This window comes from Martes martes, assembly GCF_963455335.1.
Source record: "Martes martes genome assembly, chromosome: 6".
Classification (NCBI taxonomy): Eukaryota; Metazoa; Chordata; class Mammalia; order Carnivora; family Mustelidae; genus Martes; species Martes martes.
The window spans coordinates 118322148-118394043 of NC_137893.1; the positions used below are offsets into that span (position 1 = coordinate 118322148).

Here is a 71896-nt window from a genome sequence, read left to right on the forward strand (position 1 = left end):
GATGTCTGGGAGTTTCCCAAATGTGATATGAGCTTTTGTATATTCATGAAGCATTATGTGTATAACCAAACATTTATCTTTATCTTTCTGGTCTCTGTGCCATGTATTTCTGCTCTAGTCTTTAGTATTTCACTTCTTCTGCTAAATTTAGGCTTAGTTTTCTCTTCTATTTCTAGTTCCTTGAGGTGTAATGTTATTTTTAAGTCTTCCTTCTTTTTTTAATTTTTTTTAAAGATTTTAATTTTTTATTTGACAGAGAAAGATCACAAGTAGGCAGAGAGGCAGGCAGGGAGAGAGAGGAGGAAGCAGACTCCCCGCTGAGCAGAGAGCCTGATGCGGGGCTCGATCCCAGAACCCTGGGATCATGACCTGAGCCGAAGGCAGAGGCTTTAACCCACTGAGCCACCCAAGTGCCCCAAGTCTTTCTTCTTCTTTTTTTTTAATTTTAATAAAAATACAATGTATTTTTATCCCCAGGGGTACAGGTCTGTGAATCGCCAGGTTTACACATTTCACAACACTCATCATAGCACATACCCTCCCCAATGTCCATATCCCCACCACCAAGTCTTTCTTCTTAATGTAGATTTTCATTACTATAAACTTCCCTTTAGAATTTTTTTTTCATTCCATAGATTTTGATATGCTGTGTTTCCATTTATTTGTTTCAATGTTCATTGTTCAAAAGTATATTATTTAATTCCCACATATTTGTGAATTTTTCAGCTTTTCCTCCAGTTACTCATTTCTAGTTTCACTGTAGTCAGGAAAGATACTTGATATGATTTCAATCTTCTTAAATTTATTAAGACTTATTTTGTGACTTAACATGATTTATCCTGGAGAATGTTCCTTGTGCATTTGGAAAGATGTGTGTTCTTCTACTTTTGAATGGAGTGTTATGTATATATCTGTTAGGTCCATTTGGTCTAAAATGTAATTTACATCCATTTTTTCCTATTGATTTTCTGTCTGGATGATCTACTCATTACAAAAAGTAAGGTATCGAAGTCCCCTAGTATTATTACATTGCTGTCCATTTTTCTCTCAAGATTTCTAACAATTGTTTCATATATTTAGCCACTCTCCTACTGGGTGTATATGTATTTCCAACTGTTATATGCTCTTGATGAGATGGCACCAGGTGGTGTGATGCAGTGTTTTAGTTCTGGGAAATTAGAGTGGCATAGTCTCTGTGCAGCTCCATCAACTGACCTTGACATTGGCCAGACTGTGGTGGTCTTTTGTGGTGAAGATTTCAGGGTTTCTGTTGAGTGGCAGAGGTGTGTAGGGCTAGTGAGATCCTTGCAGGTGAAGGCTGTTGCAGTCTTCCAGTACTTCTTTTCAACTTTTGCTTAAAAGTCTAGTCTAGGGGATCCATCTTAGCACTTATTCTGGTGTGCTGGCATTTAGAGGAAAAGCTGGCCCAGGATCCTGGTGTCAGGTGCACAAAAGCTACCATAGCACCTAGGTCCTGGGGCTCAAGTGAGTTTTCTGGGGCAGTAGCAATGGTGTCTAAGGTGTGTGTGTGTGCAGATATCCCATGGCAGCAAGATGTGGGTCTTGGGGCTCCCTTCAACGATTCTAGGAAGATAGGAGAAGAAAACACAGAAACAAGGGTCCTGGGATGGAAAGGTGCAGCTGTAGTTTGTGCCTGTGGCCCAGCTGCAGTGGCAACACAGCCTGTAGCAGTGGCTGAAAGTCCCAAATTTAGCCTCAGGGGTGATTCAGAGAACAGAAGCATCTGTCCCTGAAAATGCTTCCTCACAGCCCTGCATTGCAACCTAGTAAGATGGGGTCTTAAGGAAGTGGAAGTGCTGCTGGCAGTGATAGGTCAGAGCTATGAACTGGGACCCATGGGAGATGAGCTCAGGGCAGCTGATTGGGCTCCTGGTGTTGAAGGTGACCTAGGATAGGGGTTGGTAATCAGGAGACTGCCCAAGTATTTAGTCCAAAGCTGCTACTCAGGGTATGGAGTGGCATGTAGAGTGGTAGCTCTGGCCCTGTGTATGGTGAATTGCTTAGGCATTTCAATTCTGGTGAGTGGGGCATGACAGCACCTGGGGACCCTGGAGGCAGGTCTCACCGCAGTAACAGCTCTAGCCTGGGGAAGCAGATGAAGGCAAGAGGAACTCTAGGTAGCTCCATCAGCCAGGATCAGCACTGGTGAAGAGTATGGGAGGACTCTGGAGCAAGAGCTGCCAAACTTCTACAGTGATGGGCCTTGCTGGTGTTCTCCTGTTCTTTTCCTTGTGGGCTATAATTTTGCTGAGGGTATTCATTCTGGTCCCAAATTGCTTTAGGTTGGGGGATGGAAAAACATAGGTAAAATGCTTCCTTTACTTTTCTATGTGGCCATCCTCAGTTTTTGAAATTTGTCAGTGTTTTGGCTTCTTTGTTGTAATTCAGAGCTTTCCCAGAGCTATTTTAGTTGTAGTTGTTTATTGTTTTTGTTGGGGAGACAAGTGTCGGAACCTCCTAGCCCTCCATTTTTCTGACGTCCCTCCTCTCTTTTTGTGTCTTAAGATACAAGTTTAAATTATTGATTTAAAAAAATGCATCTTCTTTCTTAATATAAATTAATCTATAAGTTTGCCTCCAAACACTGTTGTACCTGTATCCCAAAAGTTTTGGTATATTGTGTCTTCATTTTCATTTATTTCAAAGTATTGCATGATTTCCCTTTTGATTATTCTTTGACCCAATGGTTATTTAGGAATGTGTTTTTTAATGTCATCATATTTGTTTTATAATGTTATTCCATTTGATTTCTAATTTCATTTCATTGAAGTCAGAGAACATATTTTGTAATATTTCCATCCTTTACATTTATTGAAGTTCATTTTATATCCTATTGCCTGATCTGTCTTAGAGAATGTTTCCTGTGCATGTGAGAAGAATGTATATTTTGTTGTTGGGTGCAGTATTCTATACAAGTTGGTTAAGTCTTGTTGGTTTATAGTGTTAACCAAGTTTTATATTCTTTTGTTGATCTTCTCTCTAGTTGTTCTACCCATTATTGAATATAAAGTATTAAAGTTTTCAAGTATTATTTTGAATTGACTATTTTTTCCCTTCATTTCTGTTAAGTTTTATTTCATGCACTTGGTATTCTGTTACTAGGTACATATATGTTTATAATTGCCAAAGTTTCCAGATAGGGTGATGCTTTCACCATTACAAAATGCTTTCTTTGTCTGTAGTAAGATATATTTTTTAATTTAAATTCAATTAATTAACATATGGTGCATTATTAGATTCAGAGGTAGAATTCAGTGATTCATCAATTGTGTATAACACCCAGTGCTCATTACATCATGTGCCCTTCTTAATGTCCATCACCTTGTTGCCCCATCCTCCCACCCTCCTTTCCTCCAGCAATCTGCAGGTTGTTTCCTATGGTGAAGAGTCTCTTATGGTTTGTCTCCCTCTCTGACTCATTTCTGTTTCATTTATCTTTCCCTCCCTCTACACTTCTCTGTTTTGTTTCTTAAATTCCCTATGTGAGTAAAATCATGATAACTGTCTTTCTCTGATTGGCTTATTTCACTTAAAATAATGCCCTCTAGTTTCATCAAGGTTATGTGTGTGTGTGTGTGTGTGTGTGTGTGTGTATATATATATATATATAAAATCTCCACCAAAAAAATGAAATTTTTAAAATTTTAAATACACACACACACACACATATATATATACACACACACCATATCATGTTTGTAAATTCATCCGTTGTTGGACATCTGGATCTTTCCACAGTTTAGCTATTGTAGAAATTGCTGCTATAATCATTGTGGTACAGGTGCCCCTTTGGAGCACTACATACAAGCCAGTATGGTACTGGCACAAAGAGACACACAGACCAATGGAACAGAGTGGAGAACCCAGATATGGATCCTCACCTCTATGGTAAAATAATCTTTGGCAATGCAGGAAAAAAGTTTCCAGTGGAAGAAAGACAGCTTCTTCAATAAATGGTACTGGGAAAATTGGACAATTATATACAGAATGAAACTTAAAGGTTCCCTTACACCATACACAAAGATAAATCAAAAATGGATGAAATACCTCAATGTGAGACAGGAATCCATCAAAATTCCAGAGGAGAATGTAGGCAGTAATCTCTTCAACACTGGCCACAGCAACTTCTTCCAAGACACATCTCCAAAGGTAAGGGAAGGAAAAGCAAAAATGAACTTTTGGGACCTCATTCAGATAAAAAGCTTCCGAACAGCAAAGGAAACATTCAACAAACAAAGAAACAACCCACTGAATGGGAGAAGATATTTGCAAATGACCCTATAGACAAAGGACTGATATCCAAGACCTATAAAGAACTTCTCAAACTCAGCACCCAAAAGACAAATAATCAAGTCAAAAAGTGGGTGGAAGTCACGGGCAGACACTTCTCCAAGGAAGACATACAGATGGCTAAAAGACACATGAGAAAGTGTTCATTATCATTAGGCATCAGGAAAATTCAAATCAAAACCGCATTGAGAGATCACCTTTCATCAGTTAGTATGGCAAAAATTAGCAAGGCAAGAAACAACAAATGTTGGAGAGGATGTGGAGAAAGGGGAACCCTCTTACACTGTAGGTTGGAATGCAAGTTGGTGCAGCCACTTTGGAAAACAATATGGAGCTTCCCCCCAAATTAAAAATAGACCTACCCTATGACCCATCAATTGCACTTTGGGTATTTACCCCAAAGATACAGTTGTAGTGAAATGAAGGGCCATATGCACTCCAATATTCATAGCAGCAATGTCCACAACAGCCATACTGTGGGAAAGAGCCAAGATGCCCTTTAACAGACAAATGGATAAAGAAGATGTGGTCCAATGATTCAATGGAATATTACTTAGCCATCAAAAGTGATGAATACCCAATTTTTGGATCAACGTGGTTGGGTCTGGAAGAGATTATGCTAAGTGAAATAAGTCAAGCAGAGAAAGTAAATTATTATATGGTTTTACTTACTTGTGGAACATAGGGAATAGCATTGAGGACATTAGGAGAAGGAAGGGAAAAATGAAGGGGGAAAATATGAGTGGGAGATGAACCATGAGAAGCTGTGGACTCCTAGAAAGAAATTGAGAATTTTAGAGGGGTGGGGGTGGGGGATGGGTTAGCCCAGTGTTGGGTATTAAGGAGGGCATGTATTGCATGGTGCACTGAGTGTTATACTTAAACAATGATCCTTGGAACACTACATCAAAAACTAATGATGTACTGTATGGTGACAAACATAACATAATAATAATAATAATAATAATAATAAAACCCAAAGGAAAAAAAAAAGAATGTTTAGTAGAATTCCCCTGAGAGACATCCAGCCTTCTCTGGGCTCTTGTTTGTTGAAGATTTTTGATTACTGCTTCAATTTTCTTGCTGGTTATGGGCCTGTTCAGGTTTTCTATTTCTTCCTCTTTCAGTTTTGTTAATTTATATATTTCTGGGAATGCATCCATTTCTTCCAGTTTGCCTAATTTGTTGGCATATCGTTGCTTATAATATGTTCTTATAAGTATTTGTATTTGCTTGGTTTTGGTTGTTATCGCCCCTCTTTCATTCATAATTTTATTTGCATCCTTTATTCTTTTTGAAATGTCTTTCTAGGGTTTATCAATCTTATCGCTTCTTTTAAAATAATTCCTTTTAAAAGAAATGTCTTTAAAAGACATTCAAAGAAATGTCTCCTAGTTTCATTTATCTGTGCTAATGTTCTTTTGGTTTCTATTTCATTGCTTTCTGCTATAATCTTTATTAATTCTCATTTCCTAGTTGGTTTAGGGTTTATTTGCTGGTCTTTCTCCAACTCCTTTAGGTGTATAACCATACATTGTGTATCTGAGACTTTTCTTGTTTCTTGAGAAAGGCTTGTATTGCTCTATACTTCTCTCTTAGTACTGCCTTTGCTGCATTCCAAAGGTTCTAAACAATTGTGTTTTCAATTTCATTTGTTTCCATGAATTTTAAAAATTCTTCTTTAATTTCCTGGTTGACTCATTCATTCTGTATTAGGATGCTCTTTAACCTCCAAGTGTTTGAATTCTTCCCAAATTTCCTCTTGTGACTGAGTTCAAGCTTCAAAGCACTGGGATCTGAAAATATGTAGGCAAATATCCCCACCCCCACCCCCAGCCCCCTTTTTTTGTACTGGTTGAGACATTATTTGTGACCTAGTATGTGCTATTCTGGAGAATATTCCATGTGTACTTAAGAAGAATGTGTATTCTGTTGCTTTAGGATGGAGTTCTCTGTATACATCTTTAGAGTCCATCTTGTCCAGTGTGTCATTCAAAGGCCTTGCTTCCTTGATCTTCCGCTTAGGTGATCTGTCCATTTCAGTGAGTTGCATGTTCAAGTCTCCTACTATTACTATATTATTATCAATGTGTTTGTTTAATTTTGTCATTGTTTTATAAAATTGGCTGCTCCCAAGTTATGGGCATAAATATAATTGTTAGATGTTGTTGGGTAGTCCATTTTATTCTTATATAGTGTCCTTCCTCAACTCTTATTATGGTCTTTGGTAAAATCTAGTTTTTCTGATATAAGGATTGCTACCCCAACTTTCTTTTGATGACCATTAGCATGGTAAATTGTTTTCCAACTCCTAACTTTAAATTTGGAGGGTTTTTTGGGTCTAAAATGAATCTCTTGTAAACAGCATATCAATGGGTCTTGCTTTTTTATCCAATCTGATTCCCCATGTCTTTTGGTTAGAACATTCAGCCCATTTACATCAGAGTAACTATTGATAGATATGAATTCAGTGCCATTTGTATTACCTGTGAAGTCACTCTCTGTAGATTGTCTCAGTTCCTTTCTGGTCTATATGACTATTGGGCTCTCTCTTTGCTTAACGGATCCCCTTTCACTTTTCCTGCAGGACTGGTTTAGTGATCACAGATTCTTTTAGTTTATGATTGTCCTGGGAGCTCTTTATCTCTCCTTCCATTTTGAATGACAGCCTTGCTGGATAAAATATTCTTGGCTGCATATTTTTCTCATTTAGCACCTGAGTATATCCTGCCAATTCTTTCTGACCTGCCAGGTCTCTGTGGACAGGTCTGCTACCAGCCTTATGTTTTTACCTCTGTGGGTTAAGGGCCACTTTTCCTGAGCTGCTTTCAAGATTTTTCTTTTTGTCTCTGAAATTTGCAAGCTTCCCTATTATATGTCGAGGTGTTGACCTATTTTTATTGATTTTGAGGTGGGTTCTCTCTGACTCTGGGACTTGAATACCCATTTCTTCCCCACATTAGAGATGTTCTCTGGTACAATTTGCTCAAATATACTTTCTTCCCTCTCTTCTTCCACTTCCTCTGGGATTCTAATTATTCTAATATTCTTTTGCTTTATGGTATTGCTGATATCTTGAATCCTCCTTTCACGATCCAGTAGTTGTTCATCTCCCTTTTCCTTTATTTTTTATTCTCCATCATTTTATCTTCTATGTCACTGATTCTCTCTTCTGCTTCATTTATCCTAGGAGTTAGAACCTCCATTATTTATTGCACCTCAGTAATAGAATTTTTTATTTCAACCTCATTAATTTCAGTTTTTTGTATCTCCAGAAAGGGTTTCTCTAGTGTCTTCTGTGCTATTTTCAAGCTCAGCAAGTTCTTCTGAATTCTAGCTCCAACATTTTACTAATATCCATATTTATTAAGTTTCTGGCCATTAGTACTGCCTCTTGTTCTTTCTTCTGGAGTGAGTTTTTCCAACTTGTCATTTTGTCCAGAAAAGAACAGATGAAGGATAGAACAAAATACAAAAATATAAACCATGACCCCAGCAAAATAAACACTAAACAAGTCAGAAGATATCAGCAAATAAAAAGGAAGAAAATGTAGAAAAAGGAGAATATAACCAATCAGGTCGACAGAACAGGGCAATACACTAGGTCACTGGTGTATTTTGGTCTGTTTATTCAAGAAACCTGATCCCAAAACTGTAAAGAAAGAAAAACTATATATAAAGATAAAATTGAATACAGTGAAAGGAAGCAAAAAATGAAGACTATATATGGAAATTGTTAATGTAAAAATAAAAATTAAAAAAGACTTAAAAAAAGAGTTGATAGATAAGATAGTTGAAAAGTTCAGAAAGAAAAAAGAAAAAAAGAAATTTTAAATGGAAAGGCTAAGGAATCATGACAAAAATCTTCAAATTCTATATACGATTTTCCTCTAGTGCTGGAGTTTTTCAGTTCTGTGTGATCAGTAAACTTGGTATTAGATGGATGCTCCTGCTGGTCTTCTGGGGGAGTGGTCTGTTGCACTGATTATCAGGCATATTTTCCTATTTGGAGTTGCACTGCCGTTGCCAGGGGCCAGGCTCAGTGTAGTGGCTGTGGATTGTTCTGTGTGGCTTTTGCTCCCTGAAGGCTGTCTGTGCCACTTTAAGAGAAAGAGAATGAAATGGAGTCCTCCCAATCTCCAGCCCTGGAGCTGAAAGTTCAGGGCCCCACTCCTCAGTTTCCCTTCAGAGTTTGTAGTCAATCATTCTTGTCTCCTTGGTCTCTGAAAGCACTCCATGCTCTCCCAGCCTGTGACCCAGCATTGCTCTTTCAGGCAAACAACACAGCTTCAAGTCTCCAAACTTTGCAGACTCTGTGGTACACATCTGCACCGCTGCTCCCAGAGGAAGGAACAGTGTCTCACTAGGGTTTTGCCACTTTCTGGCCCCTAGTTGGAGAGTTGTTGCCTAGTTGTGCTGTGATTCACAGTTTATGGAAACACCAAGCTGAAAGTCCACTCCTAGACTTGCTGATTGTAGCCAGCTTCCTTGCTCTGATGGGAACTGTGCTGAACATAGGCACTCCCATTCTTTCTGGGACCCTGGGGATCCCAAGACCCCATGGTCCCACCTAGGATTCTGCCCTACATCACCACCTGAGCCATTTTCAGGAAGGGATGTCCTTCATCACAGCAGAGTTCTGAAAGTTCTGGTTTTGTGCTCTGTTGCTGTATCACTTTCTGGTAGCACTCTCCCCCTGAGTTCATCACTTCCTACCTTGGAGAAAGTGGTCACTTTTCTATTGTAGAATTGCAGCAGTCTTTTCTTAGATTTCAGGTTGAGTTCACAGGTGTTCAGAATGGCTTGATAGCTATCTAGTAGAATTCCAGGGATCAGATGAAGCTAGAGTCCCCTATTCTCTGTCATCTTCCTCCAGTTCCCCTCTAGTAAGATATTTTTGTTTAAAGCCTCTTTTTTCTGTTAGTATAGCCATTCTAGCTTTCCTATGGTTACTGCTTCCATAATATACATTTTTTTCATCGTCTATCTTTGCTCTATTTGTTTTTGAATACAAAGTGTGTCCCTTATAGATAGCACACACTTAGATAATAGTTCTGCCCAGTCAGCTAAACTCTGCCTTTTGAGAGATTATTGAATCCTGTCACATTTCATGTTTTTTTTTTCCTATATCATTGAATTTACATTTTCCATTTTACCTTTTTGTTTTCTTTGTGATATGTCTTTTTGTTCCTCTTCTGTACCTCTATTATTCTTTTAAATTGAGTAAACATTTCCTAATGTAGCATTTTAATTTTGTTGATTATATCTATATTATACCTATTCAGTATTACGCTGGCTTAATTTGAATAATATATATATGTAAATGTTCCTCTACAAAGCTCTATTCCCCTTTGCCCTTTATGTGGAATTAGTATATGTATTACATCTATTAATGTTGCAAAAACAACAGTATATTGTTATAATTATTTATCATCTATTATCATTTCCTTACCCATTAGAGTTTTGCTCATTTCTATCTCCTCTGTGCTGTTATCGACTTCCAATATTTTATAGTATAATGTGTCTGTGGATCACTTTATATTTATTCTACTTGGAGTTCGGAAATCTTCCTTGATGTATAAGATCATTTTTCAACAAATTTGGGAAGTTGTCAGCCATTATTTTGTTGATAATTTTCTTTTCCTTTCTCTCCTCTATTTCGGATATTTCCAGTACATATATGCAGATGCATTTTATATTGTCCCACATTTTTCTGAGGCCTTTTTCTTTTTTGTTCTTTCTTTTTCCTTTCTTTTTTGGGTTGCATCATTTTTATTGATATCTCCTCCAGTTTATTGCCTATTATTTCTAACTGTTGATCCCTCTAAAGATTTCTTTATTTCAGTTGTAGTTTTTAACTCCAGCAAATTTTTCATTTTTTTAAAAAATAATTTTCATCTCTAGTGATATTCTGTCTTTGACACCACATTTATATCATACCTTCCTTTACTTTACAAATCATACCTTCAGTTATGTGTATGAACCTAGTTTTAATGGTTGCTTCAAAATCTTTTTCTATTGAATCCAACATCTGGTTATTTTCACAGGCCAGTTTCAGTTGCCTTCTTCCTTTTTTTTTTCTTCTTTTCTTCTAAGATTATATTTTTAAGTAATCTTTACACTCAATGTGGAACTCAAACTCATAAACCTGAATCAAGAGTCACATGCTTTAGGATGCTTGGGTGGTTCAGTCAGTTAAGCATCTGCTTTTGACTCAGGTCACGATCCCAGGGTCCTGAGATCAAGTCCTGCTTTCAGGCTCCATGCTCAGCAAGGAATCTGCTTCTCCCTCTGTCTGCTGCTCCCCCTCCTTGTGCTCTCTCTTTCTCTCTGACAAACAAATAAATAAAATCTTAAAAAAAAAAAAGTCACGTTTCACCAACTGAGCCAACCAATTGCTCTTGCATTCTTTTTTTCTGATGCATTGATCATGCTTTCCTATTTCTTTGCATGTTTCATAATTTTTAAAAAACTGTATATATTAGGAAATATATTAAAGGATCTTTGGAAACTACTCTTGCTTCCCTGGAGCTTGTTATTTGCTTCCTCTTTTTTTTTTTTTTTTTAAGATTTTATTTATTTGACAGAGAAAGACACAGAGAGAGTGAGAGGGAACAAAAGCAGAGGGAGTGGGAGAGGGAGAAGCAGGCTTCCTGACAAATGGGGAGCCCAATGTGGGGCTCTATCCCAGGACACTGGGATCATGACCTGAACTTCAACTTAAGCTGAAGTCAGACATTTAATGAATGAGCCACCCAGGCGCCCCAGTGCTTCCTTTTGTTTTAATATGTTTGGTTGGATTGTTTCTGTGAAGTCTATATTCCTTCTCTCACCCCAAAGAACTAAACCTCATGGAGATGCAGTTTTAGTATGCCTACAGTTACCCTGGAATGACAGTGGTAGTGATAGGCCTTTCCCACTTCTTCCCTCACCTTATCCAGTCGTTAAACTCCACTAATTACCTTTACTTTCAGTAGTGCTTGGGGGCATACATTTCTCTACAAAGGAATTAAAAGAGATTGTAACTCTTTGTATTGGTCAGTTTCTGAGGTCAGTTGTTGAATTTTGTTCTGACCCTAGGAGGACTCACCTCAGCTGACTCATCCCCCAGTTCTTACCTGCAAACTAGCCAACCTACAGTCTAAGCTGTATCTTCATTAGATCCATGAATCCCCTCTCAATTGCCTTTTACCACAACATCTACTGTTTTGGGGAGTGCCTTTGGTTTAAACTTCCCCATGCTCTGTGCAAGTGGAGTCACTTTCTTAAGGACTGTTATAGGAGGTATCTCTTTTATGGCCTCTTACTCCAGGCAAAATATTTGAGCTAGGGTCGTGTAGCTAGTTGTGGGGACCATGGTAAGCTTCTCTGAGTGACATCTCCTCTCTAAAGGCAGAGCCTGAGTTGTAGGGAGTGGCCAAGAGCTTGAAGCTCTCTTGGTTTGAATTTCCTGGCATGAAATCATCACATTATTAGTCAAGACAAGGGCCAGGAGGGCCCAGTATTCTCTGCATGGCACACTCAAAGTAGTTCCTCCATTCCACAAGTGGTGGTTGGGCAGAAGATGAGACCCCATCTCTAGGCTGTACTCATTTGGGACTTTTCCTCAGCAACAGATAGCTGAAGACAGGGTGACTTATGCTGAAACCCTGCTTCTGATAAGAAAGCCAATGGCTTGGCTCTTGCGGCAGACAAAGCCCTTTGTTCTTGGCTGGAACAATTTGGAGTGGAATCTCTGCTTTAATAAACTCGAAGTGCAGAGGGATAGAGTCTGTTTTGAAATACCACAGACTCTCATCTTTCTTACCAAATTTTATAGATTTTCTTGAACAGATATTTCATCATTTGCTGTTTACCCCTAACCTCTGAGCTGGAGACTTTAATTTAATTCTAAACAGTAATTTTTTCATTAATTTCTTGGGGGTGCATGTTAGTAGACTTCTTTATATTTCATAGTGCTGTAAGTGATTGCCTTATAGAAGAAATTAGACATGGAAACATTATAAAAATGAACAAGTTTGTATTTTTCAGGGTTAACGTGAGGGTTGGGGTGTGGGCATGGGGGATGGAAAGGTAGTAGGTGTGAGGGTAATATGTGGGATCTTTGTGATTATGGTAATGTTCTCTATCTGGGCTGTATCAATGTTAATCTTCTGGTTGTGGTAATATACTATAAGTTTTTAATGTAGTTGCCATTTGACTAAATTCTGTAAATGGTACACAAGATGTCTCTGTGTTTCTTGGTACAACTTCATGTGGGTCTACAATTATTCAAAATAACAAGTTCAATTGATAAAATATTATGGCAGATAGAACTATGGCACAGGTCTTCATGAATAATTATTTAGGCCTTAAATGAACATTTATAGAAAAAGAATAAATGGGGAAATGGACTAAATATTTAAAACATAGTGTTAAGCAATCTGTGCAAGATAAAAAAAATCTGTGTTTTAAACTCAAAAATAGAAACGGTAGAGGTGCCTGGGTGGCTCAGTGGGTTAAAGCTTCTGCCTTTGGCTCAGGTCATGATTCTAGGGTCCTGGGATCAAGCCCCGCATCGGGCTCTCTGCTTGGTGGGGAGCCTGCTTCCCCCCACTCTCTGCCTGCTTCTCTGCTTACTTGTGATCTCTGTCTGTCAAATAAATAAATAAAATCTAAAAAAATTAAACATAAGCTTATAAAAAATAGAAACAGTGCATGTTCTTAAAAAATATTGAAATATACATTAAAGTGTTTGTAGTGGTTATCTCATGATAGAGCAGAGACAGATTATTTGTTTCTATTGATTATATAGACATTCAAGCTTCTTTATCAAGAAAGCATTGTTATATAATATGCAATAGTGTATTGATTTTTATTTTTAAAAACAAGAATGTGAACCACTGTCATTTTCATGGACTTGGATTTTGGCAGTCTTGGAATTCCTCCAACATTCAATAATCCCACTGAGAGGTAGCTATGAATTGGTAACAGTAAAAGTGCTATACTCTTTTGCACATGGTAGATCATCAAAGGCAGGGACCAATTCCCTGTTTACACTGCATGTGTAGGGAGGTTTCCTTCTGGGCCAACTTTTAAGTTATAAAGTAGAACTTCATTACAACTACTGTTGTTTTCTTTCCAATGCTGAAGATGGCAGGATACTTGGGCATTTTTCTCCTTTCTTGACAGTTCAATATCCTTTCTGTAGGAAACTTCAACAAATTCTAGTTAAGGATATTCCTGTCTCCAAGAAGTATGACCTTGTGGTTCATATATAAAGGAGGTTTTCCTCTTTCTTACCATTGCCTAGAAACTGGAAAACCTAGAATAATAAAACAATGTCTAATTGCTGTAGAAACATAAACATCCATGCCTGGCTTTCAGGGAATGGACTGAAAAGTTAGTGAATACATAGTGATGAAAAATAAGCCAGAGAGTTTTTTGTTTAATTTAGGAGTCATGTATTTTCCACCCAAAGGGTAAAGATCCTGTTCCACAATTCTATTAGGAGGCTGAGTGCTAGCTGAGTACAGGGTACCTCCTGAATTACAATGAGCAGAGTTACTCTAAGAATAGCCTCAACAAATAATGTCCTATTCTTGCCATTAAGAGATATTTGAAAAAGAATCCAAAAGGATAAACATTTTTATCAGTTAATATTTTTGGTCATATTGGGAAATTATTTTCTTCTGGGATAATTAAAAATTTTATCTCTATGTGGGTAAATGCCCACTGGTGGAATTCCTGGATCATATAGTAATTCTAGTTTTAATTTTTTGAGGATTTTCCATACTGTTTCTACAATAGTTCCACCAGTTTACTTTCCCACCAATAGTGCAGGAGGATTCCTTGTCCTCCACATCTTGTCAACACCTGTTGTTTTTGTATTGTTGATTTCAGCCATTCTGACAGGTGTGAGGTGATACCTCATTGTAGTTTTGATTTGCATTTCTTTGATGATGAGTTGGTGTTGAACATTGTTTCATGTGTCTCTTGGTCATCTGTATGTCTTCTTTGGAGAAATGTCTGTTCATATCTTCTGTTCATATCAGCTTTTAATTGACTTTTGGGGGGCTCTTTGTGTGTTGAGTTATATACTTTTTTTCATATATTTTGGATACTAATCCTTTATCAGATATGTTATTTGCAAATATCTTTTCCCATTCAAGGGGTTGTCTTTCTGTTCTGTTGATGGCCTCCTTTGCTGTGCAAAAAGCCTTTTATTTTGGTGTAGTCCCAACAGTTTAATTTTGGTTTTGTTTCTCTTGCCAAAGGAGTCCTGACTAGAAAAATGTTCCTGCGGGGCGCCTGGGTGGCTCGGTGGGTTAGGGCCTCTGCTTTCGGCTCAGGTCATGATCCCAGGATCCTGGGATCGAGCCCCGCATCGGGCTCTCTGCTCAGCGGGGAGCCTGCTTCCTCCTCTCTCTCTCTCTGCCTGCCTCTCTGCCTGCTTGTGATCTCTGTCAAATAAATAGGTAAAATCTTAAAAAAAAAAAAAAAAAAAGAAGAAGAAAAATGTTCCTGTGACTGATTTCAAGAGCTTATCACCTGTGTTTTCTTCTAGGAACTTTGTGGTTTCATGTCTCACAGTTAGATCTTGAATCATTTTGAAATGAGTCAGTCACAGAAAGACAAATACCAAAGGATTTCACTCACATGTGGAACTTAAAAAACAAAAAACAAAAAAAGAAAAAAAGAAAAACATAAAAAACAGGCTCTTAAACATAGAGAACAAACTGATGGTTGCTAGAGGGCAGGTGGGTGGGGGATAGGTGACATAGGTAAGGGGATTAAGAGTACTTTTTCTGCAATGAGCACCTAGGAATGTATAGAATTGCTGAATCACTATGTGGTCAACTTGAAACTAATACAACACCTTTGTTAACTATACTGGAATTAAAATAAATAAAATAGAATGAATGAATAAATAAATGAAATGATTGAGAAGTGAGTTTAGCCATTGAGATTGGAAACTGTAATTGTGTTGCCTTGACGGTAGGTGGTACCACAAGCCTGGCTGAGATGAGCAAAGCGACAAACTATTTGGTTACTCAGTTTCAAGAGTTCTAGTATTCTCACTAATAGCTCCACATGTAGATTTCATTTAACTGCTGTGTTTTTAAAGCCAACCACAATAGATTTGTAAGTCAATATTTAAAGCAGGAAGAGGAGAAAAAAAGATCACCTTTATTGTATTCTCGATCCTTGAGTGACATTTTTTCCCAGGCTTTGAAGATACAAACGTACATATAGATATAAATAGAAAGATGTTTAGAGGCTTGAGGAAGATGTGTGAAAACACATCTCAGAGAAGAAGTCAAAAGAGAGCCACCTGCCAGGCAGCAGCCTGGGACTTGCTACACATGCTAGCGTGGATTCCAGACATGAGTGAACAGTGAAAGAAGCCACTGAAATCACGCAGAGAATGAAATGAAAAATACGAGATGGAATAAAAGTCTAGATATCTCATTAATCTCAGTAAGTGCAAATGGACTAAAGCTTTGATTGAAAGACAAAGATTGATAGATTGATCACAAAATATAAATGTAGGTAATATCATTTTTGAGACATATGACTAAAAACATAAAGGCCATTTCAGAGATTGGTTGTAAAAGATGGAAAGGATCTGTCATGCAAATACTAAGTAAATAAAATTGGTATGTATATATTAAGGTCAAAACTAAATTTTAAGGAAAGGGTCACCTGGCTGGCTCAGTTGATAGAACACGCAACTCTTGATGTTAGGGTAGTAAGTTCAAGTCCCATGTAGGGTGTAGAGCTACTTTTAAAAAAAATTTTTTTTTCAGGGAAAACATTGTAAGGCAGAAGGGCTCATGTAATGATAAGCATTCACCCTATCAAGAAATATATAGCAACTCTAAGCATATGTGCATCTAGTATGATAACTTAAAAAATAAAAATAAAAATACAATATACAGGTAGAAGATGATAAATCAAAGCATTATGGTAGGATATTTAATATATGGCTCTTAATTCCTCATAGGTCATGCAGGAGAGAGAAAGGATATAGATGTTTTAGACAACACAATCAATAAGCTTGACCTAATGGACTTAGATATATTGTAAAGTAATTGTCAAAGTTTTCATACATCTGCTGGGTATTGGATTTACTACAGCTTATTACATTATTGAAAACAAAAAACAGATGAAAAAATAAGCTTAGATGAACAACAGTGAGTCATGAACCAAAAATTATGATCATTCAAAATCCTTACACCTTGTGTGTGCATGCAGGAGAGAGGGAGAGAAATAAAGATGGGGATGAATTTGACTCCCTGTAAATAATCATAAATGACATTTTAATATAAATAGTCCTGAAATCCAGTCAGTGTAGGACAAGCTTCCTTCACAAATCACCCTTGTTTTTGATCTTCTAAAAATATAAGAAACCACTCAAATAACCTATTTGAGTTTGCATCACCTCCAGTCTGTGGCTGTCTTTCTCCAAGATTCCATGGTGTCCTCCTTGCCAGTTCTTCTGTTTACCCTGCATATTTATTCTCCCTCTTCTCTGCCTTGCTCTGTGCTCCCAGCAGCTGATCCAAAAGGAATTACCTACTAGCTCCTTGAGTTCTTTGAGTAATGAAGAGTGTAATAAGTGGAGTGGAGGAAGAAAGGAAAGTGGGCTGACCTGTCCCTCTCCCCCACACCCCCAGTCCAACTCTAAGCAGGTCACAGGAGGCTGCCAGTTTCAATTAACTAGAAGGTCACATATATCTGGTGTCTCTCTACACAGTACTCTCTGCCTCCAGGGCCTCTTTATCCCATCCTTCCTTCATCCCTTCAAGCTACAGGAGGTAACAATGCTCCTGCTGTCCCTACGCTAGTATACTTCTCTGTCACTATGGTTTGCTACACTCTGATGATCAGAGCTTTGTAAATAGATCCTTCATTAAACTCTATTCAAATTAACCAGTTTGAGTTTCCCATCTTATTCCTGCTGGGAACCTCACTGATACATATTTAAACCCAACTTCCACCTGCCTCTTTCCTCCCAGAATGTCCCTCTTGTTCTATGCTAAAATCTGAGTAGTTGTCCCTTGATAGTGCAGGAAATCTTAATATCTCCCACCAGTCATGGGGTCAGGTCAGGAAATACCCATAATTTCTATCTGTAGTGTCAGTAATGAAACACTAGGACAAAGGATAAAACATTAATTTACAGAGTAGGCAATAAGTGGTAAGGAAGTAAGCAATCAGGCTACCTATCAGTGATGCAACATGAGGTCTCTTGAGAAATACCTCTACCTACACTAAACATATGAAAGTAATGAAAGTAGTGGAAAATTATTACAAAAATATAAAAAAGGAGCTAAAAATCAAGAAAAGCAATCTACAGATATCAGAAACTAAGTGGGAAATCCCAGCTGCAGCTGAGTGGAAGCCGAAACTTAATATTTTGGGCAGATACTGGAAAACACACTAGCCAAAGAAGCTCCAATTATTTTATGCATATCATCAGTGTTGCTCTGGAACGAGTTCACACAGGCTTACAAGAGCAAACTGTTTCATGGATCTATAGGTCAGTTGTTAAACACAGCCATTATTAAAAATTAAATTACGGGCTCTATGCTCAGCGGGAGCCTGCTCCCCCCTCTCTCTCTCTGCCTGCCTCTCTGCCTACTTGTGATCTCTGTCTGTCAAATAAAAAAAATTAAATTATGTAAACTTGTAACTAATATTAAAAATGAAATAAATACTAAACATTCCTCTCTTCCTATTCAATTTACTACATGTTACTCTTGTATATGCTCTTATTTACAACTGTTATGTAGATGTTGAAATTCTATACAAGGGTGTTCTACTGAACATCTCTTTCCAACTCTTACTTCATGTCACAATGTGACATTATGTTGGTAATGTGAAATCAGCTATGGAGGGAGTATTTATATTATGGAAATCAGCAAATGCTGGAAGTCAGGGTTTTGTTTATTGTTTGGTTGATTGTTTAGACTGGAGGTTGGCAATTTTTTTCAAGGCCAGATAGAAAATACGTCAGGCTTGTAATCCATACAGTTTCTGTCACAACTCCTCAATTCTTCTATTGTGGTGCTAAAGGTGGCCTAGACAATATATAAATACATGAGTATGGTTGTGTTCCAATTAAGCCTTACTTAGGAAGACAAGTGGCAGGCCCACTGCCTTCAGTTTCAGACCTTGGTTTAGACTTAAGAAAGTGGTGGATGTAGATTAAGCTTAGAGGAATATCACATTTGTAGCCAATCCATTATGAATAGCACAAAGACAGAAGAAAATATCCTTCCAATATTTGAAAACTATTACATGACTGAGCAAAACAGTTGTTCACATCATTGACAAGTAAGTAAAGTTCTAACATGTCTTTTGGTTTCATTTTCCTTATTCATCAACGTAAATGAAAATATCCATCAGGGTGTCAGGGTAGCTCAGTCGGTTAAGGTTCCAACTCTTGGTTTTAGCTCAGGTAATGATCTCAGGGTCCTGGGTTCAAGCCCTGTGCTGGTCTCCACACTCAACTTGGAGTCTTCTTGAGTTTCTCTCTTCCTCCTCCTCTCCCTCTCCCCATGCTCTCTCTCTCCCCAAATCAATCATTTTTTAAAAAAAAGAAATTATCTGTCTTATTGATAATATTAAACTATAAAACCTAGACCTCTTTCTTCTGTAAAAATGCAAAAGTAAAACATTGACTTAAAACTGGTCCAGGATCATGGAATTTGTAGAACTATATTGTAAGAAATAGAGCCACTTGCCAGGGGCATTATATAACCAGCAGCATAAGAGGAAAAAAAGCCCTAACAAAAATGAGATCATCACAAAAAGTACAGACACAAAACAGGAAACACCTAGAATAATCACAAGGAGATAACTGAAGAGGATTTCTGGTTAAAGTGGATCCAAGACTGGATAAATCCACCCACTCCACAGCTGCAGCACTGACAGACGAATGAAAAAGGAAGAACAAAGAAACAGGAGCTATTGGAAGGCCCATGCTGCCCAAGCCAGAGCTAACAAACCCTAGGTGTGGCACCCCATCCCCCACACACACCCAGCCACATTAGCAGGCCAGTGTTTATCGGTCACCTAGAGGCAGAAAGTGACTCAGGTCCAATGACTCCTGCCATTCTGCCCTCAGCAGTAGGAGGCAGCCCCGGTTGGTGCTTCTCTCCCTCTATGGCACCAGCAAAGGGCAAGCAAGAAGACTTTCAGTACTGGGGAAGCTGGAGATCAGACCAAGAGACATTCTCTCCTCTGACTGATTGACCTCATCTCCTATCTAGCAACACCAGTTGGCCTATGGGGTCCATCCCCATGGATGACACGAACTGAAACTGAGTAGGAGGCCCCAGTGGTACAAAGTGAATGAAACAGACCAGGACAGCACTAAGGACTCTGAAAACAAAATTGTCTTTGGAACCACAGACTAAAAGAGTAGGCCAGGATGCATATTAACCACCAAAGGGGGGACTGCCTGCTAAAATAAATAATTTGAATAGGATCCTGTGTCTCCTAATAAAATAACAAAAGTGTCCAAGATGCAATACAATATTGCTCTTGTCATAGAGAGAATTAGGAAAAGAACAACTTGAATGAGAAAAGACAATCAACAGGTACCAATACCAAGATGAATGAGATGTTGGAGGTTTCAAATGAGAAATTTAAAGCATTTATTACCAAATGCTTTGACAAGCCATTATAAATTTTCTTAAATGGAAATATTAGAAAATCTAAATAAAGAAATAGCAGTTGTAAAGAAGAACTAATTGGCAATTATAGAGTTCAAAGATAAAATAAATAAAATAATTGCCAGGTGGGCTCATTAGTAGAGTGGAGGATAGAATCAGCCAACACGAGAATAGAGCAAAAGAATTTATTCAATTTGAAAAACAGAGAGAAAATAGACCAAAAATTATGGACACACTGAGATTGTTGGAGTAGGTATAAAAGAACTAACATTTTTATCATTGGAAACCTAGTAGAAGAGGAAAAAGAGTGTGGGACTGAAAAAGTATTCAAAGAAATAATGGCTGAAAATTTCCCAAATTTGGATAAAGATATAAAATACACACCCAAGAATTTGCGCTAAATCCAAGTAGGATAAACCCCCCAAAACCTGGAGTATTGAAATTGTGAAATCGAAACCAAAGGAAAAAGAAATATTTTTTTAAAAAAGATTTTATTTATTTATTTGAGAGAGAGACAGTGAGAGAGAGCATGAGAGGGGAGAAGGTCAGAAGTAGAAGCAGGCTCCCCGTGGAGCTGGGAGCCTGATGCGGGACTCCATCCCAGGACTCCAGGATCATGACCTGAGCCAAAGGCAGTTGTTTAACCAACTGAGCTACCCAGGTGCCCAGAATAAAAATCTTAAAGGCAGCAAGAGAGTAGTGATACTACATTTTTAGGGGAACATTAAATTTAATGGCAGTGGATTTCTCATCTGAAACCACAGAGGCCAGGTAAAAGTGATGCAATGTTTTTCAAGTCCTGAAAGAAAAGAATTGTCAATCATGAGTTCTTTATCTGGCAAAAGTATCCTTCAGGAATGAAGGGGAAATAAAGTTACTGAGACAAAAGAAAACTAAGAAAATATTGTCACTAGCAATTCTACCCTTCAAATGGGTAGAATGGGTAAGAATGACTAAGGGTAGTTTCCTGAAGAGAAAGAAAATGATAGCAAAAGAAGGTTTGAGATTTCAGAAAGGATGGAACAGCTACAGAATGGGTAGAAATCACTCTAAATATAATAAATTATCCTCTCCTCTTAATGAGTCCCTTAACTCATATTTGATGGTTGAAGTAAAATTGATGGCACGATTTGAAGTAGTGCTCAAAATATGTAGAAGAAATACTTGATATAATTATATTTAAAAAGTGAAAGTATACAGAGTACTAATGGTACTAAGGGTGAGGAATCTATACTTCACTTGGACTGGGGAAATATCCATACCCATTGAGTGTAATAAATGACATGTGTATATTTCAACACCTAGAGCAACCACAATAAGGGATAATCAAAGTAATATACCCCCCCCAAAAAGATTAAAAAACATGCTTATGTTCAAATAAAAAAGAGTACTTCAAAAACACAGAAATGTATATAGAGAGTAAGGTTAAAGTCTTGACCTCCATGAGTGGAAGCACGCTTCATTGGCTGGATATTTAGTTACTCAGTGGGGAAAAAAACTAAAAGTGCTCCATGTGGAAAGGAGAGTCAAAGATGGACTTTCTGCTGCTGGTGAGGGGCTGAGGTTTGTCTCCTCCTCATTTTAAGGGAGGTTGAGGAAAATATCTCGAAACACTTGTGTACTAAAGATAAGAGAGAGATGAGAGGATAGAGAAGAGCGTCCCCATCAGGAGGTGAAGCAACTCAGCATGATTTCTCTGAGATTAAAGGTGTCCCAGATATTGCAGCAATGTGATAGACTTGAATGGCTATTGGAGAACTGGGATTTCAATTGGGAGCCTATGAGCTGGGAAAGAGGTGGCTGAAAACTGAAGATAGGAAGAGTAGGGTATGGAGGAAAGAAGGGGGAGGTGGGGCAAGAGAGAGAGTAAAAGAGAGGGACAGCAAAATCATCTAGAATATAAATTCATTGGAAATGAAAGTACTTTATAAAGTATTCTGGTACATGCTATGTCCATACATAAAATATAAATAAGTAGAGTGCAGATGACATCAATAACAGTAACTTCATTTTTATTTGGTCAAGAGGGCTCTTGCAGGTATGGCTAGTTATGTCCCTAGATGTGTCTTCTCGTTATCCTGCTAGTGAAGTTAGTTGTGGGTTGAAAAAATGGCACCCAGTCCTTCCAGTTAAATGACTATAAATGTCATCACATTTGGGTGCTTCCCTATCTCTACCCTTAGGGATCTGATGACATGGACACACTTTGTTCCTCAGATCCTAGTTAATAAACCCATCTCATGACTTCTCCAGTGTTGGGTTTGGCCAGCAAACCCTGAGACGACAAATGAAAAGACTACTCCAGACACCTTAGTAGGACAAAGGAAGGAACTGGGGACCAGAAGCTCTAGTGGTGAAAGGCCCCAAGCCAAGCTTTATGTCCACTTTTTTGGGGGGTCTTTTTTTTTTTTAAAGATTTTATTTATTTATTTGACAGAGATCACAAGTAGGCAAAGAGGCAGGCAGAGAGAATGAGAGGGAAGCAGGCTCCCTGCTGAGCAGAGAGCCCGATACGGGACTCGATCCCAGGACCCCGAGATCATGACCTGAGCCGAAGGCAGTGGCTTAACCCACTGAGCCACCCAGGCGCCCCTGGGGGGTCTTATCAATACACGAAGTGCAAGTGCAAAACAAGGGGGGAACTGTAACCTTAATGGTCAGGACAGTAATATATGGAGTTGTGTGTGATAAGGGAAGTAGTGCTTGCGACGTTTGTGCAAGGCAAGGAGGCAAGGAGTTGGTGACATATGTGACCACCACAGGTGCCTGTTTTTCTTCAAAATTTAAACATTCACTCCTTAGATGAGAACCTTGAGCTGCAGTAAGAATCAGGCTGCTTTCAGCCAAGAAATTTCAAAGGAGGCCCAGTGATCCGGGCACTCCTCTTCTGCCTTTCAGTTAGTCTCATCCAGGGAGATGTATACAAGTCAGATTTTGTTTATCTTGGATCTGTGAATTCCCACATTTCAGTCATCACACACTGGCCATTTCAGTGAGTTCCTGACTCTCACACCTCTGGGTCCTGTAATTTGATAGGAAGGTGATGAGAACTTGGACTTTAAGCTGACCAGTCTTAAATGAAATATAAAACTTAACCAGAGCTATCATGGGGTAAGGCATTGGGGTCCTCAGGAGGGGCTAATGTATTTCCATTTGGGGGTATGTGACTTTTTGGGGACCAGACAGTAAAATATTGCAAACTGAATTCTAAAATGGGTCCCAGGAATGTTGCCCCCCGGTATCCATGCCTTATAAAATCCCCTTCCCTTGAGTGTGGGTGGAATGTGCAAATGTGATGGAAAAACCACTCCTCTGGCTGGGTTATGCATTGACCACAGTTGACCTTAAGAAATGGAGATGAGGGGCGCCTGGGTGGCTCAGTGGGTTAAAGCCTCTGCCTTCAGCTCAGGTCATGATCTCAGGGTCCTGGGATAGAGCCCCGCATCGGGCTCTCTGTTCAGCAGGGAGCCTGCTTCCTACCCCCTCTCTGCCTGCCTCTCTGCCTACTTGTGATCTCTGTCAAATAAATAAATAAAATCTTAAAAAAAAAAAAAAAGAAAGAAAGAAATGGAGATGATTTAGGGTGGGTATGATCATAGAGGTGAGCCCTGAAAATGACGGACCTTCATCCTGAGAGACCCAGGAGGGTGACTGAGATAAGCACCTGGAGTCAGGTATCTGAATTGCCTTCCTCTCTGGCCAGGCCAGCAGTGGCTTCCCTGAGTAATGCAACAGAGTATGAGGAGTACAGAGAACTCTCGAAAAAGTGGAGAAAGCTGACTGGCTCAGAGAGAGACAACTGGCAGAAGCCTGAGTTACAGCCTTGCAGACGAGGTTTTAGCCAATCAGAAAAAGGGTTTTAAGCTGACAATTTTGTTGCTCATTGCAAAGTCTGTGTGAAGAGGCCTGTGAGAAGCCTGTGAGGCAATGCGCAGGTCTGATTCAGCCTCTACACACAGCCCCACAACAGAGTGGAGAGAATTTTGCCTTAGGACAAGAGGGAAGTGATGGAACCAGACTTGTCCATTTATTCTGAGAGACACTGAGGTGGGGCTTGAGGGGACTAATGTACCTTCCAGGTCCCATTCTGACCATGCACCTTGCCCCCCAACCCTATTCCAGCTCTGATATCCCTCCTTTCTCCTTCCATCCCACCATGGAAACCCTCTGTATTCTGATCCTAAGTACACCACGGCTAGTCAAAGCCTGGGGACTAAGTCTCAGTTGCTCTGGAACCATGCACCTAGTACAGAATACTGAGCTGACTCACTGCTTTCGTGTGCCGCTAATGGAAAATTCTTGTGTCTCTGCTCTATTTCTTTTTACCTGGTAAACTCCTCACACTCTGCTTTCAGATCCTGACTTCTATTATAAAAGAACACAAAATATAGGGAAGAGATAGAAGGAGGGAGAGAAGGGTGGGAGATACTTAATGTTTTGTTTATCAGTGTTTGCCACCACTGTTGTAATTGCTCTATAACCATGTAACACTGACCTTAGTCATGGGCAAGAGGAGCCTGATAATTAATAGATCTGCTAAAAAGACACATCGATACTGTTGCCATTCATAGTTTGATAACTTAGGGCTGGCCCAGTAAGTGCCACATCTGTGCACAGTCTATAACTCTAACATCTCCTTCCTGGTCAACACCATTAGGCCCCAGGAAATGCTTCTCCACATCTTTTGCTCTCTATCCATGAAGCGAAAGGTGATTGAGTCTGACTTCTGTGAATGTTTGTGGTTTGCACCTTTGCCGACATAGGATGACTGTGCTTAAAAGTGAACTTAACTTTTCAAATACTTTCAGTCAAAAAGCACAAATATAAAAGACTGTTGCATAATGAAGAATCACATGCCCACAGGACTGGGTGTCACTTTTTTTTTCTTCTTCTCAGCTTGTTTTCTTGCTCTCCATATTAAACTGGTATTCCCAACAGTTGCACAAGGCAGCTGAGGAACATTTTGCAATATTAAACAAGCCATATTAGGATTAAGTTTGTATATATAACGATCTGGATATAAAATGCATGAAACATGGTCCATGTTATACCAAGAGAAGCCTAAGCAAAAGAGGTTCAGTAATTTGCTGACTCTCACAAAGCCTACTAGTGGTAGAACTGCAGCTCAAAACCATTTCCTCATAAGAACTATGCTCTTCCCACCACAACTTAAGGCTCCTCAGAGTGTCTAAGGTAATAGAAGTAGCCATCTCTGAAACAATAATTTTCTCTTCAATGAAACATGATGCCACTTATTTCCTACTAAAAATCTCATGCATACAATCTAAAAATCCCAAATGTCACAAAGATGTCTACTCTTGGTTATTTTTCATTCAGTTCTTTAAATCCCTGATGCATTCGATCTCTAGAATTTCTGTAACTAGGAGAAAATCTTCACCTCAAAAGTTCTTCTAGTGTAATTTGATGGAGACATACTGCCAGGCTGAGAACCTTCGTAACTAACTGGACTAAGAACCCTCCTAAAAATTGTCTGCCCAGAGACAGGTGAGGCATTTCAGTTCCAGTGGTGATTGGTTCACTTTCTCGGGACTCTGAACCTAGCTAGGACAGAGAACCTCCCTAAAAACTGAGAACCTTCCTAAAAAATGTCTGCCCAGAGACAGATGAGATACTTCAGCTCTAGTGCTGATTGGTTCCTTGGGACTAGGGACTCTCTAATCCTACTGTGGATGGAAGACTTCACAGGTCTTTATTCTCTGGAGTACTCAGAGCCACCAGGTAGGAGCTGTGTTAACTACTATTTCTTTTCCCTTGTTCCCAGTGATGCCTGGGAAGATGGCTCTGTGGATTCCCAGAGGCCTCTGGACAGCAGCTGTGATGATGATCTTGGTGGTGCTGAGTGTCCCAGTGGCTGAGGGCAGAGACTCTCCACGTAAGTGCGGGGAACCTGCTCCCCAAAGTCACCCCTCTGGGGAGCAGGCTCTGAAGGACCTTTGGGCTAGAGTGTGGAAGGTTCTATGATCTCAGAATATAGTCTTTTATTACAGATTTTCTCTCTTTGGGGTAGACAGCTGTGTTATATTCTCATTGCCACCTCTAAGGATGAGGACAATCCCTATTCCATGGGCTCAGTCCATCCTGGGGATGTTATAATGGGGAGGAGGAAACAAAACATGCATCTGCTACCACTGATGGGACAAAGTGACATTGGAGTTATTTTTGAAAATAGGAATATTTTGAAAGTAAGAAAATAAGAATCACAGCAAGATTTTTCATTTCAGGGTCCCCCAAGACCTTGTATAGGTCACACACTATGAGATTCTGTTTTGGAGAAATATAGGAAAGCGATGGTCACTATAGTCTTTGTGTTTGACTAAAAGGACTCTACATTCCTGATTCTGAGTGAAGTACGCAAGGATGCAAACACTTGCTATTTGAGTGAAGCTGACTGGGTGACCACAGACAGGAGTCTTAACTTCAAGTAGCGCTAGTTTATGGTCAGATAGTAACTTGTGTGGGATTCAGAGACTTGAATTGATGGTGGACTGAATTTAGGAGAAAGAAGAATGTAAAGAAGAGGAAATAGCACATACTGAGAAACCATTTCAGCCACAAGATTAGTATCTTCATATGAATTTTCTCTGGATCTTCCTAACACCCCTATATGTCGCCATTATGACTTCCAATTTACAAATTATATGTATAATATAGGTACTCTGTTTAGTAACCTACTCAAGTTGGTAAGTGGCAGGGTTTAACTTGAAATTTATTTTATCTCATTCAAAAGACTGTGTTCTTTCCATGAATAAATGTTTCTCTCTAGGATTTGGATGGTGTGTGTCCTTCTAGCTCACAGGAATGAGCAACCTCACAGTGCAGTTGGGTGCGGGTGACAGAAACTCAGGGTAAACCCAGGCATTAGAAGGAAGGCCCTTTGCAGGGGATCAAGAGAATATGCTCGTCAGAAGGAATTCAAGCTTCATTTTCGACATTTCTCCTCATTCCCTTGAACTCTCGTGCTTAGGTGGACACTTGTTTGTCTCTGAGGCTCCCTGAAGTTGTATGGAAAATGGGATTTCATGTGAGAATGTCCTGATCTGAGCACAGGGATGGATGTAAAATCAGACTGACTGCCCTGTCTTCCTCAGTTCTCAGGTTCAGACAGGGCTCAGAGGTCCCAGGGCTTGTCCCTAGAGAGCGGCTTTCTTTCCTCCCCTCCCTGTGTGAAGGCAGTTCTGGAAGCCCTCAGAGGAGGGCAGGCAGGCCTGGGAAGGAGGATGCTCAGGGCAGGGGTGACCTGCATCCGAGGCAGAGGCCTTCAGGTTTATCAGGCCGCCTGCCAGTGCCCCACAGGGTCCGCTGTTCGGTGGCTTTTGGTCGGGCTGAGGGGCGAGGGCCTGACTGACCCGCGGTGCTTCCCCGCAGAGGATTTCGTGCTCCAGTTTAAGGGCGAGTGCTACTTCACCAACGGGACGGAGCGGGTGCGGCTGCTGACCAGATACATCTATAACCGGGAGGAGTACGCGCGCTTCGACAGCGACGTGGGGGAGTACCTGGCGGTGACGGAGCTGGGGCGGCCGGACGCTCAGTACTGGAACAGCCAGAAGGACATCGTGGAGAGCACGCGGGCCGAGGAGGACACGGTGTGCAGACACAACTATAAGAATGAGGAGAGGACGACCTTGCAGCGGCGAGGTGAGCGCCTGCCAATCGCCCTCCACCCGTCCCCAGTCCAGCCAAGTCTTCGCGCGGGGAGGGGCGGGACCGAGCGGGGGCGGCGTCTCTCAGGGGTGGGGAGGGGCTGCCAACGTTGGGACTGGGAGGCAGGGCGCGTCCTGGGGCGGAGCGGCGGGGACGCGGGGGCAGAGCTCCGGGACTGACCGGGCTTCCCAGCACTGTTCCCAGCTGAGGCGGGTGGGTCCGCCCAGCGGGGCAGCACTGCCTCTGCCCTTTTCAACACTGCTGCGTCTTCCGGCTCCCTACTTAAGAGTGTTTGCTTTCTCTTTCCCCAGCTTTAAGTATGCAGAGCCCAGGGCGCTGCTCATCCCTGCCCTGGTCCTGCAAGCAATGGTCCCACCCCCGTGAGCCTTAGTGGGCTGGGCCAGGTGGGGGGAGGACACCTGGCACACGTGGTAAATATATTAGTCTTCACAGGCCAAATTTTGACTTTTTTGATTTCAAATTATGATTCATCTTATATGTGCTTTTAAATGGCTGGTACTAGTACTGGATTTCTCTGAGGGGAGGAACTGCTTATCCTTGTTTGCCTAGTGTCTGACCCAGTGACTGCCAGGTAGTGTGAGTGCAAACTTCCATGGAATAAACGAATAAATGTACTTGGCTGCCCATTCACTAGGCTCAAGGGAAAATAGAAAGGTAAATAAGCCTTAAAAATGGACTCTATGAATTAGTCTTTACTATTTTGCTTAATCCCTTAAGGTAAACGTTGTGCCTTGGATCTTAATAACTCAGGGTTTGTGAATGCAAAGTTTAAGAAAAAAGTGTTTACTAAAATTATAAACTGTATTTGCATGGTACTATAAGGCAGAATTTTAATTTCTTAGAAAATCTTAACTAATGTCAGAATAGGAAGAGCTGAGGATTGGAGTCAATAAATTGATGCTATTAAATTATTGAGTAAAAATTGCTTCAGGTTCCCTTTGGCCTAAACCCTATTATCCTCCTTCCCTCTGCATCCTCTCCTCAGGGCATCACCATTCACATCAAGGGTAGACATTCTGCAAGTTAATTGTAGTCATTTAATAAGCACCTACTTCTAGACAAATACCTTACCACACACTGCCTATATGACACCATTCAATTTCAAAACTAACTACCTTGCATATTAGGGATTAGCAAGCACTTTATATATCAACAGGAGTGGAAGGAAAGAAGTCCAGATTTATTATTTTTATTTTCAAAAATTTTATGAATAGTGTCCTGTTTAATACAGCAATCTAAAATTTAAAAATGTTTCATTTTGGGGCACCTGGGTGGCTCAGTGAGTTAAAGCCTCTGCCTTTGGCTCAGGTCATGATCTCAGGGTCCTGGGATCAAGCCCCTCATTGGGGTCTCTGCTCAGCGGGGAGCCTGCTTCTCCCAGTCTCTGCCTGCCTCTCTGCCTACTTGTGATCTCTGTCAAAAAAATAAATAAAATCTTTAAAAAATTTAAAAATGTTTCATTTTATCAATTAATATTAACAATAACTTTCATACGATAATTACTATTATTTCTTCAGACTCTGAAAAGTAAGCTGACTCATGTTTATTTGAACTAATAAAGTGGCCAAGCTCAGATCTTAATTCAAGACTCAGAATCCAGGGATCTTTCCATCCTGGTACCAAGACAGGACTCTTCTCCATGGGGAGACTTGCCGTGCAGTCTCACATCTCACTGTCTTTTCTTGTCTGTTACTCCCCTCAGTGGAACCTGCAGTGACCATCTCCCCATCCTGGACGGAGGTTCTGAACCACCACAACATGCTGGTCTGCTCGGTGACAGATTTCTACCCAGGCCAGATCAAAGTTCGGTGGTTTCGGAATGACCAGGAGGAGAAAGCTGGTGTGGTGTCCACTCCACTTATTAGGAATGGGGACTGGACCTTCCAGATCCTTGTGATGCTGGAAATGACTCCCCAGCGAGGAGATGTCTACACCTGCCATGTGGAGCACCCCAGCCTCCAGAGCCCCATCACAGTGGAGTGGCGTAAGGGGCAATCTGTATCCTTTCACCATGGGCCCCACAGGACAGAGAGCAGAGCTTCCTCCAGCCCGTCCCATTCCAGTCCTCATCCTTGATGTCACTGCTGATGCCCACGGCAGGAGCGTCAGAACAATCTCGATCTCATTGTCTTTCTAGATACTAGAGAGATCATTCTCCACCCCCTGACCCTACAGCCCAGCCCTGTAGCTCTGAAGGATTTATTCTCTGGCTGGTGACTGGGGTCTTGGAGTCTGAGGTTAGGGTTGTGTCTGGAGGAGCAGGTTGCAGCTTCTCCCTACTCTCACGTACCCACTGGGTGTGAGGGTCTGTCAGTGGGTCCTTTCCTCCCCTTATGGGTGGCCAGAAGGGAGCACTGGGCTTGCTGGCACCCCCAGGTCCTGTACTTCAGACTGGACTACAGGCTTCCCAAAGGGACATTGTGGGGTATGGGGACACTCGGCCTGACACTCAGCCTGACACTCAGGCTCTGCTCCCAGGGGCACAGTCGGAATCTGCCCAGAGCAAGACGCTGAGTGGCATCGGAGGCTTTGTGCTGGGGCTGATCTTCCTCGGGCTGGGTCTTATCGTCCGTCACAGGAGCCAGAAAGGTAAGGCGCTCTGGGGAAATGGGGGAGAAGGGCTGTGCCTTAAGGGGGGCCTGTGCCTCTAGATGTAGCTCTTTCTTTCTGACCCTGAAAGGAAGGAGGCTGTGCCGGTGGTGGGAGGAGATGGAACAACCTAGGGGGTAGCTTTGGAATCTGACGTTACTGGGGAAAGGAGCCCCATCACGGAGGTCCCAGGTGGACTATATTCTAGGGCTTCCTGACAATTCATCATTGTCTCTCTGGCTCCTTTCTGAATGCTTCCTTCTTTATGAGGGTCAGAGCCTCTGCTTCCCTTCCTTCTGGGGACAGTTTCATTCATTTTGGGGGATTTAACTTAGGGCAGTTAAGGTCTTGTGGTTGATGGGTAGGGACAAAGTAAAATTCCACTTAAGTCTCTTATCTCACCGCCCTTTGGGGTGAGTGAGAGACTGGCTGTTTGTGTAATGAGACCTTTTTCTGTATCCCTTCTTTTTGTAGGACCTCGTGGGTCTCCGCCAGCAGGTACTAGTTCTGCTCTGATTCGGTGGGGGTGTGGGCACAGGTGAAAGAGGGCAGAGCATGAGGTGAGTGCGCTCAGTTCATGGCCTCGTCCCTGCGACAGAGATCAAGAGTTAGGGAGAAGTTTGCCCAGTTTCTGTAGGCAGACCCAGAGTTGTTCCAGAACCAGGCCACAACTTGGGTGGCATCTTTGTGTGAAACGTGGATCCAGAGCCACGTCTTGGGTGTTCGACACCAGGATGATGCCCACGTTGTGTTTCATGTTGGCAGCTACTGCCTGTGAGAGTTTATAAATGAAAGGCTACTAGTGGTGGAACGAAGGTGAGTTATCATTACATTTAGTAAAACTTAATATCCCCTGAAAGGATAACAGCTGCTTCATAGCCTCCCACACATCTGTGTAGCCGGAGTGCCCTGTTCTCATGAGTTAATAATACCTTTCTAGAGATATTTTGGGAGGTGATGACAGTATGTCCTGGACCCCAACTTTCTCTGATGCTGCAGTGGAACTGAGAAGTGAGGAGAGGGCACGTCCCTCAGGGTCCCCTGTGCTGATCACCCTCTTTTCTACAGGGCTCCTGCACTGACGTCAGAGGATACCTGGGATTCCACCTTCTGTGTTGTCTGCCTGTCCTTGCCCAGAATTCCCAGCTGCCTGACACCCTGTCCCCCACATGGATCAGAGTCCAACAGTGCCTCTGACAGAGTCACCAGGTCACCTCCTGTGACCCCTGCCTGGAGGATCTGACTGTGGTGCTGCTTCCTGCACTGACCTCGGAGTCTCTGCTTGTGAGCTCCCTGCCATCAGCATCTACTCCCGCCCCAAGAGCTTTTCTGTTTCCATTCTTCCTTCTCAGATGGTGCAAGAGGAGCACATTGAAGCCATCTAGCTGAATGTAGAGATCTTAAGTGATTAAACATGCTTATGAGTTCTCTGTACCCTGAGTCTTCTTAACTGGGTGGAGGCAGGAAACCAGTGCAGAAGGAAAGGATCATACTGCTCCTTGAAGGGAAACTAGGGGCGCCTGTGGGTGCCAAGTGAAGAGTAGGCAGAGGAGATAGAAGATCAATCCGATAGTCACATCCTTCATGGGTATTTGGTATTGTTCCGTGCAATGGCCTAAGGGTGTGCCGGCCTCCTTTTAGGTGTGGTGAGCATCCTGTGTGTAAGCTGACAGTGGGATTATGCGGGCACAGATATAGTGGCCCCTGGTGTCTCAGAGAACCACAGGGGTGTTTCCAGTATATCTTGGAATTCACATTGATCAAGGTCCATTTTTATTTTGAGAAAATATAACTAACAATAAAAGTACTGTTTCTGGTTTCATGTGATAGAAACCCAACTCATATTTACTTTGTTCATGTTACGAGGAAGTCTCGGGTCAAGATGATTTCGGAAGTTACTAGATCCAGACATTCAATGAGATCTTCATTTCCCTCTTGTCTTTCTGTTATATCTCTATTTATGCACCTTTATTTCTATGTGTCTCTCTTTGTTCCTCATATTTCTTTCAGTGTGTCTCTCTGCATCTTTTTATTCTATTTCTTTACTGTTGTAATACTAACAGTTGTAGTACTGTTAACATATAATATTATGCTAGTGTCTGGTGTGCAATACAGTGATTTGACAATTCTGTACATTACTCTATACTTACTACAATACGTATAGTCACCATCTGTCACCTTATTACAATATTATTGACTACTTTGCCTTTTTCTCTCCATGGCTTATTTCTTTTATAACTCTAAGTTTGTACCTCTTAATCCTCTTCAGCTATCTTGCCTATCCTCCCATCCATCTCTCCTGTGGCAACCACTCGTTTGTTCTCTGTTTTTACAAGTCTGTTTCTGTTTTTTGTTTGTTTCTTTGCTCATTTGTTCTGTTTTTTTAGATTCCACGTATAAGTGAAATCACATGGTATTTGTCTTTCTTTGATTTATTTCACCTAATATAATACCCTCTAGCTCCATCCATGTTGTTGTAGATGGTAAGATATAATACTCTATGGTAGAGTAATATTGCATTGTATATATATGTCACATCTTTATCCATTCATCTATCAATGGACACTTGGACTGCTTCCTTATCTTGACTATTGTGAACAACGCTGCAATCAACATAGTGGTGTCTCTGCATCGTTTTATGTCTGTCTCTGCCTCTCTGTCTCTGCTTTGTCTCTCACTCTTTCATTGCATTTCTGCCTCTGTTTCTATCTGCATCTTTGCCATTATTTATCTCGATCCTTTTGTCTCTGTCTGCATCTCTCTTTCTCATTACCTCACATCTTATCTTGTCTTTATTTCTGTGTGTGCATCTATCTGTCTCGTTCCGTTGTGTGCTTCTACAGTATCTACCAACATTTGAACAATATTAGAAGATTCTGATTGGCCAAGCGTGAGTAACGTGCACATCTCTTAAAAACACCCTCACTTGCATTGGGTGCAGATAACTAGCCTTGTATCCACCCCTTTTACTGGGGACAGGTATTGGATCTTCCAGGTCTTGGTGAAGCTGCAGATGACTCCCTAGTGGAAATATGTCCACCCCTGCCATGTGGCGCACCCTCCAGAGCCCACCACAGTGGAGTGGTGCAAGGGGCAGTTTGTTCTTATATCATGGACCCCAGGGGATAAGTGGCTGAGTTCCCCTCTGCTTCTAGAGTCCCTTTTTGGGGCACCAACTCACAACCATTCCACCCCTTATCTCCTGGACAGTCTCCTAGTGGCCTTAATGAGCTAGGATTCTCAGAGGATAGGGTTCTTCTTGTCTGTGAACATAGTGACTTTTTGATTCCTGACAGGTGGTAAGGAGGTCACTGTACAGAGTGGCTCCTTTGATGTGGCCCTGGCAATAAATGGTGGTCTCAATCTCAGTCTCCAGGTTTTGTTATTAAGACATGTCGCTGGGAACTTTACTTGGAGGTTATGAAGGGTGATGCCAGTGAGTAGCAGGCTTCTCACCTCCCTGCTCTCCCACTCACTCAGTGGGTCTGGGTAGCCAATGGCATGTCCTTTCGTTTCCTGGACAAGGTCAGAATGGCGAATGAGGCTTCCTTGATGCCTTTGTCTTTCTTATTCATGTAAGACATCAGACATGGGCAATATGAAGGTGGACAAATACTGACATTCAGGGTTTTGCTCTCCAAGGTCATGGTCTGAATCTGCCCTGAACAAGATGCTGAGTAGTCAGAGTTTTGTACTGGTTTTGTTGTCTTCCTCCAGGGTAGGCATTGTCATTCCCTACGGGAGTCAAGAGAGAGAGTGACACTCTTGGGAAAATGGGAAGGGATTGTGCTAGGTGTCCAGGGAGCCCTTTGTCTCTGTATGTAGCTCTTTGCTTTTGACCCTGCAAAGTCAAGAGGTAGGGCTAGAGTAAACCAGATTCAGAGTTTAGGGAAACATTGAACTCTGATTTTTCTAGTTGAAACCTAAGCTCTATTGTGGTGTTAAGTAGTAGAGTGTATTCTAGGACTTTCTTACAGGTCAGCATTGTCGTCTTGGTCCTATGCAAGAAGGTTTCTTCTTGTTGTCTTTTTTTTTTAAGGTTTTATTTTTAAGTAATCTCTACACCCAAGGTGGGGCTCAAACTCAAAACCCCAAGATCAAGAGTTGTATGCTCCACCAAGGAAGCCAACCAGGTATCCTTTTAATAAGAGGATCAGAGTCTTCTTCCTTCTGTGACAGTTTCATAGAAACAACTATTCCTTGCTGCCACATTTCATTGGGGGAACATAGTCTTTAACTGTAATTTAGTCAAAATAAGAGCAGCCTGCACAAAGAAGTTTGCTAACAAAAAGAGCTGAGTCTTATTAGGCTTATTCCCTGGAGAAAAATGTATGGGTGTCCTAGAATAATCTACTGGTTGTGAGTATTTGGTCTTACTTTCAATCAAATGGCAGTATTCCTTCTTATTCATGGCCAAATGCCATTGTGAATAAATACCACATCTTCTTTATCCATTTATCTGTGGATAGACTTAGGATATTTTCATATCTTAGCTATTGTGCTAAGATGTGAATAATGCTGCAAAAGACATGGTAGTGTGGATATTACTTTGATATCCAGTTTTCATTTTCTTTGAATATATACCTGAAAGTGAGATTGTTGGATCACACAGGAGTTCTATTTTTAATTTTTCAAGGAACATCCTTACTGCCTTCTATAGTGGCTATCTACCATACCAATTTACACATTCCTTCTGAGAGTGCATAAAGTTCCCTTTTCTCCACATCCTCACCAGAACTTATCTCTTGTCTTTCTGATAACTCAAATAGGTGAGAGTTGCTATTTAATTGTACTTTTGATTTGCATTTCCCTGATGATTGCCTAAGTTGAATATTTTATATATATGTACTGCTGGCAAGTTGTCTGTCTTCTTTGGAAAAATGTCTACTCAGTTCCTCTCCCCATTTTTAAAATCGTGGTCTTCAAAGCTACTTTTTTTTTTTTAAATTTTAAATTTTGCCTCAAGTATATTTAACATACAGTACTATATAGTTTCACGTGTGTAGTAGAGTTATTCAACAATTCTATATGTTACTCAGGGTTCATCATAATAAATGTAGTTTTAATCCCCAATGCTGATTTCCCCCATCTGCCCACCCACCTCCCCTCTGGTAGCCCTCTGTTCTCTACAGTTAATAGTCCATTTTTTGATTTTCTCTTTTCTCCTTTGTTCATTTTGTTTCTTAAATTCCACACATGAATGGAATCCTATGGTATTTGTCTTTCTCTGACCAACTTGTTTTGCTTAGCATAATACTCTCTAGCTCCATCTACATCATTGTAAATGGCAAGATTTCATTTTTTTTTTTATGGCTGAGTGATATTCCATTGTGTATATATACCACATTTTCCTTTTTTTTTTTTTTTAAGATTTTATTTATTTGTTTGACAGACAGAGATCACAAGTAGGCAGAGAGACAGGCAGAGAGAGAGGAAGGCAAGCAGGTTCCCCGCTGAGCAGAGAGCCTGATGCGGGGCTCCATCCCAGGACCCTGGGATCATGACCCGAGCTGAAGGCAGAGGCTTTAACCCACTGAGCCACCCAAGCGTCCCTATATACCACATTTTCTTTATCCATTCATCAATCAATGGACATTTGGGCTCTTTCTATAATTTGGCTATTGTTGATAATGTTGCTATGAACATTGGGGTGCACGTATCCCTTCGAATTAGTATTTTTGTATTCTTCGGGTAAATACTTAGTAGTGCAATTGCTGGATTGTAGGATAATTCTACTTTTAACTTTTTGAGGAATCCTCATACTGTTTTCTAGAGTGGCTGTACCAGTTTGCAGTTCCCACCAACAATATAAGAAGGTTCCTCTTTCTCTGAATCCTGAGTACCTATTGTTTCTTGTGTTGTTAATTTTAGCTATTCTGACTGGTGTGAGGTGATATCTCATTATAGTTTTCATTTGTATTTCCTTGATGATGAAGGATGTTGAACATCTTTTTCTGTGTCTGTTGGCTATCTGTATGTATTCTTTGGAAAAATGTCTTTTCATGTCTTCTGCCCTTTTAAAAATTGGATTATTTGTTTTTTAGGGGTTGAGTTTATAAGTTCTTTATACATTTTGGATATTAGCCATTTATCAGATATGTCGTTTGCAAATATCTTCTCCCATTCCATAGGTTGCCTTTTATTTTGTGGACTGTTACCTTCACTCTGCAGAAGCTTTTTATTTTGATGAAGTCCTCATAGTTTATTTTTACTTTTGTTTCTGTTGCTTCAGCAGACATACCTAGTAAGGAAATGCTGTGGAAAATATCGAAGAGGTTGCTCCCTATGTTTTCTCTAGGATTTTAATGGTTTATTTTCTCACATTTAGGTCTTTAATCCATTCTGAATTTACATTTATGTAAGGTGTAAGAAAATGGTCCAATTTCATTTTTTTGCATGTTGCTGTCCAGTTTTCCTAACATCATTTGTTGAAGAGACTGTCTTTTTCCTACTGGATATTCTTTCCTGATTTTGTCACAGATTGATTGACTATACGGTTGTGGGTTCATTTCTGAGTTTTCTATTCTGTTCCATTGATCTTTGTGTCTGTTTTTGTGCCAGTACCATGCTGTTTTTATCATTACAGTTTTATAATATACCTTGAAATCCAGAACTGCGATGCCACCTGCTTTGCTTTTGTTTTTCAAGGTTGTTTTGGCCATTCAGGGCCTTTTGTGGTTCCACAAAAATTATAGGATTTTTTGTTTTAGCTTTGTGAAGAAATGCTTTTGGCATTTTGATAGGGACTGCAATGATTGTGTAGATAGCTTTGGGAAGTATGGACATTTTGACAATATTTGCCTTTCTAACCCATGAGCATGGAATATCTTTCCATTTGTTTGTGTCATCTTCAATTTCTTTCACCAATGTTTTTAGCGTAAAGATCTTTCAGCTCTTCAGTTAGATTTATTCCTAGGCATCTTATTATTTGGTTGCAATTGTAAAAGGGATGATTCCTTGATTTCTCTTTCTGCTACTTTATTACTGGTATAAGGAAATGCAACAGATCTCTATACATTGATTTTCTATCCTGCTGGTTTACTGAATTTGTGTGTCAGTTCTAGCACTTTTTGGTGGAGTCTTTTGTGTTTTCTACATAGAGTTTCTTATCATCTGCAAATAGTGAGGGGTTGACTTCTTCCTAGCCAATTTGGATGCCTTTCTAAGTCTGATTGCCATAGCTAAGACTCCCAATACTATGTTAAACAACAGTTCTGAGGGTAGACATTCCTGTCTTCTTCCTGACCATAGAGGAAAAGCTTTTAATTTTTCCCCATTGAGGATGATATTAGGAGTGGGTTTTTTTTTTTCATATATGGCCTTTATGATGCTGAGGTTTATTCCTTCTAATCTTACTTTGTTGAGTATTTTGATCATGAATATATGTACTTTGTGAAATGCTTCTTCAGCATCTACTGGGGGGATCATATGGTTCTTATCCTTTCTTTTATTAATGTGGTGTATCACATTGTTTGACTTGTGAATAGTGAACCACTCTTGCTGCCCAGGAATAAATCCCACTTGATCATGGTGACATGATTCTTTTACTGTACTGTTGGATTTGGTGTGCTAGTATTTTATGGGGGAATTTTTGCATCCATGTTCTTCAGGGATTTTAGCCCGTACTCCTCTTTTTTAGTGCATTTTTTCTTTGGTTTTGGTATCGGGGTTATGCTTGCTTCATAGAATGAATTTGAAAGTGTTCCTTCCATTTGTATTTTTTGGAATAGTTTGAGAATAGGTATTAACTCTCCTTTAAATGTCTGGTAGACAGGCACCTGGTGGCTCAGTGGGTTAAAGCCTCTGCCTTTAGCTCGGGTTGTGATCTCAAGTCCTGGGATCCAGTACCACATCCGGCTTTCTGCTTGGCGGGGAGCCTGCTTCCCCCCCTCTCTCTACCTTCTTGTGATCTCTCTCTCTCTGTTAAATTAAAAAAAAAAAAAAAAGTCTGGTGGAATTTTCCTGGGAAGCCATCTGGGTTTGGACTTCTGGTTTTTTTTTTTTGGTTTTTTTTTTTTTTTGGAGATTTTTTGATTACTGATTAAATTCTTTGGTGGTTTTGGGTCTGTTTAAGCTTTCTGTTGCTTCCTGTTTCAGTTTTGGTAGTTTATATGTTTCAAGGAATTTATCCATTTCTTCCAGGTTGTTAATTTTTTGGCATATAGTTTTTCATAATATTCTCCTATAATTGCTAATATTTCTGTGGTTTTGGTTATTTCTCATCTCTCACTTGTGATTTTTTAAATTTGGGTCCCTTCTGTTTTCTTTTTTGATGACTCTGGCTTAGGGTTTATCAATTTTACAATTTTTCCAAAGAACTAGCTCCTGGTTTCATTGATCTGTACTTTTTTTAATTTATTTTTTTTTCCAGTTTCTATATAACTTATTTCTGCTTTAATCTTTATTATTTCCTTTCCTCTGCTTTAGGCCTTAGGCTTTGTGTGTTGGTCTTTTTCCTTTAGATGTAAGCTCCTGTAGGTATAAGTTTAGGTTGTTTATTTGACATTTTTCTTGCTTGTTAAGGTAGGCCCGTATTGTTATATACTTCCCTCTTAGGTCTACTTTTGCTGCATCTGAAAAGTTTTGGATGATTGCATTTTCATTTTCATTTGTTTCCATATATATTTTATTTTTTCTTTGATTTCCTGGTTGAGCCATTCATTGTTTAGTAGCATGGTGTTTAACTTCCATGAATTTTGGTCTTTTCAAATTTTTTCTTATGGTTGACTTCAAGTTCCATAGCATTGTGGCCAGAAAATATGATGATATGATCTTTTTATTTGTACTTGTTGAGGCCTGAATTGTGACCTCATATATGATCTGCTCTGGAGAATGTCTCATGTGCCCTTAATGAGAATGTGAATTCTGCTGTTTTAGGATAGAGTGTTCTGAATATATCTCTTAAGTCCATCTGGTCCAGTGTGTCAGTCAAAGCTATTGTTTTTTTGGAGTGCCTGAGTGGTTCAGTGGGTTAAGCCAATGCCTTCAGCTCAGGTCATGATCTCAGGGTCCTGGGATCGAGGCCTGCATCGGACTCTGGGTTCAGCAGGGAGCCTGCTGCCACATCTTTCTCTGCCTGCTGCTCTGCCTACTTGTGATCTCTCTTTTCTCTGTCAAATAAAAAAATAAAATCTTAAAAAAAAAAGTTATTGTTTCTTCTTGATTTTCCACTTAGATGATCTGTCCATTGATGAAAGTCCCTTACTATTATTGTATTATAATCAGTTAGTTCCTTTATGTTTGTTATTGATTTGTATCTTTGGCTACTACTGTTGGAGGCATAAATATTTACATTGTCAGACCTTCTTAATGGATTGTCTCCTTTATTATGATATAGTGTCCTTCTTCATCTCTTGTTACAGTCTTTGGATTAAAGTCTACTTTGTTCAATGTAAGCATTGCTACTCTAGGTTTCTTTTGACATTCATTTGCATGTCAAATATTTCTCCAACCCTTCATTTTCAATCTGCAGTTGTGTTTAGGTCTAAAATGAGTCTCGTGTAGGCAGCATATAGATAGGTCTTGTTTTTTAAATCCATTATGACACCTTATATCTTTTGATTGGAGCATTTAGTCCATTTATATTCAGAGTAACTATTGATAGATATGTATTTATTGTCATTTTATTATTTGTTTTTTCTTTGTTTCTGCAGATTTTCTCTGTTCCTTTCTTGTCTTTGTCAGTTTTGGTCTTTCCACTCAAAAAGTCCCCTTTCATATTTCTTTCAGGGCTTTCTTTCAGTGGTCATAAACTCCTGTTGTAGTTGTTTGTCTGGGGAACTCTTTATCTCTTCTCTGTTCTGAATGATAACTTTGCTCGATAGAGTATTCTTGGCCGCATATTTTTCCTATTGAGCTGAGCATATCATGCCACTCTTTTGTGGCTTGCTAAATTTCTGTTGTGATATCTGTAACTACCCTTATAGTAAGTTAAGAACTACTTTTGTCTTGCTAGTTTTAAGATTCTTTTATTGCTATATTTTGCAAATTCAATTACAATATGTCTTGGTGTTGACCTGCTTTTGTTGATTTTGATGGGAGTTCTTTGTGCTTCCTGGATGTAGATGTCTGTTTCCTTCCCCAGGGAAGTTTTCAGCTAATATGTCCTCAAAAACATTTTCTCCCCCGTCTTCTCTCTTCTTTTGGGACTTCTATAATCTTAGTGTTATTGCATTTTATAGAGTCATGAAGTTCCTTAAGTTCCCTAAGTCTGTTCTTGTGTTCCATAATATTTTTTTCTCTCTTTTGTCCAGCTTCATTATATTCCATTTATTTGTGTTCTATATCTTGTATTTGTTCCTCTACTTCTTTCAGCCTTGTGTTCATTGCATCCATCCTGTTCCCAATCTCAGTTACTACATTTTTCATTCTTGACTGATTCCTTTTTAACTCTTTTATCTCTGCGGTAGGGGCCTCCCTGAAGTCTTCCATTCTTTTCTCAATTCCAGTGAGTATCCAGTGAGTATTGTTGCTTTAAATTCTCCATCGGGCATATTACATATACCTGTTTCACTTAGATCTCTGGCCATGACCTTATATTGGTATTTCATTTGGGATGAATTATTCTGTCTTGACACTTTGTCTAGGCCTCTGCCTTCTTCTTCTCTGTGTTAGAATAGTCAAATATATTTTCTGCTTCTGAGAATAATGGCTTCATGAAAAGGTCATATTGTGTTCAGGGACTGCCAATTCAGGGAGTGTTTCTGGTGTGTGCTGTCTGTTTTCTGTTGTTGTGTTTTGGCTGTTCTATCCTTCAGGTCAGTCATCTATAGAGGTTCTCCTTACCTGCAAGGGGTAGGTCCACAGGAGAAGGTGGGACAGGGTGTGAGGTGTTATCCAGGTTTGTATATGTCTGATGTGGAGGGATCCTGATGCTGAGGTCTGGTTGAAGGGTTGCAAGTTGACACGGTTAGCAAGTGAGGTAGCAAGTTCTGGTTGAAGGGTTGCAAGTTGACACGGTTAGCAAGTGAGGTAGCAAGGTCTGGTTGAAGGGTTGCAAGTTGACACGGTTAGCAAGTGAGGTAGCAAGTTTGTTGTTACTCTGATTCTAATGGGTGTCTGTGTGTCTAGTGTGAAGGGTAAGAGATGGAAATGGGAACCACTACCTCTTTTGTTCTTGAAGAAGTCTTCCCAACATCCCTGCCACTCCAGCATCTGGTCTATGATTAGTAAAGAAAAATCCGTCCTGTATACCCCAGGCTGTTTTCAAACTGCTGCTCGCATGCTGTATCTTCACAGAGTTGTGTGCTGTATTGTCTCTTTAAGGACAAGGACCCTGTTTCCTATAGCCCTCTGGCTCCCCAGGAGCCAAGCCTGCTGATTTTTAAAGTTCTAGGTGTTAAGCTTTACTTATTATAAGAACTGGAAAAATTGTGTCATTCTGGTTTTTAAAGTCAAATGTTATGGGGATTTGTCTTCCCTGTGTGGGTTCCATGTGCCTAGAGTGCCTGGTGTAAAGGGTCTGCTTCTCTCTCCTCTTGGGGCCCACAGCAGCCCTCCTCCTGTGGATAGTCCTGTGGTTCCATTTAGTTCCCAACAGCATCTCTGCCCTTCCTTGTTTCTTGGATATGGTATCTTTTCATTTTTCTATGGAGAGTCTTTTCTGCCAGGCTTCAGGTGATTTTCTGGGTTATTTACAATGATGTGGATGTTATCTCGTTGTATCCATGGGACTCATAGTTTTAGGTGAGCCTAAGATCCTCCTACTCTGCCCTCTTCCCTGGAAGTTCTCCTCTGCTCACTTTTAAATCAGTTTGTTTTCCTTGTTCTTGACTTGTATGGGTACCTTTATATCGACCTCTTGTCAGATAGATGGCTTATGAATATTTTTTTCACATATTTCACATATCACAAAGGCCATAGGTTGCCTTTGCATTTGGCTGATTGGCTGTGCAGAAGTTTTAAAATTTTATGTAGTCCCACTTGTTTATTTTTGCTTTTTTTGTTTGTGCCTTTGGTTTTATATCCAAAAAATTGTTGCCAAGACATTTTCTTCAAAGTTAAAACAGTCATTCTTTTTTCCTGAGGTATAATTGACATAGCATTATATTATTTTCAGGTGTACGACATGATTTAATATTTGTCTATTTTGTGAAATGATCACTACAATGAGACTAGTTAACATTTGTCACCATACAAAATTAATTCATATATAACTGGCATATGATATTATATGAGTTTCAGGTGTACATTATAGTAATTCAATGTTTACATGCATTATGAAATGATCAGTGTAATAAGTCTAGTTACCACATGTCACCATACAATGAATACGGTATTACTGTCTATAGTCCATGTGCTGGACACTACATCCTCATGATTTATTTATTTTATAACTGGATATTTATTCCTCTTGATACTTTAACCCATTTTGCCCACAACCAACCCCCCTCTCCTCTGGCAACCATGAGTCTTTTCTCTGTATCTAGGAGTCTGGTTTTGTTTTTTCATTTGTTTTATTTTTTAGATTTCATATATAAGTGAAAATGTATGGTATTTGTCTTTCTTTCTCTGCCTTATTTCATTTAGCATAATACATTTAAGGTCTATCCATGTTGTCACAAATGGCAAGATTTCATTCTTTCTTATGGCTGAGAGGTATTCAATTTGTGTGGTGTGTATATGTGTGTGTGTGTAGCATTTGATTTACCCCTCCATCATCGGTGGACACTTAAATTGTTTTGATGTCTTGGGTATGGTAAATAAAGTTGCAATGGATATGAAGCTGCAGATATCTCAATTTTTTGAGGAACCTCCATATTATAGGGTTGAGCCAATTTACATTCCCACCGACAGTATATAATGGTTCCTTTATCTCCATATCCTTGCCAACACTTGTTATTTCTTATTTTCTTGATGATAGCCATTCTGACGAGTGTGAGGTGATATCTCATTGTGGGTTTGATTTGCATTTCTCTAATTATTAATGATGTTGAACTCTTTTTCACTTACCAGTTGGACATTTGAATGCCTTTCTTGGAAAAATGTTATTTAGATCACTAAAATGTTTATTGGGTCCATTTGGTCCAAAGTATAGTTCAAGTCCATTATTTATGTTTAATTGGATTATTATTAGTTTTTTGCTTTACATACTATACAATATCTATTTCATCCCAGGTATTTATTCAAACCTCCTCTAACCTCCACCTCCACCAAATTATGCTTGTTTTTTGTTCATTAGTCTCATGTCACTTTGTTCTTTGCCTTTATGAATTCTTAGAGTATATAATTATACACTAGTGGAATTTTATATATGTATATTTCTTCCCACTGAAATGTAAATTCTGTGAAAACAATGAATGTATCTGCTTTTACATTATTTTAATACACACAGAACATAGCATGGTATGTATCACAGCAGTGGTATTCAATGACCATTTTTATTTTTGCATTATTAATTAAATTAGTGTATATATTAACAAATTTGGGGCTTAGGTCAGCCAATAGTATAGTGAACATTACTTTGCTTTCCTTAACTCTTATTTCTTGTAACATACATATTCTTTTGTGTTACATTTCTGGGAGGTCAATGGTCTGGAGGAGGATTTGGATACTCACATTTTCCTAACTGGGAAAAAATGAGGGAAAACTTAAAAACCAAAGTAAATTCAAAAGAAAGCCTCCCTGTGTTTTTTGTTGTTGTTGTTGTTTGTTTGTTTTTGTCTTTCTTGGAATCCTTTTGAAAAATTTTGTATTATGGAAAATTTCAACTATGTATAGTAGTGGAGACAATAGTGCCATGCAATATGACTTTAATAATTATTAATTCATGGATAATTTTGTAAACCCACATACTTAATCTTACACATATCCTGGATTATTTTGAAGTTATCTTATACATCATATTATGTTCTTTTTTTTAAAGATTTTATTTATTTATTTGACAGAGAAAGAGAGATCACAAGTAGGCAGAGAGACAGGCAGAGAAAGGGGGGAAGCAGGCTCCCCACTTAGCAGAGAGCCTGATGCGGGGCTCCATCCCAGGATCCTGAGATCATGACCTGAGCTGAAGGCAGAGGCTTAACCCACTGAGCCACCCAGGCGCCCCTCATATCATGTTCCTGATGAATATTTTATTATAAAAATCTAAAATATAATGACTTTTTAGAAACATAACATTGCCATTACCACCCCTAAAATTAGAAAAAATAATTCTTAATACAGTCAGTATACTATAAGGTTTTACAGGCGAGATAAAGAGGACACCAGGCAAGATAAGCAGGAGGCAAGATTTATTAAAAGCGCCCTCTAGCGAGGTTCCATGCCAGAAAGGGGAGTGGGGGAACTCGAGTGTGGGATGTGTCCAGTGGGTCTTTTATCTGGGTAAGACGCGGCATAGGTTCACAGCCATATAAGGTAAGGTATTCGGTGATTGGAGGGTTGGGGGAGTCCTGATGTTTCCGGTTTCCTGCATAGGTATCGGGTTACTTATGGTAGCGGAAGAGTCCTGGTGGCCATTTTTATTGTTCCTCCTGCATTCCCGGGACCACCGACCTAACATGTACAATTTTTGTGATTGTCTCAAAAGAATTTTTCCATGGTTGTTTTGTTCGAATATGCATCCAAACAAAGCCTAACATTTGGTTGATATGTATTCAGTATTTTTTAATGTGGTTTTTCTGTTTTCTATTTTTCTTGCAAATTATTTGCTGAAAAATGTGATTTTCTAATTATGTACCTTAAAATAGTATGATATTAATATTAAATATTAATAAAGTCACACTTTATGTACACAACCAGAAATAGTTCAAATAACTCAAATAATTTTTTCAGAATCATAATTTATTATCATGAGGATTGATATCTAACTTTTCTTATAGTAATGTCATGTGGTGATCCATTTTAACTTTTAGTTGATAAAATGAAATTATTGTTCTTTTCTTAAGAAACAATTTTAATTCTGTTTTAAAATTATTTGAAGTCTCAGGGCACCTGGGTGGCTCAGTTGGTTAGGCAACTGCCTTGGTCTCAGGTCATGATTCTGGAGTCCCAGGATCAAGTCCCACATCTGGCTCCCTGCTCAGCAGGGAGTGTGCTTCTCCCACTGACCTCTCTCCTCTCATGCTCTCTCTCATTCTCTCTCTCTCAAATAAATAAAATCTTTAAAAAAAATTAAAAAAAATTATTTGAAGACTTTATGAATGAATCCCCTTAATAAAAGGCAACTTCCATTAAATTTGTTTTTGTCAGTATTTCTTGGTAAAGAGTCGGAGTAGGTCACCATTTGTCTATTCCTGGAACACTAGTCACGAGATTTAATACAACTCTTAGAATAACACACACATGAGCACACACACTCACACAAACACACACACAATGTCCAAATTCCTGGGTTCTCACCTCATGAGTCATTTAAATTTATATAACATTAATTTGAAAGCCTAGTGCCAAAAACTCTTCCTGAGTATGTTTGTACATTTTCAGGTGATCTATTTTTTTTATACTAAAATTTTTATTTTATACATTTGGTATCTTAATTGCTAACATTTTCTGTTTTATTTTTTAAAAGATTGTTTATTTATTTATTTGTCAGAGAAAGGGAGCACACAAGCAGGGTGAGTGGCAGGCAGAAGAAGAAGGATCCCCGCTGAGCAAGGGGCTGGGTGAGGGAACTGATCCCAGAACCCTGGGATCATGACCTGAGCCAAAGGCAGATGCTTAACCGTTTAACTGACTGAGCCACCCAGGCATCCCGCTGCTTTTTGTTTTGTTTTGTTTTAATACACTTTATTTTGTAGTAGTTTTATGTTCATAGCAAAATTGAGTGGAAAGTACACAGATTTCCCATATATCCTTGTCCCCACTAAGCACAGCTCCCCCTACTATCAATATCCCCTACCAGAGTGGTATATTTATTACAATTGATGACACTACATTGACAGATTATTATCACCCAAAGTTCATAGTTTACATTAGGGTTCATTTTGGTGTAGATTCTGTGTTTTTGAATAAATGTGTAATGGCATGTGTCCACCATCATAGTATCATACAGAGTAGTTTCACTGGCCTAAAATCCTGTGTTCTATTACTTATATTTTCATGATAACTTCTGAGTCAAATTTATCAATTCCTAGCCTGAATTTTTAATTATTGTCTTATTTCTACTCCACAGGTAGCTTTTTCTCCTTAAATCTTTCCCACTTCCCCCCAAAGTAAACAGGCATAAGATCGTTTACATATAACATACCTTGTCTAAAAATTTATGTGCCATAATGGGGAAAATAAATCTCTTATTTGAGATTGAAAACTGAAAGTCAAATATTTCAACTTTTTGTTCTAATAATTCTTTTAACAACCCTCCACCTGTGATATGTCACTGACTGCTATACTCCATCTGTTCTCTTAGCTTAACCCAATCTCAACATCTCAGAGTTTCTGAAAAAAATCCTCTCATTAACTTATAAAAAGAAATTAATTCATAGCTGCATGTTTGAATCTCCTACATCATTAACGGACTCAGGAAAACAGATATCCTTTCTATATGATATGATCCATTCTTTTAAAAAATTAATTATGAATAGAACTAACAATGTTTTCTTATATTTGTATATTATGTGTAAAGCACAGCCTAAATATCAAGATTTTTCAAATTCTGTTGAAACTGCAAGAAAGTATTATCACTTCCCTATTATGGATGAAAAATATATAACTCAGAATATATTTATTCTGTGTTATCATGTTTAAAATACTAGCTATAAAGTGCTAAATCCTGAATTGAATTTAGGTTTCTTTCCATCAAACTATGAAGTATCAACTATTGTATTAAAATTATCTTTTTCCCCCCAATTATATTTTAAGCTCATTCTTGCAGGGGAGCATGGACAGGGACAGCCTCATACATTTCACAGCAATTCCATAATAGTGTCTTAGATACAATGTATGGACACAGCAGGTGCAGAATGAAAAGACTGGCGCAAAATCATACCTAAAACAATTTCAAAGGGCAAAATGACCCAAGCCAAGTCACATACACATTCAAGAGTAAAGTCTTGGACACACTCAGGAAAGCCAGAGAATTCCATCTGTAGATCCATTTCCTCTGCCAGAGTTTCCACTTGGAGACAATGAACCTAGAAGAAGATGCAGCATCCACAGCTGCCAGTACATTATCTCCACCATGTTGTCCCTCCTGGGATTTCTCTCTTATAGGCTCATTCTTTCCTTGACCAGGAAGGGTGAGGGGTGAGAGGCAGGGGGGCTGGAGTTATTGGAGTGTTTTGCTGTTTCCCAGGGTGCACAGGGATACACAGGGATTCACTGATCTAAACTGATCTGCCTAGAAACATCCTGCAGCTATATTCACTCTAGTGTCCCTGGCATGCCATGGTGGTACAGGAAAGTCTCTATGCTTATCTAGCAGGGATTCATGTAGGAGGTGAAGCAAACTGCACCTGTGTTCTCAGAAGCTTAAATACTCCTGTGGTTTCTACTCCCATTCCTCTTCCTGTTGTTACTATCCCTAAGTGAGAATAAAGTATTTGGTTCTTCTTAGATATGGACCTTACGATCTTATTCTAACCTCTCCTGACTGACTTCCATTTTTTTCCTGCCTAAAGAATTCTCATCTTCTCCTGGATGAGTAAGGGAGAGGAATGCTGGTCCTACTATCAATCATTCTCCACAAATTGAAATTTTCAAGTTTTGGAAAACAATTTTGACTTTTGGTACTTTGAAATTCAAAATTCCATTATTCCAACTTATTTCTCTGTCATAACTTTTAAAAACTATATTAAATGAGTATGAGCTTATTTCTTCATTTTTGTATTTCTTCTATAACGAATCTGTACAGAGGACACAGTTCTAATATTACTTTCATTAATGTCTGAATTGGGAGGAGAGTGGTAGCACCCTAGTGTGGGAATAATAGGAAGAGAATATTAACATCAGCTAAAATATTAAATATTATCAGTCTATACTTGCTTGAGCCCGTGTAACTGGCCATGAAAATAATCTGGAAAGTGAGATTAAGTGGACTTGAGGCATAAGGGGCCACAGCCATAGTCAGCCCTGAGATGAAAGACAGACAAGTGTTACTAAAAGATCTCATAAAGGGAAATTTATTATTTCCACGGGAATAATGGATCAGGGTTACAAAGAATCAGGGAACTGGATGGAGTATCTCAGACAGCTCACTGTAGATAACAACTGAGAAAAGAAAAAAAGTCAGGCATTCAAGGGGCAGAATTCCAAAGGGTATGGGAGCTTTCAGAGGATATAGGAGGACCTTAAGTTCCAGAAAAGAGGTGAGAGGAGGAGCGTTGGAGAGTGAAGGAATATGATGAGCTCCGCCAGGCAATTGTGTTAGATCACCTATCACGTCTACTCTTCTACTCTGGTTGGTGGGCATGCGGTGCTCCTGCAATAGGACAGACATGGGGTGGTTGATCCTAGGGGGCTTCTGTGCTATCATCATGCCCTCCCCCAGACTCCTGCAACCTTTCAACCATATCTGTATCCACAAATTCCTCCCAATTTCCTTTCTCCTGTGCTGTGTCTCCAGTTCTCAGCTCTGACAAATCTGAATGCTTACCTTCCTTTCTAGGGTGCTGCTCACAAGGGTCCTTGATGTCTGGAAGCACTGCTTGAGCGTAGGCCTTGGACAATGAAGACAGTGCCCACCACGATACCCACAAGGCCCACAGCCAACCCCAGGGCACAGACCACAGTCTCTTTCAGTTCTGACACAGGGGCTGGAATTTCAGGTTCTGTGAAAATGAGGTTGTGGACGTCAGAAGACAGAGTATTGGTTCATGTACATGTGTGTGGGATGGAGTGGAAGGTTTTTTTTTGTTGTTGTTCTATGAGGACTCAGGGCACCACGGTTAAGGAAGAGGGTAAAGTCTATTATTTGAAACTTTTGAAGTGTGGAAAACATGAGATTCACAGGCTCAAAGGCAGGATATTCTGGACTTGATAGAGAAAGAAGGTGCCAAGGGGGTGGAACTCATACGTACCCCAGTGTTTCAGAAGTGGTTCATCCAGGCCCCAGTGCTCCACCTTGCAGTCATAAATATCATCAGCAGAAGGGAGGAAGGTGAGGTAACTGAACTTTAAGAAGGAATGATCCTTCTTGGCGAGGAAGCTGGTTTCAGAAACACCTTCTGTGACTGAGTGCCTGTTCTTCAACCACGTGACATTGATCACAGGGGGAAAGATGTTGTCCACAAGACAGATGAGGGTGTTGGGCTCACCCAGCATCACAGGAGACTTTAGAAACAGGGTCACCTCAGGAACCTCTGTGGTGAGGAAGCAGCACTGATATGAATTGCAAAGAGCTCTGCCCTGAGGTTCTGCACTGTGTCCTGCAAGAGTCCGCCCACCAACAGTTCCCCATCTGATGGTAGAAGAGTTCTTACTTACCTTCTGCTTGGGAATTGCTATCTATACACTGCCTGTATTTTATCCATGTGCCCTTCCCCCATGGGCGTGCTTACTAAAGTGGCAGATCTATAGGACTTCTCTTTGAGGGGTTCAAGGAACACGGTATGGGCGTAAGTATCCTTGTATTACGTGACAATATGTTAGCTCTGAGATGGCAGAGAGTAAGTGTTCAGTAATTACTATGAGAAGATCTGGGGAAAGATCCTTGGAAAGCAGTCAAGGGTATCTATCACAGGGAAGAACGGAATGAGACCTGATATGTAGGGATAGATTCAGTAAAGAGAGGCAGAGTGGTGGACACTTACCATTGGTAGCAGTGGTATAGTTGGAGCGTTTAGTTAGGATGTTCAAGTTTTGTTTTACTATTGCCAAGTTTCTCAGTGCACCTTGTGGGTCAAAATTTGTAACTGTACTAAACACAGGCAGCCGCCAGATGGTTTCCTTCTTCTCCAAGTCCACATAGAATTCCTCATCTCCATCAAATTCATGGGTGTACTGGCCAGAGGGACCGTAGGACTGGTAGACATTTATGCCATAGGAAGCAACATGGTCAGCTGATGAGCGAGTGAGGAGCAAGAAAAAAACAGAGGGAGAAAGAACCTTATTAAATTGAATGACAGAAGAAACTAAACTGGTTTTCAAATATTGTGGGCTTCATCTTTGGTACTATCTGTTTTTTTTTTTTTCTTTCAAGATTGATTTGTGTATTTGAGAGAGAGAGAGTACAAGTTGGGGAAGGGGCAAAGGGAGAGAGTCTCCAGCAGACTCCACACTGAGCACAGAGCCCTGCGCCAGGCTGGGTCTCACGACCTGTGAGATCATGACCTGAACAAGATTCAGTCTTTCAAGGGACTGAGCCACTCATGCGCCCCCTTTGGCACAGTCTTTAGGCAAATTTTCCTGCTCCCTTTCCCTCAGGGTTGGTAGGTGTCCAGTTAGAATGCAGCTGATTTTCCACTGTCATGTAGGCTCCATGAGGTCAGAATTTCAATAGCCTTGTTACTGCTGTTCCCTGTGTGCATAGCTCAGCCCCTGGCACACCCAGTACATTTACGATAAGCATAATGAAATTAAAAAAGGAATGAACAAATCATCATGGTCTTAGCTTCCTTTCTCAGAGATTGAGTTTACCTCCCTCTGCTTCATAAGTTTTATCTCTTACTTAATTCTTTCATCAGTTAATAAGAAATACATTTGGATTCCTCTCCACCTCAGGACTGGTTCAGAACAGAACATTTTCTATGCAGGCCTTCCTGCCTTCCTTCTCTCCTTCCTCCTTCTCCTCCTTCTTCCTCTTGTCTTTCCAAGAAGAACACACAGGACTTTATTGTTTTACAAGAGTTTCTTCTAAATATTGTAGGATGTGAGAGTGTGACAAGGACAGCAACAATACTACAAAGTATATAAAAAATAAATAATGCTCCTGAGGTCTCTGTTTTGTTAACAATAGTAATCCCCAGAGGAGAGCACTTGATTTTATCAGAGATACGAAATGAAAGATATATTGGATTTTAGATTTCTGTCACACCCCACTGCTCTTCCCCACCACCACTTAGAGGATATTACTAAACCTCTCCTCTTATTCTGACTCAACATTTCTGTTTATTGAGAGCTCCAGGTAAACTATGGCCCTTCTTCTCAAATGGACAGTGTACTTGTGTGAGGACACCAAAGTAGAATGGCAGCAGTAGGACTCCACCCAATGAGTGTACCTGGAGAACTTTGTGAAGAAATATATGTGTGTTTTTGTTTTTGTTTTTTAAAAATCACTTCCTCTTCATGTTCTTCCTCATTTACTGAACATCATCGAGATGTCAGATATCATGAGGAGCAGGGATCAAGGAGCTTATTGCTGGTGAGAGAGTCAGATGAGTACAGGAACAGACAGGAAGCTGTGTTGAGTCCCGGAAGGGAAGGGCAGAAGTCTTATGGTCCCACTTCCTCTGCCAATACCTCAGCTGCCCAGTCAAACCAAAGTATATTATTCCTTCATGTTCCTTGGTCTTTGCAGGGGCCTTTCTCCTTGAAACAAAGTTATCTTTACAGATTTCCTGGATACCTCCATTTTTTTCCTTAAGTTTCTGCTTACTTACCAACATTTTAGCTAAGTTCTCTCACTGAACATGTTTTTGACCACATTATATCCTCTAGCACCTCCATCCCAGTGTCTTGCTCTCCAAATTTATCTATACCTCATCCAACTCATTCTCTTCCCTGCCCAGATGATAATAATCAGATAATCAGATAATCCCCTTGGTTGATTATTTAAAAGGCCCTCAACAAAACCTTTATAAACTCTATCTTTTATCCTTGACTCTTTTCCAAACATGAATATATGCAACTGTTGTTTTCATCTGGTACTTGTCCTGGGTTGCCAACTGTTGATGAATATCACACTATGGGGCCAACTAGAAGCAGCTTGCTCCTGCACCAAGGGGCAGAGAGCATGTCTTTTCATCTTGGAATCCCCAAAATTTATCTCCCTGTGTGCTGAAAAGTGTGTATTGAATGTCATTTGCTCTTCTCAAGGATCATAGAAATTGGGGGAGTGAAAGCTGGGAGACACAAAGGTGGACCATATGAAGGTCAGAAGCAGCAGTGACCAAGGCTGTATTATGACTTGTGAGCCTAAGTGCTATTCCTTTCATGGGCCCATTTTTTCATAAAAATATTAAGAATTGTATTTGTGACTATATTGGTACAAAACCAAATATAATCCAGGCTATATTAAAAATTAAAATATTTTCTTCTACTCTAAAAGTTCATTTTTTTCTTCTAATTTTAAAAGAAATTAAAACATTTTCATGGTGTCCTATGAGCATCACAAGCCCTTGGTACTGTGCTTACTGTACCTAATGGATAAGATGAGTCTGACTAGGGTGCTCTGGTGTGATGCTGAAAAAAGGAATTGTACGTTCTCTGGAGAAACACATGAAACTTCCACCACCAAATGAAAATTAGAATGGGAGCAGTCATGGTTAACAAAGTTGGTGAAAATTAGAGTATGCTCCATTTCATATTCCCTCTTAACTAGCTTTTCTACTTCGGTTTTTACAAAACCATTCTTCATGTCAATAAAACAACAATAAAAAGGACCAGGGATAGACCCTGGAAGGAAAAGATGATAAAGGAATGGCTGAAGAGAGGGTGGGAAGAGGTAGGCAATAAAGGTAGAGGGGCTGGAGGGATTGAATAATTAATGTGTGTTTGCCCCGTTTTCCTTTTAAGGATCTCTATTAGATAGAAAGCAAGACAGGTCATTTGAATTGACAATTTGAGAATAATGTATTTTAATTTTTATATTATATTATATTTATTATTTATATTATATTATCTTAATTTGTTATAAAATAAGTTCATCATAAAGTTCTCAATTTTAAAATAAAAATAAAGATATTCTCTAGTTTGGAAGATTACAGAATTCCATAATTCCATAATTATGGAAGCAGCCCATGTGCCCATTGATAGATATATGGATCAATGGATAGATAAATGGATAAAGATTTGATGTGTGTGTATATATATATATATATACACACACACAAAATGGAATATTGTTAAGCTATAAAAAGACTGAAATCTTGCCATTTGCAACAATATGGTAGAAGCTAGAGAGTGTAATGCAAAGTGAAATAATCAGAGAAAGATAAATACCATATAATTTCACTCATATGTGGAATTTAAGAAACAAAACTAATGAACAAGTAACAAGATAAATAAAAAAAAACCAGACTCCTAACTTTAGGGAAAAAACTGATGGTTACCCGATGGTAGGTGGGTGGGGTGGGGGGGGCAGTTTAAAAAGGTGAAAGGAGGGGCGCCTGGGTGGCTCAATCATTAGGCATCTGCTTTAGCTCAGGTCATGATCCCAGAGTCCTGGGATCGAGCCCCATATCGAACCCCACATCAGGTTCCCTGCTCAGCAGGAAGCCTGCTTCTCCCTCTCCCACTCCCCTTCCTTGTGTTCCCTCTCTCGCTGTGTCTCTGTCAAATAAATAAATAAAATCTTTAAAAAACCAAACAGGTGAGAGGGATTAAAAGTACACTGATCTAGGTGAGCACTGAGTAAGGTATAGAATATTGAGTCACTATACTGTACACTAAACTAAAATAACACTATTAAGTATCCTGGAATTAAAATTTAAAAAATTATTAAGCCACACCTGTAATAGTAACAATTAAGAAACAAGAAAGGTCATTGACATTTCTATGTCTTCATCATTGGAAAAGCATTTCTAAATACATATTTGATTTGATTATTTGTGAAGTGACATATATGAGGTCATGTGGTATAATGACTGGTCTAAAGGTATTCAGCTGGGCTTGTTTAGTCACTCCCCCCATGCCAGTTCCCGGCATGAAAATGTGTAAATCTGAGACAAAGAAGAGGACACACTTCTTTATATCTACATAGTATATACATAATTCACGGAACTCTTTATCCAAAGTGAGACTACAGAAGAAACATATAAAAAGCTGGGGTGCGGGGCACCTGGGTAGCTCAGTGGGTTAAAGCCTCTGTCTTCAGCTCAGGTCATGATCTCGGGGTCCTGGGATCGAGCCCCATGTCGGGCTCTCTGCTCAGCGGGGAGCCTGCTTCCTCCTCTCTCTCTGCCTGTCTCTCTGCCTACTTGTGGTCTCTGTCTGTCAAATAAATAAATAAAAATCTTAAAAAAAAAAAAAAAGAAAAAGAAAAAGCTGGGGTGCCTGGGTGGCTCAGTCATTAAGCATTCCTTTGGCTCAGTTCATGATCTCAGGGTCCTGGGATCCAGCCCCACATCAAACTCCCTGCTCATCAGGAAGCCTGCTTCTCCCTCTCCCACTTGCCCTCTCTTGCTGTCTGTTTTTCTGTCAAATAAGTAAATAAAATATTTTCTTTCTTTTTTTTAAAGAAACATAAAAAGTTTCAAAATGTTGTTTAGAGACATTTGAGAGCAAAAGGTCATGAATTTTTAGTAACAAAACATCCACTCGTGGAAACATCTTTAATCTCTGAGGCAACCATAAATGAATGCCATTGAGCCCTGCAGGCTATATTCACTGGATCTGATATTAGAAAGGAATAATGACCTTCATGAACTGCAACAGCACAGGTAGCAGAGAGAGTGGGTTGGGTCTCTAGTTTCCTGAAGGAGGAGTGACCATAATTTTTAGATCTGCTTAATATTGAGAACACCTTTGAGGAGTCTCTGCTATTTCTATGCCAACGCCCCCCTTCCAACTCTTTTTCCCAAGTCTAGTCCCCACATCCCTCAGCTGTGCACTCACCCACAATGTCTTCACTGCCACCAGGGCTCATCATGGTGGTCAGGGCAAGAGTCCCCAGAATCAGAACTCTGTTTAGGGTCATCCTTTTTTCAATGTGGTCTCCTCAGTGGCCCTTCAGAGTTGCAGAGCAGTGGTAAGAACCCAACTGAGAAGGGAATCTGTAGACAACAAACCAAACCCTGCCAGTTTAGGTTCTGGCCAATCAGAAAAATCCCTTCTGATGACACTTCTGTTGCCAGTTGAAGAGCTTGTACTAAGAAGCCAGGAAGGGTTTGGGAAATCCCCTTGTTCTGATGTAGCCTCCTGGGTGAATTCTCTAGGAAAGGAGGGAGGGTCTTACAGAATCTTCTTATGGGTGTGTGTACTTGCTGGTGGTGAGAGGGGTGGGAATTTCTGAGTAGCTTCATGTATAGATATCATCACTAATATGGTATTCTTCAGGCTTTTCTGGGTTACAATCTCCAAAAATTCTCCCATAATTGATTCCCTCCCTGGCAATATGTAACTCCTCCTCTTTTCCTGACCTCTGAAAATGGATTGTCTTTCTTTTTTGCTTCCATTGTTCATGTACAATTTTCCAAATTTTTATTTACCTGCCTAGGGTATTTCTGCTGCCGGTGGTCAAGGAATACCTTTGATTTTCTACTTATGTAAATCTAGTTGAGTTAAGTTCTTCTCTTGTTCTCAAAAGCCTTGTATTTACACCTGGGACAATAGAAGAAATCATAAAGTCGTGAATGCTGCCTATAGTAATTGCATCATCTTTCACCTCAATTTTTCCCTGCCTGGAATATTCTCTATGCTCTGTGTTTTATTGCTGTCTATATACATTTAAGGGCAATCTGGGGACACTGATTACATAAAAGACAGCTTGGGCTGCCTCATTGTATGATTTTTGGTTTTTAAATTTTTTTACAATTAACAACATAAGTGAAATGTTGAGGGCAGATTGAGAATTGCTATGATTTAGAAATTGGTTTCCTTCTCAGAACCTCCTGAATATTTTCATATTCTTTTTTTTAAATTTTCATATTCTTTATCCTGCCACATATTCCAGATATTTGTCAGGGACTAGGAATTGAGCTATTGTCAAAGGCAGTCATTAGAGGGAGACTTATTATTATTATTATTTTTTTTTTTTCAGAAGAATCAATTTTATGTGTGTTTTGGAAGCCACCGGTTAATGGGCGATTCCACTCAGAATCAATAACTCTTTCCCTGTTAGATGGCCTTCTGTTTCTCAGCACACTGTCATACCTCATGATGACAGAGACTGTAGGAAGTGTGAGACAGGAAAAGCCCTGGCATCTAGCAGCCACCTGGTACTATTAAGCAGGACTTGGTGTTTCCAGGAGCTAGTCTGCAGCTCACAGCCAGGTTCTGGTGTTTTCCTGGTGAACATAAACAATGTCATAGGACAGCAGTGTCAGACAGCCACTCAGTGACCATGATGATCAAGACAGAGCACAAGGCCACTCAGTAATCATGCCTGAACACAGACAAAACGCAAAGATTGTCAAAGTCACAAAAATGACCAAGCATCCCTCTTTCCTAGAGGATACGATTGCCTTCTGCTTCATTACCAGTTAGAGCTTTAGCCTCAGCCTGGTCTTCCTTATTCTAGGTAAGATTTATTAAGATGCCCAACTGTAGAATTATCCATCCTACTGTCTACTTCCTGACTATCCAACTAAGAGCAGAGTCCCTCTCTCTTAAATCCTCCTCAAAATCACCTAACACAAGCCTAAACCCTATAGTAGTTAAATTGTCAGTTTTATGTATGGCTAGACTCTACTCCTCAGTTATTCAATCATTAATTTGTGTGTTGCTCTGAAAATATTTTGGGGATGTGATTACAGTCCATAATCAGTTGACTTTAGGTAAGAGAAATCTTTCTAGATAATCTGGATGAGTCAGAGCCAACCAGCTGTAAAGTCTTCAGAGCAGATCTGTGGGATTCTGGATGGCTCAGTGGATTATGCATCTGGCTTTTGATCTCAGCTAAAGTCTTAATCTCAGGGTTGGTAATTTAAGCCCCATGGTGGGCTCTATGCCAGGTGTGGAACCATTTAGAAAAAAAAAAAAAAAGAGCAGAGATGAGGCTTCCCAGAGAGATAAGAGATTGCACTGTGGACGGTAGCACCTGCCTATTCCCAGAGTCAAGTATGCCTTTCCTGACAATGGCCAGCCTTGTGGATCAAATCTGCCTCGTGCACCCCACTATTGTGTAAACTACCTCCCTGCAAGAATTCTCTTAATGAATACTTTCTGCTGGTTCTGCTCTTTGGTTCCAGCACCCTCTTTCTGAGATGCCCGTGATTCTCCATGGTGAGTTTTCTCCCTCACCACAATGAACAATTAAACCAACTTGTTCATCCACAGGTGTGCTCCTGGTGGTCTTTGGCTGGAGGCATCAACAGCAGCTTATCAGGGTGCTGTGAGGAATGTACATATGCTGCATCTGGAATGAAAAATCCCTAGGGCTCCCACTATACCTGTAGTACACTAGTATCATCCCCGGTTTTCAAGGAGGATATGGAGTTTCAGAGAGGTGGAGGAATTTGCTCAGGGTCACACAGCTGGTGAGTGCAGAGGTGAAATGTGACAAGGGTAGAAGCCATGAGTCTTTGTAGAGGTTGGGAGTTTCCTGTGTGGATTCAGAATACAGAGTCCTAAGCTAATTAGGATAGATATTTGACCCTATGGGATTTAGTCTCCAAGTGTATGTTATTATGGATGAAGAGGGATTCTGAGGTTCCACTGAGGCATGCTTCATTTACCATATGGCATTCTTCTTTCACCATATGGCATTCTTCTTTCTGCGCAGGAAATAACATTTTTCTACACTTTTCCTGGATCCAGACTTAACTGCTTTCTACTGTTAAAATCAGAAATAAATGGAGCTGGCCTCAAAAATACCCTAAACAGACAAAACCAGTTTATTCATAGAAACAAATCTTAATTTAGCTTATTTTGTAAGGCTAAATGAATTGGATCATTTCTTGCTTATGTCTTTGGAAATGACAAAGAACATTGAACTGTTTCCCCTGGTTGATATGAAGTAACCACTGAAAACTGTAATATTGTAGCCAATGACTGTGATGAATAAGCAGTCACTGCTTTCTCATAACATAAGCTACTTTGTAACAAGAGACTCCCCAGCTTCCTTCCACCTTCTGGTTTAAATGCTTCTGGTTTGCAAACTCTCTTTTTGGCATGTGGCATCAATAAAAGTAAATTTTTACTAATTACTACTTCAGTGATTCATTGGTTTTACTTTGGCTGTTTTGAACTTTTGATATTTCCTTGCGAAAATTACTCAAGATTTTGACAAATGGACAAAATCTTTCTTGATGATACTCAGAATTTTGCCTATTAATATCATCCTTAAAGAAAACTCAACTGAAATTGGGAAGTAAGGGTGTCAGCCCTGTGGATCAGAATTGCATCTTGGATGGGAAGTTGAAGTTCTAGTCTCAGATCTTGAGTCCTGGGGGATGTTGATGTTCAAGAAAGCCTATGTCATTAACTAAGAGAAGATGAGCTCTGTCTATAACCTGACTCTGTCTCACCTCCTCCTGCTGTCACCCAAGGAGCCTGTTCTAGTCATTTGTGTCTTCAGATCATAATTTTAACATAAGCTAAAATTAGTAGTGAATTAGATTCAAAGGAATGGTGTATCATTTTTGATGAGAACTAATTTGTTACCACTGTCTGAGAGGAAAATGAAAGGTCCCTTTTAAAAAAATTAATGGTAGAGGGGCACCTGGGTGGCTCAGTGGGTTAAAGCTTCTGCCTTCAGCTCAGGTCATGATCCCAGGGTCCTGGGATCGAGCCCCACATTGGGCTCTCTGCTCAGCGGGAAGCCTGCTTCCCCTCCTCTCTCTGCCTGCCTCTCTGCCTACTTGTGATCTCTGTCTGTCAAATAAATAAATAAAAATCTTAAAAAAATTAATGGTAGAAATAAAATTTGGAGATTACTTTGTCTAATAATTTTCTCAAAAATCACAAATTTCCTCCATTGATTGAACTTAAAAAAGTTATTAATATAAATTGAACATGTCATTATAACTGACATCATTAGAAGCCCTCTAAGAAATTATTTCAATAGAATGTAAGTTAGTTCTAATTAACATTTATAACATTTTCTAAGGACTTGTGTATTTTCAAAATCTTTAGTTCTGACTTTCAACTCCTTTGCTGTGTCCTAACCCTAGTTATTATGTGTTGGTGAAGTTTTATTAAAAAGGCCAAAGCCTCTCCCATCTTGCAGACGTTAAAGATGCTTCACAGCAATAACTGAGTCCAGAGCAGCAGAAGTAAGAAGAGGACAGACTTTGTAATCAAATAAATAAGTGTTCAACACTGCATCACCTTGGACAAGTTACCCAAAATATATGATCCTAAGTGAACTTTTCTATTAAAGGGGATGAAAACCATTAGGTGTTAGTATATGATGAGATGAAATTATAAATAAGTACAAATTATAAGGTTTAAATGCGGTCCAGTGCCTGGCACCTGGCAATACTCACAAACGATAGCAACTCTATACTGACTAATATTAATGGCGCTAGGCCAGGGATGGCCCATAGCTTTTCCCTCATTCATCCAATCTTCTCCCCATGGCAGAGTGGGTTTGGAGAGCCTGTGAGCCACAGGAGCACCAAGAGATCACCAGGAAGTTGAATTTTTTTTGTGAAGGATGTTGTCTCATCAGCTTTTTCTATGCACAAACTACTATAAAATGTAATGATTTGAATAATGTTTTAGTATTTTCTCATGATTCTGTAAGATAGTAAATGGAGCTGATGGGGTTTTGGGACACAGGTGAGTTTCGGTAGGGTGGAGTCTGGAACTGAGGACCAAGAAAGAATTCTTGAGAAGTCTTTGGTGCAAAATGGTGGTTTATTAGAGCAGGAGGACGGGACCCCTGGGCAGAAACAGCTGCTGCCCAGGGTTTGAGGGGTGGCTGATTATATACTATGGAGTTGGGGGATGTAATGAAAAAGGGAGGTTTCAACAGGATTTTTCTATGATAAAGAAGACTCACAGGATACCAAAGGCCTTGCCATTGTCAAGTTAAGGTTGTTTTTCCATCTTGGAAGGCATTAACATGAAGATAGTTGGGAACTTCATGGAGGAACATTACACTCTGCCTACTTAGGTATCTGTCAATAGGTGCAGAGTATAAGAACATTTAATTGTATTTACATTCTCCTCTGGAAACTATTGCTAAGGCATTTGTAAGTAAACTGAGGGAGACTTAGGTCTTGCAGGATTGTGGTCTCTGTAAGTTGTTTTTCCTTTCCTTAGCTTTAGGGCAGCCAGGGGTGCATGAGAAATATCATATATATCTCATCTGGTTGGGGAGGGGGTTGTGGGGTGTCAGCTTCTACTTTGTCCTCTGCTTGCCTTTTGTTCCCTAATCATTGCCACACCCATGCGGGCACTCTGTTCTGAGCCAGCTCCTCTGTTTTCAGGCACTCCCAGGTCTGCGGCAGCCACTGTGTCAGCCCAGACAGCCGGGCCTCTCCATTTGGGCTCATCATCCAGCAGGTGGGCTCAGACTTACTCACAAGGTGCTGGAAGTCTCCCTAGAGCAAGAGAGAAGCCTACAGGCTTCTGCAGCCTAAATTTAGACTCACACCAGCAGTTCCACTACATTCTATTAGTAAAAGCAAGTCGCAGTATTAAGTCAATTTAAGAGGTGAGTTAACATTGCAGTTCTTAATACTATGAGCTGCAAAGAACTTTCGACTATTTTGTAATTTACCACAATGTTCTCTGGCTTCTGGGTGTCGTAGAGCAAGGAGTTTTGCATGCGAGAGTTGGAGTGCTTCCTTATATGGCATGAATTCTACCCACTCACCTACTAAGTTTTACTTTCTCCCCATAACTTTCTCAAAGGAGATGTGAATTAAGAACAGTTGAATTCCAACATGCACAAGATGTTTTGATTTGTTCTCTCAAAAAACATTTTAGGGTTTCCAGGTGAGAGCAAAGAAAGTGGGAGAATTATAAGTGATCTTCTTATGGTCACCAAGCACATTCTGATGCAAAGGCCTGTGTACTGATATCCAGTCATGTGGCCTCTCATATGACAAAAGTAATTGTAGAGACTGCTTTTAGGCAAACAGGTTTGAGGGATGGAATACAGACAGGTCCATCAGGTGACCCACCTCAAAATACCCACAGGCCATCACTGACCAATGGGTTACTCACATCCAGGAAGTAACCAAAAAAGGGAGGATTCCATAGGTTGCCATACCTCCTCTCTTCCCCCTTTAAACACAGCCCCCACCCACTGCCTCCTTACAGACAGTCTCTCCTCTGTGGTCTTACCCTCTCTTGTGTATCCAATAAACTTCTTTCTCCTTTGTTCTGCCTCAGGTGAATTCTTTCACCTTCAGTGCCACTGGCTTCCACCCGATCATCCCTCCACATTTGGAGCCCCCATCAGATGGAGAGAGAGACCCCATCTAGGCACCACATTAATGAAACAGATGGGCTTTGCAAAGACAATTATTTTGTTTTAGTATCACTCCCACCTAGTCGTTGCCACCAAAATTCCTATATGTATGAACTAGTTGATTTCTCTTTTAAACTGCTGAAAAACTTGAAAAATTGCCTCCAAGTCCAGATCTTTCACTAGAGTTCAAGGGAACTCTTCAGCTCAACTGAATAGGTTCTTTGATGAGGACTGTGTGCTAGGATTATAGCATGTAGTCAAGAAATGCTTGTTTAAATTGAACTGAAGCTCTTAACTCATTGGGTTATAGAACTGACTGCCTGGAGACAGATGATGTTCTTCACATTCAGTGGTGATTGGGTCTCTCTCCAGGAACTCTCCAATCCTAATGTACCTACCATGAACATTCACTATACAGAAAAATTTACTTATCACTAGTTAATAAGGCAAATAAAAAACTCTTAAATAAAATTTTAAATTTAATTATTTATTTTTAATTACATTTTTGAAACCAGATGTCAACACAAATATTTAAAGCATTTTGCCTAGAAAGTTTTAAATTGGGATTTAGCCAGAATTTAAAGATACAAGTGATAACACAAGTTGAATTCTAGTGTTCTAATAACTGATAATATTAGGGAAAACTAATCCACATATGCATAAAATTTGGGAGTTTTGAAAAAAAAAATTTCAAACCAAAAAGTGCTTCATAAAATTGTGTTTACAATAATAGAATTGATTACAAAATATTCCTACTGAAGTATTTCTCTAAAACTATCTAGTACACACCCTGGCAGTTGCTTTTCCTTTTTTGCAATGAGATTGCCCTACTTAAGCGGGATTGCTCAGGGATCCACTTCAAAGAAGCATCCACTTCAAAGGCTATCTTGAATAAACACGTTGCCAACCTAAGGACTAGGTAAAGGGCCCAGTGTCCCACTCTGATTTTTCTGTTTCTTTTAGAGAAGGAGTTCACTTGGATAACTAAGTCCCCCTCCCTTCCTTTTTCCCTCCTTTGCCTTAGTTTTCTGTCATGCTTTAAATTCATAATCAAAGAGTGAATCTGTAAAACCCTGCCCCCGACTCAGCCTCAATGACGCAGGACCCCAGACTTGCTCCTCCCCACCCCCACCCATGACCTCACTGTATGGCCCCAGGCTGCTGTGTATTTTCCAGGATTTGTAAGTAATAAATATTGTCTCTTTCAAAGTTTCCTGTTGGCTTTTGCTGAGGGAGTCTTGCCATCTTATTAAGAATCACAGGGGTTGGTCGTGCAACAACTTTGTTTCTGGATAGCCTGAGGCAGGCACAAAACACTATCTCATTGAAAGAAAAACTTTGTCTTGCTCCTGAGAGATAGTAGAGCTTCAGAGGGGTTAGACTACGCTCTAAGGAGAGGATAAGGGGGAGGGGAAGAAACTCACAACCCCTTAGGCCTCTTTTTTCAGCCTGTGCTTTTGAGAGTCATGCATTCATTCTTACCTTTGAGAAGCAGGAATATTGAAGTCCACAGAATTTTTACAATCCTTTATAAAAGTACACATGCCATTTCTTCATGTGGTAGAAATATGGTATTACACAGAAACCTGGATTTATACAAAGATTATGAAAAACACCGGAAATGGCATAAATGAAGATTAAATAGAAAAGTCATCTTTTCTTCCACCCTCCTTTTTTTTTTTTTCAAGTTTTCTCAACCACAGAACTTTAGTATTTTGACTAGGATTTTGTTTTGTTTTGTTTTGTTTTACTGAGATATAATTGACCTATAACATTATATTAGTTTCAGGTGTACAATATAATGATTTGATAATTGTATATATCGTGGAATGATCACCACAGTAAGTCTAATTAACATCCATCACCATATATAGTTATACTTTTTTTTTCTTGGGATGAGAATTTTTAAGATTCATTCTCTTAACAATTTTCAAATATACATTTATTTGCTAACTATTAATAGTTAACTCTTGATAATATTGATAATATCAATACATTTGTTATAATGATGTGGTTTGAAGTATGTAAGATTTGGGAACCAATGGCTAAGAAATAATTCTTGAGACATTTTTGGTGCAAAAAAGTGTTTTTATTATAACAGCAGTTAAGATCCCTGGGCAGAAAGAGCTGCATGGTAAGTGTGAGGGGTGAATGATTATATACTGTGGAGTTATATACTTTGGGAGTTAAAGACAAGGGAAGTTTTCAAAAGGATTTTCATATGCTGAAGAAGACTTACCGGATCCTAGAGGCCTATTGTCAAGTTAGTGCTGTTTTTCCCTCTAGGAAGACATTAACATTAAGACTGCGGGTTCCTGGAGGAATTGAAACATTAATTGTTTTAATTCTGCCTGCCTCCAGTATTTGTCAATGGGCTACAAGTTATAAGAAGATTTAATTTTAGCTATGCTTATTTTGCCTTTGTTCTCCATAACAACAATATATAGTTAACTATTGATAGTAATAAGTTCACTATTGACAGTTAATCAATAAGTGATTAACTATAGTCATAACGCTGTACATTATATCCCATGATTTATTTATTTTATAATCGTATGTTTGTACCTTTTGTTACAGTTACTTGGGTAATTCTCTTTTCTAGGGTCTTTCTTGTGCATTGCAGGATGTTTGGCAGCACCCCTGCCTTCTGCCTGATGAAGTTCTAAAATCTAGGTGAGGTTCAGTGGGGTGAGGTCTGGAGCTAATGACCAAGAAAGAATTCTTGAGACATCTTTGGTGCAAAATGGTGGTTTATTAAAGCACGGGGACAGGACCCGTGGGCAGAAAGAGCTGCTGCCCCGGGGTTATGAGGGGTGGCAGGTTATGTACCATGGAGTTGGGGGTGGTAAGGAAAAGGGAGGTTTCAAGAGAACTTTCATAAGCTAAAGAGGACCTACAAGATACCAGTTACCAGAGGCCTTGCCATTGTCAAGGTCATTTTGCCCTCTAGCAAGGTATTAACATTAAGATGGGTGGGATATTCCTAAAGAATGTCATATATGTCCCACCCAGTAGTGGGGGTGGGGGAGGTTGGAGGGTGTCAGCTTTTGCTTTGTCCTCAACCAGCCTTCCGTTCCCTCATAATACCTGACAGGTATCAGTAGCACACTTCCTAGTTGTGAACACAAAGTATCTCCAGACATTGCCAAATGTCACTTGGGGGAATCATTGCTCTAGAAAGTTACAGACTGACTAAAGCAAAAGGGGGTAGCAATGCAGCGTGTCTTTATGGAATGAGGAAAAGAAAAGCATATTGATGTGGAAATGTTGGGGTTTGGAGCTGACAGCCAAGAAAGAATTCTCGAGACATCTTCAGTGCAAAAAGCTGGTTTTATTAAAGCACAGGGACAGGACCTGTGGATAGAAAGAGCTGCACTGTGGTTGTGAGGGGTGGCGATTATATACTTTCAAGTGGGCAAGGGCTTAGGGGACAAAAGGAACCTCCAAAGTATTTTAGAAACAAGGTTTCCAGGACCCTGAGGGCTCTAGCTATTGTTAGGAAAATGTCATCTATTATTCTTTCCTAAGAAGTCAGTCCTGAGACCCTTCAGTTGTGTGTCAGTGGGCCCTATGCTTGGAAGACGATTGCTAATATATATCTTGGGGGAGGGGAGGTAGAGATAAAAGAAATTTCCAAAGGAAATTTTAAATGTTAAAGTAGACTCACAGGTTCCTGGGGGGTTGGGCTAAGTTGCCTTTTACCCTTAGCAGGGAGCCTGACCTGGGGCTGGATCCCAGGACCCCTGGATCATGACCGGAGCTGAAAGCAGATTTTTAACTACTGAGCCACCCAGGCATCCCAAGAAACAGTATTTTTATAAATTAAGCAATAAAGTGGAGGCAAAAGCTAATTATTTTTAAAAAATGACTCAGTATAGTGTCAGAAATACATATACCCACACACCCACTCACACACACATTTATCTGTTTATGAGTACTTTGAATACTGACTTTTTGGAAACACATTATTAATTTTTAGAATGTCGTGTAGATCTTGATGGAAACCGCATTAAATCCATATCTTATATTCCTCACTAAACATTGTGTTCTGCCCCACTTTTCATCTTTGGTCTCCTCAGAAACATTTTGTAATGTTTTCTCCGATGACTCTTTATATCCCTTGGTAAATATATGACTTAATATTTTGGGGTTTTGTTGTTTTTATTCTTGTTAATGGATACTTTTTCTTCTCATATATCTACATATGTTTTTCTTAGACTCTTTCATGGCTTAGTCTGCCAGAGACCAATGATGCTGACTCCCATATGGTTTTAATTGGCCTGAGAGGAATGTACCCAATGTCTTATTTTGGTTTCACTTATACCCAACTTCCCCAAAGACTGTCACCACAGCCTGGCTAGAGGGAACTGGATCGTGGAGTTGCAGATTTGGGTGAAGAAATGTGATAGCACGTCAAAGATGGGAATGTCCCTCAGAGTGCTCTGCTTCTCTATGGAGAAAAATGTTCCACATACAAAGAGAGGAGCGAAGGGCTCAGCAGTCAGATGCAGGAATATATATTTTCCCTCTGATCTAGGTCACAACCAAGTGTTGCACTTAAACCAAGGTTGGGCTCACAACCATAGGTCTGAAGGGAAATGACAGCTATAAATATCAACCTCTTAAAGTATTTGCACTTCTAGAAATGCAGAAGATACTTCATTTATTTATGTTTGCTCAGTTTCAGGATGTGCTGTGCTCACCAAACAGCCAATAAATCCCCAAATCAACTATATGTTTGACCTGAATCAATCAGGTGTGAACCTGATTTCTGCAGTTTCAGAGTCAACCAACACATTCTGGGACCTGTTAATGGTGGAAAGGAAATCAAGAAGGGAGGAAGGGGTTGGATTCAGCTGTTTGCCTAGATGTTTTATTGGTGGTTTGTTTCCTGGAGGTGAGTAGGGAGAGAGCAGAACGTAAAGTATGAATGGTTGGTCCCTCCTATTCCTTCTCTCCTCCCCTTCCCCACTTAATATAAAGAAAGCCAGGCTTCTTTTGGCTTTTGACAGTGAGACTCCCCACCCCCCCTTCCCGATGTACTGTATCCCAATCAAACAGGCTGGTGAGAGAACAAAGACAGATTGCCAGGTTACCCTCTAGACATGATGATAATGATAATAATAATAATAACAACAGCTAATGTTTACTGAGTAATTTTTATACGCCAGATACTGTTCTGAGTGCTTGTAGTATATTAACTATCTTCATCTTCATGACGTCACAAGGTAGGTATATTATTATCACCTCCCTTTCCTATTTTACCAGCTTGGAAATTGGAGCAAGGAGGAAGTGGATATTTACCCAAGGCCACACCGTTAGGAGGAGGTGGAACCAGAATTCAAACTCAGACGGTCTAACCTCAGGGTGACGTGCTAGAGGGGTGGCTGCTCTACACTGTGGCCCAGAAGGGCATTTATGCCACACTTGCCATCACAGGCAGGAGACCACATAATTCTTCTAAAGAAAGACTTGCTTGGTCCTCTGAGCACATCCTTACACCTTCAATTGCCTCCACCTGAGAGTGTTTCACCAGGATAAGCCTGAGGTGGAGGGTTGTGTAGCTGTTCCTTGTGGACACATTTTGGGTAGAGAAGAGCTGTTCCTCATCTCTGTTTCTCATAACTCACACAGTATTTTGTTCATGCGTGCATTCCTGTGTCATTTACCTAGGGTTATTTAAGGAGATGACACACTTGGGACATATCCGTGCTCAGCTGAAGATTCGGAAATGTTATTCAGTCAACTAGAAACCTTACAGGTTCAAACACTCTGAGGCTAAAAAACTTTCCAGCTTCATCAAAAACCAAACAAGTGTTCCTGTGCTGAGACCATTGCAAAATTCAGCCAAAGGGTCAAGGCTGCCCCTGACCCCAGAGGTTCCAACATGAAAGTTACTGTACTTTTGACAGACTGGGCGTTTCTTCTGAAAGTTTCCTCTTGCAGGAAAGCAGCTCGAACCTCCGTAGTGCTCTTCCGTCTCTGCTCACTTCATTACTGCAGTTCATGGGCTTTGAATTTAAGGCTTCGTTGGATTAGAGAGGGTTCATGTTTTTCCTCTTCTCTTTATGTGTGAGGTACAAAGTAGCAAAGTAGCAATTATTTTAATTCCATGTAGTGAGTGGGTAAAAAAAGAACACGTTGGAGGGAAATGAGAAATACAAATGACTAAGATATATAGAAGGATTCCAACGTGGGAAACTTTGTGGCCATGATCCCCCTGGGGGACCTGAAATCCTGTGGGAGAGAAAGAGAGGCAGAGAAGAGACTCAGTGGGGACAGCCTGGGCAGTAACGTCAGAAATTGTGCACACTGCTCCAAAAACGAGTGTTCCACACAGCAGTTTCACTGAACTGAGATGGAAATGGAATTTCTCCCCCCCATCCCTGCCTGCCACCGCAGGTTCGGGTATGCCTTCTTGACACTTTAGTCTCCCAGAGACAAATGATGCTGCCTTCCCTCTCTTGCCTTGTTAGCTGGAAGGAAAAGTATTTAACAGTGTATAATGGTTTAATTTAAGTGTGGTTTATGCAAGATTTATGTCACCGTCCTTACCCTTCAACTACGAACCTGGTCTAATAACTACTTCCTACGCCCAGACAGCTCTTCCCTTCCTGTAATCATCAAATGTGTTACTAGTTTCTCTGAGGTTTTCTTTTCTTTCTCTCTTTCTTTCTTTTTTTCTTTCTTTCTTTCTTTTTTTAAAAAAGATTTTATTTATTTATTTGACAGACAGAGATCACAAGTAGGCAGAGAGGCAGACAGAGAGAGAGAGAGAGAGAGAGGAGGAAGCAGGCTCCCTGCTGAGCAGAGAGCCCGATGCGGGGCTGGATTCCAGGACCCTGGGATCATGACCCGAGCCGAAGGCAGAGGCTTTAACCCACTGAGCCACGCAGGCTCCCCTCTCTGAGGTTTTCAATATAAATTTAGGTAGTAACATAGACTTTGGTTGATCTTCCAAAAAGCTTTATAAGTAAAGACATCCAAGGAGTGTAGGTTAATACTACCCATTGTGAAGGCAATTTTCAGTTAAGCACTGTATTTTACAGGACACTTTCTAGGCATGTGTATCGAACATATTTGTAACTATGTTGCAAAACTTTCCAAACACAATAGGGAAACCCATTACAATAAGAAGATTGAGAAATTGTTTGGTATGTTAGTGAGAGTGCATTCAGCTTTGGGCAAACAGAGTCAGGGCCACTGTCTCAACATCTGAGAACCTGGGCTTGAAGGCTGAGGACAGCATTAACAGGGGGCTGGGCTGGTAGGACTCATACTTGAACAGAGATGGGTACCATGCTGGCTGCCAGCTCAGAGTCTAGGCAGTAATGGTCCCCTCCCGGAGGCCAGCATATGAGTATGTGCTGACCATCGGTAAGGACATGAGTGTGTTTTCCAGACCAGTGAGTCCTTCAGGGCCTGGGCTAAATTAACCAGCACCCTCCTCTCCCTTCACCCCATTACCATTTACCCAATGGTAAATCTGATACATCAGCCCTAATTTGCTTTGTGTTATACAATTTTGTAAACATGAAAGCTGATAATTTGAACCACATTTTTTTTTTTTTTACATTGCTACTAAGTCAAGAGCAATGTGGTAATTGCAGTATAAGAATAGGATTTTGTATTGTTGAGCAAATTTATCAGTGACAAATACTGTGTCTCATTACCCATTCTTAATCCTATTCTTTTCTGGAGCTGAATAAAGATACATGACATTAAGGAGTTAAAACAAGATTGGTACCATGAGGGCTCTCTTTTAGCTGTCCTGCATTTTCTCTTACAGTTTGTTACAGCTTTCTCACTCTCGCTCGGGCATCATCCAGTAAATTTGCAAAATCTGTAATTTTTTTGTTCTGGTAGATTTCCTTATACATAAATTTAAATGTAAGACTAGGAATCCTTTCTGACACTTGGACGCTGAAAAGAAGCATCTCTCTATTCCCTTGTTTACTCAATAGGTCTATCAACTAGACAGTGTGCTCACCCTAGTAGAGGATAACTTTCTTTTCTAATTATCTCAGATATTGAGGGCTCCTTACTATAGGAGTTCTTACTATATCACATGGGGAAAATGAAGGACATGCCTGAGTCTGTAGGGTAGCTTTGTTTTGGGGACACCAGCTGCACTGTGTCGAGTAATTCGGTGAGAGGCACTGTTCTCTTTTCCCACTCTGAACATCTTGATCTGAACATCTCCATCACAGCAACTCTCTGTGCATACCTGGTAAATGGTTAAGATATTCTGAGAATCTTTGTAAAAAACCTTTTCCATGAGAGAATTTGTTTATTTCATATTGCTATTTCTTCTTGATTTAATTTTGGTAGTTTGTGTCTTTCTGAGGACTAGTCTAGTTCACCTTCTGATTTATCTTACTATCACCCTTTTAAAAAATTGATGTACAGTTGACATATAACATCTGTGTTTCAGGTGTACAGCATAATGATTCAATATTTGTATATTTTGTTTTTTTTAAGTTTTTAAAATTTTTTTTTAAAATTTTATTTATTTATTTGACAGACAGGGATCACAAATAGGCAGAGAGGCAGGCAGAGAGAGAGAGGGAAGCAGGCTTTCTGCTGAGCAGAGAACCTGATGCTGGGCTTGATCCCAGGACCCTGGGATCATGACCTGAGCCAAAAGCAGAGGCTTTAACCCACTGAGCCACCCAGGCACCCCCAATATTTATATATTTTGCAAAATGATAACCATAAGTCTAGTAACATCGTCACCATACATAATTACAACTTTTTTTCTTTTGATGAAAACTTTAAAATTTTTACTTCCTTAACTTTCAAATATGTATTACTGTATTATGAACTATAGGCAGCATGCCATACATAACATTATTATTAATTTTTTTTATGACTGGAAGTTAGTAACTTTGTCCCCCATAAACCATTTCACCCATCCTCTACCCTCTTCCTGTGGGAATCATCAATCTGTTCTCTGTAATATGAGCTTGCCTTTTTTTGTTTGTTTTGTTTTTACATTCTACCTATAACTGAGATCACATGGTATTTGCCTTTCCGTGTCTAATTTCAATCAGCATAGTACTCTGAAGTTCTATCCTTGTTGTCATAAATGGCAATGTATCCTTTTTTTAGGGCTGAGAAATATTCTGTTGCACATATATACCATATTTTCTTTATCCATTCACCTCTTGAAGGACATTTATGTTGTTTACATAACCTGGCTTTTGTAAATAGTGTTGTAATGAACATGAGTGTGCAAATATCTCTTCAAGGTACTGATTTCAATTACTTTAGATATATACCCAAGACTTGGATTGCTGAATCATATAGTAGTTCAGTTTTTAATTTTTTGAGGAACCACCATATTGTTTTCCATAATGGTTCTACCATTTTGCTTTCCAACCAATACTGTATGAGGGTTCCTTATAGTCCACATCCTCAGCAACATTTATCTCTGGTCTTTATAATGACAGCCATTCTTTTTTTTTTTTTTTTTTTAAGATTTTATTTATTTATTTGGCAGACAGAGATCACAAGTAGGCAGAGAGGCAGGCGGGGGGTGTGGTGGGGACAGGATCCCCACTGAGCAGAGACCCCTATGCAGAGCTCGATCCCAGGACCCTGAGATCATGACCTGAGCCAAAGGCAGAGGCCCAACCCACTGAGCCACCCAGGTGCCCCGATGACAGCCATTCTAACAGGTGTGAGGTGATATCTCATTGTGGTTTTGATTTGCATCTCGCTGATGATTAGTGTTGAGCAGCTTTTTATATACCTATTAGTCTTTTGTATGTCTTCTTTGGAAAAATGTTTTCAGGTCCTTTGTATATTTTAAAATGGGATTTTTTGAGTTTTCCTCCCTGCTATTGAGTTGTATGAGTTCTTTATATGTTTTGGTATTAACACCTTATCAGGTATTTGCTTTGTGAATATTTCTTTCCATTTTGTAAGTTTCCAGTTTATCGATGGTTTCCTTTGTTGTGTGGAAGCTCTTTAGTTTAATGTAGGCCCAAATGCTGATTTTAGTCTTTATTTCCTGTGTTTTTGATGTTTTATCCAAGAAATCATTGCCACAACCAATGTCAAAGATTTGTTTTACTGTTTTTTTCTAGGAGCTTTACAGTTTCAAGTATTACCTTTCAGTCTATGATACATTTTGAGTTTATTTATGAGAGTGGTGTAGGTTGGGGTTCCAGTTTCACTCTTTGCATGTGGATACCAGTTTTCCCAAGACCATTAATTGAAGAGACTGTCTTTTTGTCATTGTGTAGTCTTCACACCCTTGTCAAAATTAGTTGACTAACTATGTGTGAGTTTATGCCTGGGCTCTCTATTATGTTTCATCTATCTATGTTCCTATTTTTAGGCCAATATCATGCTGCTTTGATTATTACAGCTTTGTAATACAGCTTGAAATGAAAACGGTACCTTCAGCTTTTTTCTGTCTCAGAATTACCTTGGCTATTTGGGGTCTTTTGTGTTTCCATACCTATTTTAGGATTCTTTCTTTCTATTTTTGTGAAAAATACCATTGGAATTTTGATTGAGATTA

At 39.8% G+C, this 71896-nt stretch overlaps 2 protein-coding genes across 4 annotated transcripts; one reads left to right on the forward strand and one right to left on the reverse strand.

The window, feature by feature from the left end:
* The first annotated feature begins 25636 nt into the window (after positions 1-25636).
* LOC308344000 (HLA class II histocompatibility antigen, DQ beta 1 chain-like) lies at positions 25637-32091 on the forward strand. Of its 3 annotated transcripts, none has more exons than XM_080805288.1 (6): positions 25637-25869; positions 27363-27632; positions 29362-29643; positions 30138-30248; positions 30723-30746; positions 31317-32091. In XM_080805288.1, exons 1-6 carry the CDS (start codon positions 25761-25763, stop codon positions 31328-31330), a joined length of 810 nt encoding a protein of 269 aa, XP_080661414.1. In that variant the 5' UTR covers positions 25637-25760; the 3' UTR covers positions 31331-32091. The 3 variants fall into 3 exon arrangements, with proteins under 3 accessions (XP_080661414.1, XP_080661413.1, XP_080661412.1); XM_080805287.1 differs by having other exon boundaries at positions 25687-25869; positions 29362-29657; positions 30125-30248; XM_080805286.1 differs by lacking the exon at positions 31317-32091 and having other exon boundaries at positions 25687-25869; positions 30723-30904.
* Positions 32092-48288: 16197 nt separating this feature from the next.
* Positions 48289-55043, reverse strand: LOC308344003 (HLA class II histocompatibility antigen, DQ alpha 2 chain-like). Its single transcript, XM_080805291.1, has 5 exons — positions 54897-55043; positions 49934-50182; positions 49202-49483; positions 48778-48952; positions 48289-48603 (listed from the first exon to the last, which is right to left on the reverse strand). The coding sequence occupies exons 1-4, from the start codon at positions 54976-54978 to the stop codon at positions 48798-48800; spliced, it is 768 nt and encodes a 255-aa protein (XP_080661417.1). The 5' UTR covers positions 54979-55043; the 3' UTR covers positions 48289-48603; positions 48778-48797.
* Between the last annotated feature and the right edge of the window lie 16853 nt (positions 55044-71896).

Excerpts from the sequence above, each read along its gene's own strand:
- LOC308344000 (XM_080805286.1), top strand. The coding sequence starts at position 25,761 with ATGCCTGGGAAGATGGCTCTGTGGATTCCCAGAGGCCTCTGGACAGCA. Across the intron at positions 25,870-27,362 it reads TGAGGGCAGAGACTCTCCAC|AGGATTTCGTGCTCCAGTTT; the intron begins GTAAGTGCGGGG and ends GCTTCCCCGCAG. Across the intron at positions 30,249-30,722 it reads CCGTCACAGGAGCCAGAAAG|GACCTCGTGGGTCTCCGCCA; the intron begins GTAAGGCGCTCT and ends TTCTTTTTGTAG.
- LOC308344003 (XM_080805291.1), bottom strand. The coding sequence starts at position 54,978 with ATGACCCTAAACAGAGTTCTGATTCTGGGGACTCTTGCCCTGACCACC. Across the intron at positions 49,484-49,933 it reads CTATACCACTGCTACCAATG|AGGTTCCTGAGGTGACCCTG; the intron begins GTAAGTGTCCAC and ends TCCTCACCACAG. Across the intron at positions 48,953-49,201 it reads ACCACTTCTGAAACACTGGG|AACCTGAAATTCCAGCCCCT; the intron begins GTACGTATGAGT and ends TCATTTTCACAG.